Source organism: Onychostoma macrolepis, chromosome 01 (assembly GCF_012432095.1).
Source record: "Onychostoma macrolepis isolate SWU-2019 chromosome 01, ASM1243209v1, whole genome shotgun sequence".
In the NCBI taxonomy this organism is placed as follows: domain Eukaryota; kingdom Metazoa; phylum Chordata; class Actinopteri; order Cypriniformes; family Cyprinidae; genus Onychostoma; species Onychostoma macrolepis.
This window is the reverse complement of record NC_081155.1, coordinates 5,975,467-6,047,555: the sequence shown is the minus strand read 5'-3', so window position 1 is coordinate 6,047,555 and position 72,089 is coordinate 5,975,467. Positions and strand designations below refer to the sequence as shown.

The following is a 72,089-nucleotide window of genomic DNA, read 5'->3' as shown; positions in this document are numbered from 1 at the left end:
CTCAATGCTGTAGAAGACTGAGATTGTGCTATTGAAATTGACGGATTGGAACGATCCAAAACTGTGTCAAGCACAGCATTCATGTCCGCTCCAATGATAATTGAGTAGCCATTAAAAGATAAGAGTGTTTTCAAAACATTTGGAAAAAAGAAGGTATCATATGAATTTGGGGCATAAATATTAACAAATGCCAAGCTCTTTCCTTCTATTGAAGTACAACAATATGCAACTCTGCCATCATTATCTGAACCTGTATATTCAACAGTGAAGTTAGAGTTACGTTTGAGTAAAATTATCACCCCTTTCTTTTAGAATTACAGCTTGATGACACTATGGGAATATAATGCCTGTTTTGCATTCTTTGGTTGTCCGATGCAATTAGGTGGGTTTCTTGGAGGAATGCTACATCAATCTTTTTCTGTGTAAAAGATCTAAAACCTTTATGCGTTTGGTAGGAGCGTTTAACCCCTAACATTCAGTGACAGAATGTTTATTCTAACCATAATCTATAATTGGGAACTCACATAAATTGACATGTAAAGCTTATAGCATATCAAAAAGCTATCCATTAGAATGTTCACAGAGGTAAACAGAAAACTTGAAATTCCTGAGTGCTTTATGCGCCTAAGCGCCCCCTCCCTCTCCCAAATCCCCCATTTAGCCAACGTCTGTGGCGATCGCGAGGCAATGTCTAAACACTAATCACCTCATCAGCCTCCCTGAGAATTTGACAATTGAGGAAAGTTAGATTTATAAAACAAAACAATCGAACGTAAAACTGTAGTCTAACATGGGACAACTCCCTAACTGAATTTTTGTTGCGCAAAGTTTAAACTAGGCTCTACAACATCTTTATCAACCAATCATACGGCAGTTAAATTGTAGCTCTTAATACAACAGTATCTAACACCCTAAACAGAAAAACATTTGTTATAAAGAGCGTTTGAAATCAGAATGCATTTGAACAAAAATAGAAATCTAGTTACCACTTCACTTTGATGAATAGCACGGGTGTGAGCTGAAAACGACTTTTGTCCATGTATAACACAGGTTTGTTAGCAAAACATCAAAAGGTTTATATAAAAAAAAAAAAAAAAAAAAAAAATAAAAATAATAATTTATACGGCCTCCTCCATTGGTTCCTGGAACTGAAGATTTAGATATCTGCGAGCCGTCGGAACCGTCGCGCAATCCAAACCCTCGATGTATTTATCAGCGTCGTCTGGAGATTCAAACGAATGTTTCTGGCCCTTGTAGGTGACTCTTAGTAATGCTGGATAAATCAGGAACGTTTCGGCGCCTTTCTGGTGGAGCTTTGCTCTAACGGCCGAAAATGCCTTCCTCCTTTGCGCCGTCTCAGGACTGTAATCAGCATAGAATTCCAGACTCGTTCCTCCAGGCAGAGTGGGTTTTGTTTTACGTGCACCTTGAAGGATGGCTTGCCTGTCAGGATAACGGAGAAGACGAAATATCATCGAACGTGGTTTGGGTGAGTTGGAGTTGGAGTATACTCGGTGAGCTCTGTCAATCTCGATCGGGCACGGGCGTGCTGAAAGCTCTGGAATCCATTTGGGTAACATTTTTTGAAGAAAGCCGACGGGATCGTCCCCTTCCATTCCCGTTGGTAGATTAACCAGGCGGACATTGTTACGACGCGACCGATCTTCCAAATCACTGCATTTTCGTTGCATCCGTTCAATCTGAGACAGGTAAAGATTCGTATCTTTTTTTGTTTTATGGAGACTGCCTTGAAGATTGTCCACGTTCGTTGTGATAGTCGCCAAACTTTTACTCAGAGAGTCCATTTCTTCTTTCAGTGTTCGAAGAACAGCGCCATTCTCGTTGATATATTCATTAAAGGGAATAAGAGCCGTCTTTATTGCCTCTGTTAGCATGCTGGAAACCATTTCGTGCATAGCCTTCTGTTGCGCTTCGATTGCATGGCTAACAATGGAGGCCACGTCGTCGTCGAACGTTTTGAGGCGTTTTCCGCCCGCAGCTTGTTTTTGAGGAGACATCCCTTTTTTACCAGTTGCCATTCTTAGAGTATAACTGATACGTTAACAGAAAAAGAAATGATCTTTCCTCAATATGAAAGAAATTACAGAAAATAGGAGGTTTTTGTCGGAGCCTAGTGCTGAGCTGTCATCTTGCAGCGCGCGCCACCGGAAGTGTACACTACATATGTTTTTCTTGTTCGATAAACCGTTTCACTCAGAATGTCACAATGCAATAGATCGTCATTTGCAACTTTCATTTCATGCCAACATTAAAGGTGACAGCCATTTCTCAGAGAAAAATATTTAATAGAAAATCTTTCTTTTAGGCAAGGAAAAGAAAAAGAAGAAAGACACTAGTGACCCAGTCAACACGTGAGATCACGCGATGATCACAGTGACGTCACACCATTCTCATACGGTGATCCTCACAGTGAGAGTAATATATGAGCTCATTGTGAATTCAAAACGTTGAGCAGGTTAAGAGGAGGCAGCTCAAATATCAGTCGCTGGGGGACATTCTACTTCCTGTTTCTCAACACTATTACAGAGATATCACAGTGCTCTCACATGATGAGCTCATGAGTGCACGCCCAGCTAACAGATTTCTGTTATAAGAACCTTCTCCAAACATACAACTGACTTCCAGACACAGCCTTGATGAAATCAACTGAAATAAACAAATCACCAGCTTCACTCATTATTAACCAGACTGACTTAATTTCTGTCAGACATCTTCAAAAGTGCTTATTGGGAATTAACAGAGATTTAGATGATGATGTTTTATTGTTTTGTTTGATGTTACCATCAAAGTGATTAGTGTTTGCTTTAGTTGGGCTCTTGACCCTTGACTTCATAACATTATATTTTTAGGCTGCTGTAGTTGTGTTTGTAAAGCACATTTGTTATGGCAAGAAACCCAAAAGAGACTGCAACCAGGTGGTTTGTTATTGATGATAACAACACAGTCATCACCTAGATTCAATATGCAGTCTTGGTCTTGGGAAGTTGTGGCCTAATGGTTAAAGAGTCGGACTTGTACTCGTAATCCAAAGGTTGCGAGTTTGAGTCTCGGGCCGGAAGAGATTGTAGGTGGGGAGTGGATGTACAGCGCTCTCTGTACAGTGCTCTCTCCAGCCTCAATACTACGAATGAGGTGCCCTTGAGCAAGGCACCGAACCCCCAACTGCTTCCCGGGCACCGCAGCATAAATGGCTGCCCACTGCTCCGGGGGTGTGTACACTTTGGATGGGTTAATTGCAGAGCACAAATTCCAAGCATGGGTCACCATACTTGGCCGTATGACACGTCACTTTCATAATCATTTATGAAGAACTACAACAGCATAAGACACAAACATTATTAACTACTCTGTCATTTAAACACAAAGAGAAACATCAAGAATCAGTGTATGAATCTCAACAATGGTGACAATCAAAAGCTTCATGCTGCAATGCATGCTGGGTACCTAGTCTCTGTGCAGTGAGTGCACTTTGACCTCACATTAGTATGAGCACACAGTGAGGTTACACTTTTAGCTCACTGTTACCTCACATTGTGACCTCATCACGAGTATCCTGTGAGCTCATGGTGACATCACTGTGAGATCAAATTGTTGACTGGGGAGAGTGATGAGTTAAACTCTTCATCATCTTCATCCTCCTCCTCCTCCTCCTCCTCCTCCTCCTCCTCCTCCTCCTCCTCCTCCTCCTCCTCCTCCTCCTCCTCCTCCTCCTCCTCCTCCTCCTCCTCCTCCTCCTCCTCCTCCTCCTCCTCCTCCTCCTCCTCCTCCTCCTCCTCCTCCTCCTCCTCCTCCTCCTCCTCCTCCTCCTCCTCCTCCTCCTCCTCCTCCTCCTCCTCCTCCTCCTCCTCCTCCTCCTCCTCCTCCTCCTCCTCCTCCTCCTCCTCCTCCTCCTCCTCCTCCTCCTCCTCCTCCTCCTCCTCCTCCTCCTCCTCCTCCTCCTCCTCCTCCTCCTCCTCCTCCTCCTCCTCCTCCTCCTCCTCCTCCTCCTCCTCCTCCTCCTCCTCCTCCTCCTCCTCCTCCTCCTCCTCCTCCTCCTCCTCCTCCTCCTCCTCCTCCTCCTCCTCCTCCTCCTCCTCCTCCTCCTCCTCCTCCTCCTCCTCCTCCTCCTCCTCCTCCTCCTCCTCCTCCTCCTCCTCCTCCTCCTCCTCCTCCTCCTCCTCCTCCTCCTCCTCCTCCTCCTCCTCCTCCTCCTCCTCCTCCTCCTCCTCCTCCTCCTCCTCCTCCTCCTCCTCCTCCTCCTCCTCCTCCTCCTCCTCCTCCTCCTCCTCCTCCTCCTCCTCCTCCTCCTCCTCCTCCTCCTCCTCCTCCTCCTCCTCCTCCTCCTCCTCCTCCTCCTCCTCCTCCTCCTCCTCCTCCTCCTCCTCCTCCTCCTCCTCCTCCTCCTCCTCCTCCTCCTCCTCCTCCTCCTCCTCCTCCTCCTCCTCCTCCTCCTCCTCCTCCTCCTCCTCCTCCTCCTCCTCCTCCTCCTCCTCCTCCTCCTCCTCCTCCTCCTCCTCCTCCTCCTCCTCCTCCTCCTCCTCCTCCTCCTCCTCCTCCTCCTCCTCCTCCTCCTCCTCCTCCTGTCACTGTGATCATCGCGTGATCTCACGTGTTGACTGGGTAGTGCTGAGCTGTCATCTTGCAGCGCCACGGAAGTGTACACTACATATGTTTTTCTTGTTCGATAAACCGTTTCACTCAGAATGTCACAATGCAATAGATCGTCATTTGCAACTTTCATTTCATGCCAACATTAAAGGTGACAGCCATTTCTCAGAGAAAAATATTTAATAGAAAATCTTTCTTTTAGGCAAGGAAAAGAAAAAGAAGAAAGACACTAGTGACCCAGTCAACACGTGAGATCACGCGATGATCACAGTGACGTCACACCATTCTCATACGGTGATCCTCACAGTGAGAGTAATATATGAGCTCATTGTGAATTCAAAACGTTGAGCAGGTTAAGAGGAGGCAGCTCAAATATCAGTCGCTGGGGGACATTCTACTTCCTGTTTCTCAACACTATTACAGAGATATCACAGTGCTCTCACATGATGAGCTCATGAGTGCACGCCCAGCTAACAGATTTCTGTTATAAGAACCTTCTCCAAACATACAACTGACTTCCAGACACAGCCTTCGATGAAATCAACTGAAATAAACAAATCACCAGCTTCACTCATTATTAACCAGACTGACTTAATTTCTGTCAGACATCTTCAAAAGTGCTTATTGGGAATTAACAGAGATTTAGATGATGATGTTTTATTGTTTTGTTTGATGTTACCATCAAAGTGATTAGTGTTTGCTTTAGTTGGGCTCTTGACCCTTGACTTCATAACATTATATTTTTTAGGCTGCTGTAGTTGTGTTTGTAAAGCACATTTGTTATGGCAAAGAAACCCAAAAAGAGACTGCAACCAGGTGGTTTGTTATTGATGATAACAACACAGTCATCACCTAGATTCAATATGCAGTCTTGGTCTTGGGAAGTTGTGGCCTAATGGTTAAAGAGTCGGACTTGTACTCGTAATCCAAAGGTTGCGAGTTTGAGTCTCGGGCCGGAAGAGATTGTAGGTGGGGGGAGTGGATGTACAGCGCTCTCTGTACAGTGCTCTCTCTCCAGCCTCAATACTACGAATGAGGTGCCCTTGAGCAAGGCACCGAACCCCCAACTGCTTCCCGGGCACCGCAGCATAAATGGCTGCCCACTGCTCCGGGGGTGTGTACACTTTGGATGGGTTAATTGCAGAGCACAAATTCCAAGCATGGGTCACCATACTTGGCCGTATGACACGTCACTTTCATAATCATTTATGAAGAACTACAACAGCATAAGACACAAACATTATTAACTACTCTGTCATTTAAACACAAAGAGAAACATCAAGAATCAGTGTATGAATCTCAACAATGGTGACAATCAAAAGCTTCATGCTGCAATGCATGCTGGGTACCTAGTCTCTGTGCAGTGAGTGCACTTTGACCTCACATTAGTATGAGCACACAGTGAGGTTACACTTTTAGCTCACTGTTACCTCACATTGTGACCTCATCACGAGTATCCTGTGAGCTCATGGTGACATCACTGTGAGATCAAATTGTTGACTGGGGAGAGTGATGAGTTAAACTCTTCATCATCTTCATCCTCCTCCTCCTCCTCCCTCCCATCATCTTCATCAGAGGATGAAAGATGCCGCAAAAAAAAAATCCAAAAAGAAGAAAACACACACAAAAAAACAGGTCAAGATCTGCATTCTCCAGTGCTACAGTAAGAGGTAAATTACTTTTTGTGAATTGATTCTTGATGAAGATACCATGTTTTGTATAATTTGTAGTGAATTAATAAACTGTTTATTTTATGTTCAACAGCCAAGTGTCCAGATGATGTTCTGAAGAGATACAAAAAAGTTCTTCGAGCATACAAAAAGGAAGGAAGCATGACAAGAGCTTTCACGAAAGTTGGAGTGGACAGAAACACCTTGCTCTCTCTGCAGTTGTGGCTGAGATTCAGATTATTGACCCAGAGCTGTATCTCTTCATCCCTCAGTTCCAGCCTCAGCAGGAGAAGCTTTTTGATTTTGCTCAGAGGTGCTCAGAGTCCTTGACAAATGAGGTGAAAGCCTCAATTATCTCAGCAAAAAAGAGTGGGCAACTCCTGCCAATTAAGTATAAATTTTGCTAAAGGCTGTTTATTTCTATTTTAATTTGAGTATTTGGGGTATTTTATGCATTCAATTTACTGTTTCCTGTATTAAAGTATATAAGGAGCAATCTTGTGTGACCTGAGCACAGCTTTTTGTTTTAGTTACATTTTCTCAAAATTAACATGAGTTAACAACGAACAATACTTATACATCACTTGTTAAGCTTAGTTAATGTTGGCCTCAGAATTTACTAATACATTTTTAAGATCAAAGGATGTATCTGTTAACATTAGTTAACATGCACTGTGAGCTAACATGAACAAGAACATTTTTAACTAACATCAGCAAAGATTAATACATGCTAATATAAATATATTATAATATCTATAAATATATTATTCATTGCTAGTTCCTGTTATTTAATGCATTAACTAATGTTAACACATGAAACCTTATCGCCCTCTTGCTGAGTAGATGGTACAGTTTTTGCACATTGTCATTTACAGCATGTGAGGTGCACAACAAAATAAAATCAGACTTCCTTAGTAGCCGTAACGTGTTAAACGAAATGTCTGAATCTACATTGGTGTATTCTGCAAACATTTGTTGCATCCGTACTAAATGGCTTGAATAATAAGTATATTAAGCACATTGTGGCATGAATAGTAATTTACACCTATAAAAACATTAATTTGCCTCAAAAAAAAAAAAAAAAATGTTTCACAGAAACTGCAGAGTAGTTACAATTGAAATTACAATATTTTAATTATGGTGTGTACTTACAAAGTGTACTTACAACTTACATATTTAAGTACACTATTATAATAACTACACTGTAAAAAATTAAATGTAAAAAAACAGTGAAATGCTTGGCAGCACAGGGTGCCAAACGTTTACCATTAATGGAAATAACGGTTAAAGAACATCATTAAAAAAACAGTCAATGAATGGCAGAAGCAGCTGCCAAACAAAAACTGTAAAATTAAGGTACAACATCCTATTTTTTTCTTAGTTTTTTTTTTTTACTTTACAGGTATTGTCTGGATTATAATTGTGAAACATTCTCTGTGAAACTTTTTTTGCAGTTAACCATCATCTAACAACAACATAAGTGCAAAAACTCATAACTACCGCTACATCAACAACTCCACAGTTACTGCTTTTAAATAAAGATACATTCAGCATAACATCTTGTTTCTTGGTCTTCTCCTGGACTGAAGCACAGACTCTACTCTTCAGCACAATGTTGACCCTACAAAACACAGACGACAGAAACCCTTTAAATCCCAAAAGAACATTAAACACTAACAGATCTCTCTAGATCTCAGCATCTTCACTTATTACAAATCAGTCTGACTTTATTTCATACAAAACTTCTTATTGAGAATTAACAGAGGTTTCGATGTTGATGTTTTATTGAAATTAATCAAGTTTGGAGTCACCATTGTGGAGATAAGTGTTTGCTTTAGTTGGGCTTCTGACCCTTCAATTTTTAAACAATATTTTTTTCTGTGGCTGCTGTAAATGTGTGTTTCTAAAGCACATTTATTACAGCAAAACCTGCAAGAAAAATTCTGATCAGATGAAGTGGTTAACGTACTGATGATGGTTTTGTCATCGTATAGTAGCCTAACTCACTAGCCTCATCAGAGATGTCTGAACATGTTAAATTTATTAATTTCATTTTGCTGTAGTCTTACAATTTTATTGCTTGAAAAGTGGCCCTGCTTTGATATTTTAAGGGTTGCAAAGTATTTTGAAGAAATTGCTTAGATGAGAGCACATAGAGTCACAGACATCAAGAATCTGCATATGAACCTCAACAATGGTAACAATCTACAAAATATTCAGATCATCTCTGATCATCACAAAACAAGCTTTTTGTTGATTGTCACCATTTTTGAGGTTCATGTGCTGATTCTTGATGTTTCTGTGAATCAAAACAATTTCTATATAATGATAAAAAAATGAATCTCTGACTATCATAAAACCACAAAAACGCTGCATAAAAAAGACAAATAAAAAACATTAAAGGCTAACATACTCTGAGACAATACTCATGATGTGATCAGGCTACTACATGATGATTAACTCATCATCAATAAGTAACCAGGTTTACATGACCAGAGTCATTTCTCGTTAGCAAAGTCACAGCAGCCAGCAAAAAGATGATATTATAAAGTGAAGGGTCAGAAGCCCAACTAAAGCAAACGCTTATCTCCACAATGGTGATTTCAAACTTTATTATTTTCAATAAAACATTGACATCTAAACCTCTGTTAATTCTCAATAAAAGTTTTGTATGAAATAAATAAAGTCAGACTGGTTTGTAATAAGTGAAGATGCTGAGATCTAGAGAGATCTGTTAGTGTTTAATGTTCTGTTGCTGCCAGTCATGTGACGTTCAATTAATTAATTAGTTAATTAGTTAATTTTACAGTGAAGGTGTTTGATTGTAATAATTTATGAAATTCCTGTAAATTAACAGTGTTGTCAGCTTGTTTAAATAAGGAAATTTTACTTTAATTTAAAGGTTTTAGTTTGGCACCCTGTGCTGCCAGTCATTTGACTGTTTTTTTGTCTTTTGTTTTTCAGTGAAGGTGTTTGATCATAAAAATTCAGGAAATACCTGTAAAATAACAGTGTTTGTCAGATTATTTAAATAAGGATATTTTACTTTAATTTTAAGGTTTTTGTTTGGCAGCTGTTGCTGCCAGTAATTTGACCATTTTATCATCTAACGGTTTTGTTATTTTACATACATTTGTTTGTAATTTAAGAAAAGAGAAAATGTACTGTATAAAAATACAGTAGTTTTTCTGTATTAAAAATGTGAATTATTGTAATTTGTCACTAATTTCATAATCCTTAAAATAATAGCCAAGTAGTTAATTCAGAGATAATTTGCCTCAACTAAAAATATCTTGCTCTGACATATCTTAAAATATGTCAGTGTCATTGTTCTGCGTAAAGATGCACACCTTAATGTTTTCTTCTAAGGCATTTTTGTTAAAGTTGCTTAAATATCTTAACTTAAACCAGGACTAGGCTTTAGTTAAATTAAGCCCCGTTTGTGAAACCAGGCCTTATATTTTTAGAAGAGATACAGATACAGAAAGAGCAGGAAGCATGAGAAAAAGTGATAGAATAACTGAATAAAATTGACTGAATAATCTTTGTTGCATTCCTGTTTATGATCAGTCTGTCTTTGTCTGACCAGCATAAATTCCACAACTATCACAAACAAATACAACTGCTGCTTCCCAACATCGTCTTGTGTATTGTAATCTCAAAGATTTTTGCATCACAACTCAACATATGATTAAACATTAACAATGGTTAATCACAGTAACATAATATGAAACAAAAAACAAGTGAATGATTGTTGACTACATTAAGAAGTGAATAAATAAAGGTAAAGTACATGAAATAGATAAAGATTAATGTGAATGAAGAGGTCTGTCATCTAGATGTTGTGCCAAAGTGTTTAAATCCTAAAAAAAATGCAAGGAAAACAATGTGTTTGTTAATTAAACACTGCATCCTGTTGCAGAAATGGTAAGTTCAAACATCTCGTTTATACACTGAGTTCTCGTGAGGTCTACTATAAACCTATTATTATATAGATCTATTATATCATTAAAGCTGTTATGATGAGGGCAGGGTCAGCGCTAAGAGGGAGCTAAGGCTGGACATTGGCCACCCTGAACAAAGGGTGAACAAAATCAGGGCAATGAGCAGAATTCTTTCTTCATTTTGACCAGTATACGGGACACTGTGGCTAACACAAGACAGCTGCATTTTTGCCAAAACTATCTGTTTTCAGAGCCGCTGGTTTACACTGGTCACGTTAACGAGTGTCTAAACGACCGATTTTACTTTCAAGTCTTAAGTAAATATGCAAAAATAAAACAACACATCTCCACTAGGCCATTTCACTGAAATCAAATGATCAACTGTACTAGTGATGTTAAATTCGTGAACGAATCGTTCTTTTTGAACAAATCTTTTTGGCGCACAAATCGTTCTCGTTCACGTAATCCATTGACTCATATTTCTCGTTCACTGAAATTCCTCACTTCAGAGCAGCGTGGCGCTGTTAGCTCTGTGGACTGTTTCATCCTGTCAAAGACTGAAACCTTGAGCCAATAGCATTCGAGTATGATATGTGACGGAGCATGTGATTTGTTGAATGTAGTGAAGGACCACGCCCTTCACTGACCGAATTTCTTTAGGGTCTGAACGAGAGAGAGAGACCTCGTTTGTGAACGGGTTGAATAAACTGGTACATCTCGTTCGTGAACATAAAGAAGCAGTTGTTGAACGATAATGATGGCACACAGGTAGAGCTCGGCCCGTGTAGTTTGGCTTATTTGCAGCAAAGAAAGAAATTTACATATTACAAACAAACTGGTACATCCCACTTAGCAATTGTCATCTGGCCCAGCTCTGGGCCAAACACGCAGTTACACTCGGCTCACATGCAGCAAAGAATTACGGCCCTTGTGTGGCCCAGATCTGGAATACAGACATGAGCCACACATGAGCCATAACTGGGCCAAATCTCAGCCAAATAGTAACTTATAACCAGCCCTGAACTGGGCCAGAACAAGTTTAAATAGTGCTACACAATCTCAGCCTTCAGTAAACCACACAGAGACCAGTCTTTAACCAGAAACACCAAAACCGAGCCAATGAAAAGCCAAAAAAACACTCAGCCATGTATCCATCAATAGGCAGTAAAACACACAGTTAGACAATTAAGCATCTGTAATTCACACTTCTTTAGATTGTGAGAGAAAGACTTTCTGGTTCAGCTGGGACTCGAACCAGAGATCTTCTTGCTGTGAAGAGACAGCATTTCCCACTGAGCCACTTATGCTGTGCTTAGCCACAGACATTAAATACAGGTACAGACATTCACAGGTACAGAACTCTGTTTGGATAGATGCTGAAATGTACAACATACACAGCAAAATCCTCAGTGAACTCTGCACACAATGTTAAAAGAAACACTAAAGTAGAGTTTAAGTTCACGAGATGAATGATCAAATAACTGATGATTGAGCATTTGGTAAAATCACCTGCAAGTCAAACACATTAAATCTCTGAAGATCTCAGCAGAGGATGATTAAACACCTCTACAAACAGCATCACCAGCTTCACACGTTACTAACCAGACTGACTTTATTTCTGCCAGATGTCTACAGAAGCTCTAATTTATAATCAGTTGAGGTTTAGATGTTGATGTTTACTTCATTTGAAGTCTCCATTGTGGCGGGCAGTGTTTGCTTTAGTTGGGATCTTGGTCCTCATACTTCTTGTCTTACTTTTTTTTTTTTTTTGGCTGTTGTAACTGTGTGTTTGTAAAGCACAGATGTTGTGGCAAAGAAAGCCAAGATAGAATGAGATCAGGCGCAGTCTCCCTATGATGATGAAGTCATAACAAAATAAGCATCTAATAACTTTAAAAACAAAACACCATTACAACTACTAAAATTTTTTTCATGTTATGATCATCACATATTCTGAAGGTGGGTAAAAAGCATGTGCAGAAAATGCTAATTAATGCTGGTTATAAGTTACTGTTTGGCTGAGATTTGGCTAGGGTTGTTCCGATTCCGATACTAGTATCGGAAATTCCACCGATACCACAAAAAATTCTGGCATCGGTATCGGCGAGTACTTGAACCCATGTACCGATCCGATACCATTTTTAAACAAGACCTATAGTTATGCGCGCTAGCTTTGCTTAACGCTGCAAAACGGAAATCAATTCTTCTTCGCTGCTCAGAATGCAAAGACAGGAAGTTGTGCTGTGTTGCCACACAAGCAACCACTATTTAGAGCAGCGAAGAAGAAATACAAACATGCTAGCACATTGCCAGTATGTTAAATCACTCGCATATGCGACTAAATCTTCACCCTGGGCGACTAAATGATGTCTAATATTAGCCACTGGCTAATAAATGATCAGATTTTACTGGGAGGCTATGTATAAGTTTAGCACAGATATATTGTCACTCGCTGAACACTCTGAGCGCTTCAGAGTTTCTCTCTCCGTCAAGCGATATATTTTTCAGTTCATCTGAATGAATACGCAGCGCAGCTGTATTTGACGTACCGTAAGCTCTAGTGTGAAGCGCATGACTCGCCGTCACTTTGCTTTTTTCCTCACATGCAGAGAGAGAGAGGGAGAGGGAGCGAGGGAGTCTTACAGGTAGCCTGTCAATTCTGCATGGTATGTAAACGTTATTCTTTGTTGTATTTTTCTGTCAAAATAACGGAGTTCCTTTGCGATTCTTCAGCTTAACTGCCGGGTTCTCCGGTAGTAGGCGAACTAATCATAAACGACAATCTCATTGGCTGGCGTTCACCTATTATCGTCCCTGTTTTGATTTCAGCAAATCCGTTCGAGCCAATGCAGACAACGTGATTAATATTCATGAATCCAGCAGCTCGTTAATCCTTAGTGCGTTTTATATTGTTCTTAGTAGAATTCATAGTATGATTATTATCTTATCAGTATTATTGATAGTTTTTCCCCATTTTTACAGAAACACTGAATGACCAAAAAAGCACCACCACCGGTCCTAAATTCAGTTAAAATCTATCTATCTATCTATCTATCTATCTATCTATCTATATATGGTGAAGCACACCCTAAAATAATTGTATCAATTCATACAGGGCTAGTAGTACATACAACTGTATAACCAGATACACACCCGGGTATCGGATCAGTACTCGGTATCGGCCGATACCCTGAGTCTAGGTATCGGAATCGTTATCGGGAAGGGAAGGGAAAAAGGGTATCGGAACATCTCTAGATTTGGCCCAGTTATGGCTCATGTGTGGCTCATGTCTGTATTCCAGATCTGGGCCACACAAGGGCCGTAACTCTTTGCTGCATGTGGGCCGAGTGTAACTGCGTGTTTGGCCCAGAGATGGGCCAGATGACAATTGCTATGTGGGATGTAGTTCGTGAACGAATGTGTACCGGCTAGGTCGGTCATTTGAGTCAGTCTCGTTCAGCAATCAGCAGAAAGCGGATGCAAGCGCATACTGTGCACATATACTTGTTTATATATTCATATTTAACATACAGAACATAACTCCACGACACGTTTAACATAATCCCAGATTTATTAATGTGTAAACATCTGACCAAACCATTAAAAATGTTAATTATGCAAGAAAACCTTATGTTTTGGTCATCTGAACCATTTATTTAGACTTATTCATTTATTTAATGAGTAGATTAGGCACACATTTTAATAAAGCCAAATCAGTTTTTTTGTAACAAGTAAATACAGTACGTTCGTTGATTTAAGACATAACACATAATACACTCTTTTTCGCCACCTGCTGGCGTATTTATGTAATATGAAGAAATGGTCACTGAACGAATCAGTGAACGAATCTGAACAAATCATTTTGGTGAACGAATTGAAAATAAACGAATCTCTTGAAAGAATCAAAATTTCCATCACTAAACGGCACTAAACCTCTGTTGAACCTTGACTTGAACTCTGGTCTTAGGTGGGGGTCAAGATGGCGCCGCGTTATCAGCAACTTCGTCGCGCTCATAATATTTTTAATATGCGGTGCTTAAAGCTTTGATTTTCCATGTTCTGTTTTTTTCGGAAGCTCAGCATACTTGGTTAAGACTGCCTTTAATGAGTTTGGGACCCTTTTTAAAAAGTTTTTTGTTAGTTTCTACGCCCGTAAAGTAAAGTAACTCGGTTGCTACAAACATGGAGGAAGATATGGACACGGCCTCTGAGACTTTTTGCAAACAGCGATAATCTGAAGGTACACAACTATGCAAGACGCCTAGAAAACGCTTTTGGGAGCTCTCCGGACACTCCTAGTAAGTCCCCTGCTCAGAAGAAATCTCGAACAAACTCTTCTGACACGGTATCTAATTCTGTGCTGCTAGCGGCAATCGAAAAGGTTAGCAAGTTACAAGAAGAATCTTTGGTAAAACTGCAGTCCGTCGAGGCGTCGGTAAAGGAAAACACATCTTCAATCTGCAAGCTTACCTGCTCGCTTGAAGCCATTAATAGACAGGTGGAAGACGTGATGAAGAAGGTGCTTTCTCTGCAATCAAAGGTTGAGAACTTGGAAAAGGAAAACAAGTCTCTCAAGGAGAAATGCAGCGGACTGGATAGCTACAAACGCAGATGGAACCTCCGTGTAGCCGGAATACCTGAGTGAGACTTGGGTAAAGTTGGTTTTATATTTGCGCATTGGGACTATTGCATTCAATTGCTTTGTTAACCGCACTACATTGGACATTCAGCAGACATTCGCAAGTAAGTATGACATTAAAACAATACTTGGCCACTTTGATCGATTGTGAAAAAAAGGTAGTAGGTTGACAATGATATCGCTGATTAGAATCTGCAAAAAATAACTTTATTGCACATATAATTAGAAAGTTATTGAACGTGGAAATGTGTGAATGTTGTGAATGTGTGAATATAAAACCAACTTTACCCAAGTCTGAGCGAGAAGGGGAAAACGTCAAAATGGTTGTCCTCGAGCTGTTTAGAAACCTCTCTCCACACTCCGCGGAGAAACTACAGGACATGATTGACATCGCGCATAGACTTGGCCCAAAGTCTGGAAACTCCAACCCGCGGCGGATCAGCGTCCAGTTCTTATCCCGCACATGTCGTTTTGCAATATGGACAGAGGCCAAACGATCCGAGCTGCTGAAACAGAAGAAAATTTGGATCCTGGAAGATCTCACTCAGGAAGACAAGGAGGCGAGAAACAAACTCTGGCCACTCGTTGAAAAGGCAAGAAGGGAAGGAAAAAAAGTGGGGTTTAATGGGCCAGTTGCTTTCATTCAACCCAGAACGGGAAGAGAATTTCTGTGTATGATATCTAGTATGCCTCTTAAACTATGATTTTGCAAAATTTAATGAAAAAAAAAAAATAATAATCTATATGTATATATAGGCTATATGTTTTTTTTTTTTTTATGGGTCCACGACGGGGTGTGTTGACCTTCCCAAACTTTATTAGGAATTCGAGCTTTATGCTCTGCATATCTTCTATGAAGTAATCTTCTTTTGTTGTATCTGTTTATAACAGTTGTATTTACTCAGAGTTGAGTTCCAATACTATGTTTAGTTCATATTTCTCTTGTTTCTCTTTGAATGTTCAAGGGCTACGTGACTTAAACAAACGAAAAGCTTTATTTCTATTTTGTAAATCCATGAAAAAAGATGTTTATTTTTTGCAAGAGACACATTCATGTGTGGATGATGAAAAATTCTGGCGTACCCAGTGGGGGAGCCCTATTTCTTTCTGTCATAATTCCAGTTCGTTAGGTGGGGTCACTATTTTACTCACTGATGGATTTCAGGGAAATATTATAGAAACGCTTTCATCAGGGATAGGAAGATGGATTATATCAGTTATTCTATTGGATAACAATTTCTTTATAATGGTTAACATATATGAGTTCAACAATTCTTCAAACAATAAATTTCTTTTTGATGGTATAATCCTTAATGCAAGTAATTTGAAACTCAAATATCCCTCTGCCTTTATCTTAATTGGTGGTGATTTCAATGAGGCACCAGATCTTGTAGTGGATAGATTTCCGCCTAGAAATATGTCTAATAGCGTTAACCCTCTAATAGGAATGTTATGTCAACGGCTGAACCTAATTGATGCACATAGATATTTACACCCCGATAGCCACATGTACACTTGGTTTAAATCTGATTTTTCTCAAAAATCTCGTATAGACCTGTGGCTAATATCAGATTCTTTAATTTCATATTTAACAACAGCGGAAATTTCACCCTCACCTCTAACAGATCATGCAGCAATTGATATTAATTTTTCTGATACAAAATTTAAGCAGAGAAGAAAAGTAACCCCTGGTTACTGGAAGTTAAATAGCTCCTTTTTACTTTCTGACTCATATTGTCAGGAGATTAGGAAAATCGCGGAGAATCTGATATCTCAGGTTAATATCTCGGCCATTTCTAAATGGGAACTATTTAAATACGAATGTAGAAAATTCTCTATAAAATTTGGAAAAAATATAGTGTCTGTTAAAAATAAGGAAATTACAGAGTTAATTAGAAAGATGAGTGAGATTTTAAAGAATCCTAACTCGGGAGAGGATGACAAGGAATCTCTTTATACTTTACAAAGCAGTCTGGATGATTTATTTTTAGAGAAAGCAAGGGGCGCATTCATTAGATCAAGAGCAAAATGGCTTGAGTTTGGCGAAAAAAACTCTGCTTACTTTTTCAACCTAGAGAAAAAACGTGGAAGTAATAAAAGGATTTCCTCTCTATATATTAACGATACATTATCTAATGACCCCTCTGCGATCTCTTCTCATGTTTTTAATTTTTATCAAAATCTATACACCTCTTCTTTTGATATTAATGCTTCATCTTTGTTTTTCCATAAGATTGACTCTGTGATTCCTAAAATTAATGACCAGAATAGAGAACTTTGTGAGGAACCCTTTAATATATAGGATCTGTTTAATGTAGTAAAAAGAATGCCAAACAATAAATCTCCAGGGCCGGATGGCTTACCATTTGAATTTTTTAAAGTCTTTTGGGACTCTATTAAGTTTCTTCTTTACGAAGCCCTTATTGAGTGTTTAAACAATGGTGAATTAGCGGAATCAATGAAACAAGGTCTCATTTGTCTTGTTCCTAAGCCTAATAAGGATTACAGTCTTCTGGATAATTGGCGCCCGATCACCCTTCTGAACTCTGATTATAAAATATTGGCTTCTGTATATGCTGAAAAGATCAAGCATTGCTTAGCAAATATAATTTCTAACACTCAATCTGGATTTTTAAAAGGTAGACATATTTCTAACAATATTAGATTAATCATAGATATCTTAGATTATTCAGAATTCATAAATAAAGATGCGTTAATTTTGTTTATCGACTTTTATAAAGCTTTCGATACAGTTGAGCATCTCTTTATTTTTGAAGCCCTTTCTAAGTTTGGTTTTGGTAGATCCTTTATTAACGCAATTCGTACTCTATATAACGGTATTAACAGTTGTGTTTCCTTAGCTTCTGGCACTTCCCCCCGATATTGTGTGGGCCGAGGTATTCGCCAGGGATGCCCTATCTCTCCTTTTCTTTTTCTGTTGGCCGCTGAGCTATTAAGTTTGCATATAAAGCACTCCAATATTGAAGGTATAAATATTGGAGGGAATACATTGATCATAAGTCAGTTAGCTGACGATACTTGGCTTTTTCTTAAAAATGATTCACAAGTTTCTGCTGCTTTAAATAAATTTAGTCTTTTCTCCAAAGCTTCAGGATTAGTAGTAAATTCCAACAAAAGTGAAATTTTATATGTACATGATTCAAATAAAAATTCTGTTGATGATATTAAAGTTAAATGTCATGTTAAATATCTAGGGGTTGATATCTACAGATCAGATTCAGACCGTCTTCATCACAATTTTCAGCCAAGACTAGATAATATAAAAAAAATGTTCTGTTGCTGGCTGCAGAGAGACTTGACTATTTATGGGAGAGTCCTGCTGACTAAAGCTGAGGGCATATCACGCTTAGTTTATCCTGCTTTTTCCCTTTATGTTGATCAAAAAACTATCAAATCTATTAACTCTCTGCTGTTTCGCTTTATTTGGAAAAATAGGACAGAATGCGTCCAAAGGAATTCTATGGTTAGAAATTATAAGGAGGGTGGCCTTAACGCGTTAGATTTTAAAACCATTAGCCAGACTTTCAAAATTAACTGGATTAAGAATTGTTTATCTAATAATGAGTTACCCTGGTTTTGGATCCCTAATCTAATCTTCAAACGTTGTGGTGGCCTTAAATTTTTATTGTCCTGTAACTTTAAATGTAGTAAATTACCTATTAAACTCTCAAATTTCCATAAACAAGCCCTAGAATCCTGGAAGATTGCTTTTAAACACAATTTCTCGCCGCACACATGTATTATTTGGAACAGTGAAAATATTTTGTCTGGTAACAAATCGCTTTTTTTCATTGAATGGGTGAATCAAAATATTTTTTTTGTTTCTGATTTACTCGGTGCTCAGGGAGACCTTCTTTCTTTTCCTCATTTTGTGTCTTTAAAAGATGCAACAATCTCACTGAGAGATTATAATAAAGTGATTAAAAGTATCCCTGCCAGTTTAAAAACCTTGTTTAAAGCACATTTATGTTATGGCTCTGTAATCAACCATTTTCCTACACTTGCATTTAATGGAGTTTATGTATTAGATAAAAAATGCAATAACGTCTTTATCAGACATGCCCTTTCTTCAACTCCAGGATGCCCCTCTAAAGCACAATCTAAATGGAGGATCTGTTATCCGGACTCTGATTTGAATAACTTAAGGACCTTTCCTCGCAGATTTTTTATTCCATGTAAAATTAAAGAACTACATTTCAAAATTGTTCACAGATACTACCCTTCTAATTTATTCTTAAGCAGGTTTTTTGAGAATATATCTTCATTGTGTTCATTTTGTAATACTGATGAAGAATCTATTCTACATCTGTTTTATCATTGCCCATTCTCCAAATCTTTTTGGTCAGAAGTTACCGTGTTAATTTCTCTCTGTTGTAACAAAATGCTAGAAATGACAGAATCTATAATTTTCCTGTCAGATTTTCATTCTAAAGACAGCAATCTTGAACATACTGTATTACTGCTTTGTCTTCTGGGTAAATTTCACCTTCATAAAGCCAGAACTATTCATTGTAAACCTAACTTTAGAATGTTTTCTTCTGATGTAAAATCTTTTTTCACTTCTTTTAAGAATGTGTCCAAACCTTTGAATTCAAAGGCTTCTAAAACTTTTAACATTCTTGAAAATGTTGTAAGGTATTTGTAAGGTTTTTAATTTTTTTATTTTTTTATTTTATTATGCTGCTTTGTGTAGCCCTTATATCTACATGTGAGGATGTCCGTATGCCCCTTGTTAAGTTTCAAATATTGTAATGTTTTGAAATGCAATAAAAAAAGAAGAAAAAAAAAAAAACGTCGCAGCGACGTACCAAAAAATAGTAAAAATAGACACTCCGTATGTTTTGTTCCATAGTAAGGGCAATTCATACAATACATTTAAACTGAGCTACTTTAAAACCATCTCCGAACTTTCTACCACTACTCTGCTGTTCATCCTGTATACCTTGATTGACAGATGTCTCGTCCAGTCAGCGGTGAATAATCCCAAACCAATGGCGCTGTCTCAAATTATACCTACCTCTTCCGGTTTGTCTGATTTGTCATTGTGTATTCTGACTTGCTATTTTGTTTTCGGATTTGTCGCTGTGTTTTCTGACTTGTTATAATGTTTTCTGAATTGTTGTTTTGTTTTTTAGATTTGCATTTGCTTTTGCAATTTGTTATTTTGTTTTCAGAATTGTGATTTGTTTTGAACTTCTCAGCCACCGTATAATCTGCTTCCATACCAACGCCCTCCAAACCCATAAAACCCACTGTTTATTCCACATTGTTATGGAAATCTGACAAGCAACTTAGCTTTTTTATTTATGTTCGCCTGTATTCTCCAATGCATTGATTGACACTCTGTCTGCTCGCAGTTAATAACCAACTAGTGCAATAATATAAGTGCTGTAGGTAATTTGCCATATGTTCCGCCCCCTCATTGGAGAAAAATCACATTCAAAAACGTGACGCTGTAATCCAAGCGATGACAGAAGTAGAAATAGAGGAGTGGGATGACTTTCTTTTAGCCTATTCTTTTAGTTTTGTAATGTATTAATTATCACGGGCTGTAATAAAAAAACAAGTAGTCATATCCTAATACTGATCAATACATTTGGTTCGAATAGCCTGGTATGGCAAGATGTCTTAAAATGTATTTCTTTTTTTTAACATTTAAACCACATTATTAGATTACCTTTTGACTTCACGAATACACACATGACAGCTTAATGATTTTTTTTCTTTTTTTATAATATTTTTTAATATTATTATATAATATTTTCTTTTTAATATAATATATATTATAATTGAATATATAATTGAATATAATATTTTATATTTTTTCTATACTATTTATGTGGCATTTTGTTTTTTATGTCATTTATTTGATAGTTATGTATACATTATTTTATTTTAAATGGAAGAAAAACCTGTTTTTGACCTCAAAATAAAGCACTTTGCCGCTGTACATGGCTGTGGGGATGAGCAGTTTTGTGGTGCTTGGAATTCTTTATAATTAATTTAAAAAAAATATTGATGCCTCAAGAAGGTGTAATTGTTCAAATAACACATTGTTTCATTTTAAAATATATATATTTTTTAAATGTGACCAAGTGTTTTTCAAGTGTAATATTTCTGTAAAGGCTAGGGACAGAAAAATTGACATTTCCATAGAATGACCACTATATATTTTATATACAGCTCCCCTTTGAAGCTCTTGTGCTTTTCTCCTTTTCCATCTCTACAATCCTATTCTGCTCACAGGTGATGGAGACGAGTTTTGTTCCCACTTTTGTTGCAGTTTGCTAATTTTTGTAAAATAGCTTCTGTTTTTGCTTTTCAGATAAGAGAGTGGTTTCAGTTTAATATGTTGCAGGCTCATATATTGGTAATAAATAATTGATAATAAATAATATTGATGATAATAAATCATCAAAAAAATATTGGGCTTGTTTTTGAAGCTGCGGTTGCTTATTTGTCTCGCGAGAGTTGGCAACTGTGCCGAAATGTTGTGATGACGCATACAGAAACCACGACCTGCACGTGCTTGTCTGAAGCAACATGTCTGCGGTGTGGACGTATTTCAGTATATCTGAGAAAGACCCACAGACAGCGATTTGCAAAACATGTAATGCCAAAATTTCAAGAGGGGGTGCATCTGCAAAGACTTTCCACGTCGGGTTTAATTTATCACTGAATATGAGAGGAACGCGGCACAGAAAAGGAAAACGCCTCCGAGCACGCCCACTCCGTCTGTGGCACTTGGGTAAAGTTGGTTTTATATTCGCACATTCACAACATTCACACATTTCCACATTCAATAACTTTCTAATTATATGAGCAATAAAGTTATTTTTTGCAGATTAATCAGCGATATCATTGTCAACCTACTACATTTTTTTTCACAATCGATCAAATTGGGCAAGTATTGTTTTAATGTCATACTTACTTGTGAATGTCTGCTGAATGTCCAATGCCATGTAGTGCGGTTAACAAAGTAATTGAATGCAATAGGGCAGGGCTATTCAATTAACTTCATTTGAGGGCCGCAACTTTACAAAAAAAGAAGCTCAAAGTATAATACGCGGACTTGGCAACTGTGATCAGAGCATGTGTGGCCTACTGACGAGCCTTCAGTGGGCGTGACACAATATTATATATCATTACAACACAGTTATGTATATAGCCTACTATATATATATATATATATATATATATATATATATATATATATATATATATATACATATATATATAGTTGTATGCTATTTTAATGATGAAGGTTAGCCTATATATTGCTCTAATATGGTTATTATATTTTATTGGCATATATAACAGTTATCTGTATAAATTATAAAACACTATTATAACAAGGTAATGTTTAATTTATCATATTAGCCTATATATATTTATTATTTATATTGTCATCTCACACATGGATCGGCATTTTCTATATATTTCTATAATAAAAATACATATCTGATATGACTTAATATATAATTAGCATCAAACAAACAATATAATTCTTATTCTCAAGGATTAAAGATTAAACGGAAAAAAATAAAAAAGATTGCAAAACCATCAATTAGGTGACGATATGCACTAAGCATAAGGCCTACATGACCTTTGAACAGAAGAAGAAGAAAGAAGCAGCATGGCTTCATTCTTAGCGTCCGTTTCCATAGTGACTCGTCGCTCTGTTGAGAATATCTTGAGTCTTAACCAGGAACATACTCGGAGTTGAATGAACTTACTCCCGGACGCGTTTTTGGAACCACATACCTCGAGTAAGCAATGTTTCGGGTTAATCAACCGAGAGTTCAGGGTTTAGCTGACGGTAAGTTAACCATCTGCCTGCAAAACCGGAGGCTGCATTTTCAGGAACGCAGTCCTAGGACCGCATTTCTAGGACCCTAGGTTTTTAGTGACAGCGCCACCTACCGAATTACAGGACCAGCGAAGATGGATGACAGTCAGAGTGTGAGTATCAAATATGAATACATTTTTATTTGTTTAACATTAAAAACAATTGTGATGCATTTCATTGGAAAGTTAACGTAGCCGAAGTGATCGTGATTTGCTAAATAGTCTTGAATTCATAGCCATCATATATTAGCGTCTAATGCTGTAAAATGAATTGTTAGCATGATAAGCCTGTAATGAATTATTGACAGCACAATAAACTGTAGCACGTTCGTTGTGAAAGCTTGTTAATTACTCATTGTTTTTCCATTTTAATTAAGTTAAAATAATCTTAATGTTTTAACTGTCACGTGCTCATTCAGCCTGTTTAACGTTACCCCACAAAACATGTTATGAGTACGTCTCTTCTTCTAAAGTTATGTCAATAATATGTTGTTTCTATTCAGATTTCTTGCATCTCTCTCTATTATTTTTTTCTCAGTTCAGATGGGCTTTATTTGCATGAATGTTTCAAGAACCTTTGTTCCCACAACATCAAAATAAAATTTTTCCAAATCTTTGAACAGTAGCTATGCAATAATAGTATTATGAACATTAATTGGTATGAAGAAATATGAAATTTAAAATTAGAGAGTAGAACATGTTCAACTAAATGTTCCTTATTTCATTCACTTCTCTCTCTTTCTCTCTCTTAGGAGTCAGTGAAGACGTTGTCAATGAAGTTCTTTCTATGTGGTTCATGTCATGAACAAATTTGTTTTTGTGTGTGTTCAAGTTCAACTGTTGTAATATATTATTTTATAAAATATACACAATCTTAAATCTACCCCCAGAGTCATCCTTGTGTCCCTCTGTACTTGAAAATGTGGTTGATCTAGTGACTGAAAAGACTATACCATGATTCCTTGTATATTTTACTTGAGTTATTATATTATGCTACTTAGACCCAATAATTACTCAACATTCCTAGGAACCTGGTTTAATTGTAATAAAGAAAGTAGTATTTGGGTGTAATAAAACTTTAAAAAACTCTAAAATTCTAATGTAGTTAAAACTGGGTGGAAATACTGCCTTAGTGGCACTTTTTCGGTCCTCCAAAACTAGGGTCCTGGAAATGCATTCCTGGGACTGCGGTTCTCTGGCTCGGTAGGTGGCGCTGTCACAAAAAACTAGGGTCCTAGAAGTGCGGTCCTACAACTGCGGTCCTGAAAGTGCAGCCTTCGGTATTGCAGACTGATAATATTGATGCTTTCTGGAATACACCCCAGAAAGCTGCGCTATATCGCGCGCTCTACAGGTGGTGTGGGATAATACACAGCTTCAACACACACCTGTGACTCTTATTATGTAAGAAATCATCAACAACTATGACTTACATTTGATTGAAATCAGCTGCAATGAACAAAACTATTGAAGTTTAACTTAAACTTGCTTAGACCAGATTCAGAAGCTAAAATCTTGATTTTGATAAAAAAAAAAAAATAGCATGTAAGTAGTGTGCTGTTTAGATCGGTGTCATTGTGAAGATGTTGTTTAAAGCTGGATGTGGTTAAAGAGACAGAAAGGGGAAGGAAACATGATGCTGCATTTCTTCACTCAGCTCGGAAGAGAAAGACTGTAACGTTTGTCACAGAATTTGGTCTCATATTACAGTAAAATGTTCAGTGTGTGTGTCGTTCTGCTCGTCTTTTCCAGCATCTGTACAGGTGAGTTCAAGACTCGGAGGTCTTTTGTGCAGAGTTTGACATGTTTTCATGTTTTTTATTACTGCATGCTGATTCATATGGATTATAGTTGTACATTATTATTCTGGTCTGATAATGTGTCTTTCTCACATATAACTCTGTATAATGATTTTTCTGTTTTCAGTTGTTGTTGGTGCTCCAGAAACAGTCACAGGACACAGAGGAGAGAGACTAGACATCAGATGCAGCTATGAATCTGGATATGAGTCAAATTCAAAGTATTTTTGTAAAGACGTGTATCTTTGGACTTAGAAACATCATGGTTAAATCAGGATCTCCAGCTGAAGACGAGAGATTATCTCTGACTGACGACACGACGACCAGAGTTTTCACCGTCAGCATCACTGACCTGAGATCAACTGATCATGGCCAATACTGGTGTGCTGTGGAGAGGACTGTATATTTTAACGATGTCTATTCAGAGATTGTGTTGCTTGTTAAACAGAGTAAGTTATTAATTTTATTAGAAAGTGTGAGTGAGTGACCAAGTCATTAAATCTTGTAAGTCGACTCATATACTGTTGAGCTGATTGTCTGCTGAGTGTGTTTGGTATAAAATACATTGTTAAACCAGAGATTACATGAACGATTTAAAGTGTATTTAAAGTTGATCTTTCCTGTCACTGATCAGTGAAGAAGACCACTTAAGTTTCAACTATCAGCTCTTTTTCAACTGCACCGTCATATTTCAGCACAACAGAACCGAATCTACGATCCAGAAAGAAAAGAAACAATAACAACAACACATTTCCAATATTTTAGAATGTTGAATATTGCAATAATCAAAGTCATTTATGTCAATTTTAAGACAGTTATTGTGTATTCAACAGTATAATCAGAATCAGTGTTGTGTTGTTTTGTGTTTAATGTTGTGTTCAGATCTGTCTTCTGTCGCTGGCGGTCTGGGTTTGGTTCTGCTGGTTCTGGTTCTGTGTTCTGGAACGTTCCTCGTCCTGAAAAAGAGGAAAAGGAAATCTGGGACAGGTAACAGTTTTCAGCTTTATTTCATCAAAATGTGCAGCACAGTACAGAGGTGGGTGATTAAATCTTTACCTGCAGAAGATCAGAAATGATTATCAGTAGTATCCATATAAACTAGTAAACTATTGAGGTATATGTTGTTTTTCAGACTGTCCACATGTATGAGATCACAAACAGTGACCCTGGATCATCTGATGACATCGCACAAGTCTCTACTGTTTATGCCACAGCAACCAATCAGCAGCCTGATTCAAACCCCAGTCACACCCACTCCACCAATCAGGTGACAGATACAGACTGTGATTATTATGTTAATATGAAGCCGCCTGAACCAACAACAGACAGCAGAACAGAACTGATCTACTCAACAGTGACACATCCACAAAACATCAAGACAAAGAACGGACCGATATATTCAGTGATCAAACATAAATAATAAAATACTGTAGAAACTTCTGCAACAGACATCTGCACTGATGCTCAAAGTGAAAAAACATGGTGGTACAAACAACATATTTTTAATGAATTAATATGCTGGCACACTTTTCTGAGTTTTTATCAGTATTTTAAAAACTGTATAATTTGTTACTAACAAGAAAAGTTACTAAAAAAAAGTGAACTTATGTATTCTTTATAAATTATTCTTAGTAAACTTCATTTACAGTTAAATAACATGAAACTAAATATTTTGTGGATAAACTCAAAGCGTTTTAGACCCCGTTCTCACAGGTGAATTATCTTAATACCAGGAGTAAACAGGGCCTTGATGAGTTTGTTTGATTGAAATCTGCTCTAAACTAACGGCGCTGCTGAAATAAACAATAGAAATAATCACAGAAATTGTAATGGTTTCCTCTACAAATACCATTACAAACCATCAACTATTAACCATTAAAACCATTACAAAATGGTTTCCTGAAGTGTGTTTTGGGACATATTCCATAAGGATGTAATGATTTTAACAAGCCACTAATAAAAGTTGACAAATTACCTGTAGAGACCCACAGAGACCACATTACAGTTTCCATTAAATCCAATACAAGTCCCGTTATAACCAGTAAAACCAGCACAAATTCTGTAATGGTTTCTATTGTTTTTTGTTTTGTTTGTTTTTTTCAGCAGGTGGTGAACTCATGAACAATAGACTAACTATTGAAGGTTAACTTAATGAAACAGTTGTTACGAAAGCTAAAATCTTGAATTTGATCAAATATACACTCATGAATGCAAGTACTGTGCTGTTTAGGTCTGTATAATATATGGACAGAAGGCACTGTTTAGATCGGTGTCATTGTGAAGATGTTGTTTAAAGCTGGATGTGGTTAAAGAGACAGAAAGGGGAAGGAAACATGATGCTGCATTTCTTCACTCAGCTCGGAAGAGAAAGACTGTAACGTTTGTCACAGAATTTGGTCTCATATTACAGTAAAATGTTCAGCGTGTGTGTCGTTCTGCTCGTCTTTTCCAGCATCTGTACAGGTGAGATCATGCTGATTCAATGATTATAGTTAAACATTATTATTCAGTTCTGATATCTCTTGCTCACACATAACAGCTCTATATAATGATGTTTCTGTTTTCAGTTGTTGTTGGTGCTCCAGAAACAGTCACAGGACACAGAGGAGAGAGACTAGACATCAGATGCAGCTATGAATCTGGATATGAGTCAAATTCAAAGTATTTTTGTAAAGGCGAGTGTATCTTTGGACTTAGAAACATCATTGTTAAATCAGGATCTCCAGCTGAAGATGAGAGATTATCTCTGACTGACGACACGACGGCCAGAGTTTTCACCGTCAGCATCACTGACCTGAGATCAACTGATCAAGGACTATACTGGTGTGCTGTGAAGAGGACTTTAACTACTGATGTCTATTCAGAGATACTGTTGCTGCTTAAACTTGGTAAGTGACTAATGTGGCTTCTGCACATTGACCTATATTAGAAATTTACACAGAGACAGGTCAGCAGCTGTAGTTCATAGTCATTATATAACTTTATATAACTACACAACACAATATGATATTAAGTAGTTATTATATAAAAGCCAATTTACTGCATAATTCAGGATTATATAAACAAATTAATTCACATCGAATTTGCTAATATATGAGTTTAAGTTGATCTTTCTTCTTTAGATAATAAGACCACCGAGGCTTCAACCATCAACCCTTTTACAAACACACTGTCATATTTCAACACAACAGAATTGAATCTACAATCCTCCAGCATCACAGTCACAGAAAGAAAAGAAACAATCACAGATCAGCACAGCTCCTCAACAGGTCAGTTCATCTTCTGCTCTTACTGTATTTTCCTTTAATACGCTCTCTGTGCCTTGATGATGTCTCTCTGTAACAACCATCTGCTTTATTTCATTCGACAGTCTTTCACTTATTCATTCTGTAAACCAGTTTCTGTCCTGATTCTGGTGGTTGTTTCTGTTTTTACAGTATTTCAGACAGTGTTTCCTCTTGTGTTTTTCAGGTTCATTTGTGATTATCGTCACTGCAGAGGTTTTGGTTTTACTCCTGATAGGACTTCCACTGATTATAGTGGCTCTGTGGAAGAAAAAGAAGAATAAAGGTAATGTTTTAAACAGAAGACTAAAGATTGCATTTGGTTGGGTTTAGAGTGACGTGCACAAGAACTGGATTAATTTACGAATAGTTTTAAATAAGCATTTAATAAAGACTTGCGCTGATGTGTTGCTCAGGTCTGCTGTCGTCCTCCATCGAAGAGTTTAATCCAGTGATTTATGAACAGGTGAGTCTTCAGAAACTGGATTTAAAATGGCTTACAGTTGTACTACATTAACAGTTCCCCTAAAACACAGTCAGGGTTTCATCTCTAGCTGATGAAAAAGACTGTGACTGCAGTGATTTACTGTATTTTGACAGAGTATCCAGTAGCTGGTGTGTTTTAACATTAAACAGATTCACTTTGGTTATTTTCTCTGTTCATTAGTTGTTATTTTCTGTGACTGCAGATGAAAGACGCTGGACGTCACTGTAATCCAGAGGACAGAGACACAGAAACATCTGTAGTTTACAGCTGTGTTTCCTAAACTTGTGTCTTATGAGTCCCTACAGACCCATCAGTGAGACTCAAGCATCTCTTTATCAACACAACAACACAAATGAGTTCAATTGAACTAATATAATATAACATCATATTTAATATGATACTAAATATGTACATTTTGGCAAGCACCACTAATATATTGCATTTATGAGCATGTTGAGAACCAAGAGAAATCATCTTCACCTTTCTCATAATTTTCATGATTTTACTGAAAATCAGTCATAATTGAGCTTATTTTGTTTTCTTTACTCACAATCTTTTTTTATTATGTTTATTGTTGTTGTTATAATTGTTCATTGCATGTTTAAATCTGACATGCACAAATATGGATAATTTGAATGTATTCATTTCTGAAGTTGAGTCTCATGAGTTACTGCAATCTGCAGCTTAATGGACAAATTAAACCATGTTATTCTGGATTGCAAGTGTATTTTGATATTTATTTAATTTTATTGTTGTATGTCTGTCCATGTTGAATGTTGAGCTCAAGGTTTGTGTGGTTAGTTTGATCTGTTCACTCCTGCTGGTAGATGCTGTATCTGCACCGATCTGCTGCCAAAGAGCATCTTTCTCCATTGATGGACATTCAAACGTAGCTGTTTATTCTGATAAATCCTTGCAAGCAACATATAATGGAGGCTCCTAATAGCAGCTGCCATTGTGATGTGAATACTAAAATCCTGAGTGTTAAATTAACACTGTTTGGAGTAGGATTTTACTGTGTACTAACAATTATTAGCTTTATGAAAATATGACTAGTAGGTCCTTTTGCTTTGGTTAAACATGAGATGTCTGCAGCAGTTTCTTACCAAACAGGAAGTTCAACCACCGCCACAGGAAGAGGCTTCAGCTAAACACACAGACTCAAGGGCGTAGGACATACAATAATTACTATAGTAACGGGACTTTCATGCACATTTGAACATTTGATTGACAGATAAACCACACGCTCTTATTTCAGTGTTGTTTTTATTATGTGGATATTTCAGCTACCAGTTTGATTTGTACATTCAGTTGAACAACATTAATTTAAAGTTAAAGACTGTCCGCGGCGACTCAGGACGCATGCACCACAGATCGCCACTTACATAGTTTACCATAAAATCCTCATTATATTTGTCCCAAAATATTGTTAATGTTCATAATGACTTTATTCTAGGCAGGAAGATTGTGTATCTTTCCGGACAACGTTTGTCCCTCTGTCTGTATCTAATAATATCCATAATAATATCCATAGTTCACGCTTTCTCTTTCCATTTGCTCTGTTTTGTCAAACACTGTACTTCAATTATATGAAAAGTTAATGAATCAAACGTTTTAGATCCAGTCTTCACCATCTCTCTCTGTCAGGACATGCCAGATTTTATATATATATATATACAGTATGTATGTGTATTTATTTATTTATTTTTATTTATTTAATTTTTTATTATTATTTAATTTATTTATTTTTTTGCTATATGGGTTTGTAGCCGGAAAAGAGCAAAAGAGCAACAGAAAAGCACTCAAACGTAGAGGCAGAACAGAAACAGACAGGAAACAGGCTGCGGTTTGTGAGTTCACAGATAATTTCCTGGTCATTTTTCACACATAACGCCCTCAACATCACACGGAAACACAGACATGCTGTCCGTCAGCGCTAGTGTTTGATTCTCAACACGTGAGATGATCAACAGACATATTACTTTACTCTACACCGATAGAAGAGAGCAGTATTATCAGTATTACTGGAGATTTGAGTTTAAGAAAGTCATTTGAGGAACTGTTGAGAGTTTTGCACTGATTTTCTGAACTCAACCGATGAAGAAATGAAGTTCACTCTGATGATTTCTGGATTTCTACTGATGGGTAAATACTCAAAAAGCTTCATTTATTTATTTATTTTTACATTTTACTGATACATAAAAAGTGTTTATTAAAATATGGCTTAATGTGTATGTGTGTGTGTGTGTGTGTGTGTGTGTGTGTGCAGTGAGCAGTTCAGTGTGTGTGGAGATTACAGCGAGAGGAACAGAAGGAGAACAAGTGGCTATTAAGTGTCCTTATGCTAAAGGATATGAAAACACCAACAAATACTTCTATAAAGGACCTTACAAAGATAATAATCTTATACTAAAATCTGATGGAGGAGAGTCAGTGTCTGACGGCAGATTCTCTCTGCGGGACGATCATCAGACGAGTTCATTTACGGTGACCATCAGAAACCTGAGGATGGCAGATGCTGGACAGTACGGCTGTGGAGCTGGATGGGGAAACTATAAACTAATCCAGCTGAATGTGATTAAAGGTGATTGATATTCAGTACTGAACAGCAGTCCGTTTTATCCACTGTGTTCATGCTTCACGCTGAAGTTGATGGTTTTGTAAAGTATTTTTCATCTGAATAATGTGATCTTGTTTCTCAGCTCCACAGAAAACAAGACCTGTCCAGATCTCGACCTCCACCCTTCACTCGTATACAAACAGCAGCACTGACCACACCAGCACAGGTACCTGAACACACACAATCACTGACTTCACCCTCACACACCTTTACACACATGCATTTGTGTTCAAACCATTGATAATGTGTAGTCACTGTGTTTACATACATAATTTAAGTCATAATTTCAGTAAAATCATTAATAGTTAGTCTGATTATCTTGAATACAGAGGCATCAAAGCTTCTGAACACATTTTTTAATTCTGCATTTATGATAGTGGTGCAATTACCATAATTTAAAAGTTTTCAACTAGTTCTGACTAGACTGGTCATGTCTCGAACTTGGAAACTCTAAATTTCATCAACACCTCAACATCTGTAAAAAAATAAAATGAACCAATATGGCATGTGGCCTCAACACCTGACATATTGATTCAAATTTAAAATAACTGAATGCTTGATGTGTCATTTTATTACAACCAGAGGTTCTACGGTTCTACAGTTTATGAACGGCTAAAAAAATAATTCCATCATTCAGTGATTTGGACATGAGCACAGCATTACATTACATGGGTTTTCCATGATGTCTTAACATCTGCATTCATGCATCTGACAGACACTTTTATCCACAGTATCAGTTCATTATTAAAACCCATTTAATCCCACCGGTCACAATAGTGACTGTAAAAAGGGTTTTCGTTTATAAAGGTCCAAAAACCTTACTGACTGATGTTTTAGTGCACTTCCTACAAATATGGAAAAAAAAATAAAGGGTCTCAATTAAATATGTGCAGTTTCACATGATTAGTGCAGACTGTCACATGACCAGAGCAGTTTATTTCCTGTTTGCACCTTGAGAAGATGAAGACTGCATCAAAGCTTCATAACAAAATGCTAGTAAAGTATGTTAACATAAAGATATGACAAAGATTTTTGGTACACATGATCTTTAGGGTGTCTAGTATTAATATATGAATTCACATACATTTAGTATTGTTGAGTGTGGTCACAGAATGAGTAAACATGTTGATGTTCACAATAGTGACCGCTGGGATAACAGTGAACTTAGGTCTACAATATAAATCCAATGGCAGTTGTTAGTGAAAATGACAATAAAATGTTGCAATGACAAAATATTGCACTAAATTAAAAATTCAAATGTTACAAAAAAATGTACAATAATGATGTTATAATACTCGTAGCATTAATATAAAAATTTGATGTTATATTTTACAAAAAAAGTAACAATTCTGAAATGCGGTGATGGTTGATTTTTTTTTTTTTTTTTATCTCACTGTTCCTATCAATGTTGCATAAGGTTTATTTATTTATTTATTAATGCTTAATAGTAACCCTAGAATGTTATCAAACAGTTTAAAATAGCTGGGCTAAGACATATACCCCCCTACCAGTTACTTTTAGACGAAACCTGCGCTCCCTTTCTCCTTCCCATCTTTCCTCTGTGGTATCCTCCTCTCTTCCTTCACCCACCCATTTCTCATCTCTGGATGTAAACGCAGCTACTGAGACTTTATGCTCTACCTTAACCTCTTGTCTAGACGACATTTGTCCTCTCTCCTCTAGGCCCGCACGGGCTGCTCCTTCCAACCCCTGGTTATCCGAGGTTCTTCGTGAACATCGGACTACACTCAGAGCGGCAGAGAGAAAATGGCGCAAATCAAACGATCTGTCGGACCTCAGTAGGTACCAGTCTATGCTCACATCCTTCTCTGCTAAAGTCCACACTGCCAAATCCTCACATTTCCGCAACAAGATCGACAGCGCCCAGACATGCGTAATCTCTTCAGAACATTTAATTCCCTCCTCTGTCCCCCTCCACCTCCTCCCTCCACCTCTATTACAGCTGATGACTTTGCCACTTTCTTTACAGACAAAACTAGATCAATCAGTGGTCAGTTTTCACCTCCACGCACACAGGACCCTCACCCTACCACATCCACTGCTAAAACTCCCATCTTTTCTTTCTGTCCACTCACTGAAGCTGAAGTATCCAAGCTTCTCCTCTCCAACCATCCTACAACATGTCCTCTTGACCCAATCCCCTCACACCTTCTCCAAGCAATCTCACCCACACTCTTACCTGCACTCACACACATCATCAACACATCCCTACTCACAGGTAACTTCCCCATTGCGTTCAAGCAGGCTCGGGTAACCCCACTGCTCAAAAAACCTACATTAAACACTTCTCTTATAGAAAACTACAGACCTGTCTCTCTCCTTCCGCTCATAGCGAAAACACTTGAACGAGTTGTCTTCAACCAAGTCTCACTGTTTCTTTCACAGAACGACAAACTGGATGCTAAACAGTCAGGTTTCAGGAGGGGCCATTCAACTGAGACTGCGCTTCTCTCGGTCACTGAAGCCCTGCGAATTGCAAAAGCCCATTCCAAATCATCAGTCCTCATTCTGCTGGACCTATCTGCCGCTTTTGACACTGTCAATCATCAGATACTCCTGTCCACCCTCTCATCACTGGGCATCTCTGGCATTCCACTTCGCTGGTTTGAATCCTATCTCACTGGTAGGTCTTTCAGGGTGGTTTGGGAGGTGAGGTATCCAAAGCACATACACTGGTCACTGGGGTTCCTCAGGGATCAGTTCTTGGACCCCTCCTCTTCTCCACATACACTACATCACTGGGTCCCATCATACAGGCACATGGATTCTCATACCATTGCTACGCTGATGACACACAGCTCTACCTCTCTTTTCAACCAGATGATCCAACGGTAACTGCAAGGATCTCAGGTTGCCTGGCGGACATCTCGGCATGGATGAAAGAACATCACCTGCAGCTCAACCTGGCAAAGACTGAGCTTCTTGTCCTCCCTGCCACTCCGACTCTACAGCATGACTTCACGATCCAGTTAGGTTCATCAACAATAACCCCATCAACTTCGGTCAGAAATCTTGGTGTAATCTTTGATGATCAGCTGACCTTCAAAGACCACATTACAAAACTGCTCGATCTTGCAGGTTTGCACTATATAACATCAGAAAGATCAGGCCCTTTCTGACAGAGCATGCTGCACAACTTCTTGTCCAGGCCCTTGTCATTTCTAGGCTGGACTATTGCAATGCTCTTCTGGCTGGACTTCCGTCTAATACAGTCAAACCTCTACAAATGATTCAGAATGCAGCGGCACGACTGGTCTTCAACGAGCCCAAAAGAGCCCATGTTACACCTCTCTTTATCTCCTGCACTGGCTACCAATCACGGCTCGCATCAAGTTCAAGACACTGATGCTTGCATATAGAACAACCACTGGCTCAGCACCCGCTTACTTGCACTCTCTATTAACAAACTACATCCTCCAGAAATCTGAGATCTGTTAGTGAGCGACGCCTCGTGATACCATCACAGAGAGGCGCAAAATCACCTCTAGATCATTCTCATTCACCATTCCTGGCTGGTGGAACGATCTTCCCACCTCTATCCGGAATGCTGGATCCCTGTCAATCTTCAAGCAACAACTGAAAACTCATCTCTTTCGACAGCACTTGACTTCATCCTAAACTTAAAAAAAAAAAAAAAAAAAAATTATCTTTACTTATTCCTTCCTTTGGTAGTTTGTATTTATTTGAACAATGTCTGAGACTTGGTGTTGCAAGCACTTCGTATGTCTGATTGCCTCTTCAAGATTAATCGCTCGATGTATTCCCCAATTGTAAGTCGCTTTGGATAAAAGCGTCTGCTAAATGACTAAATGTAAATGTAAATGTAAATATAACAATTTTTATGACTGCAGAAATGTGATTTCAGTACCCACATTATTACACACAATTGTGACCGAACATGAAACACAATTTTTCACACACTTTTCAAAAAAAAAAAATTGTAAAAATAATTATTGATTATTTGAAAGGGTTACTTATGACACATCATTTTAATATTTTCATATCTGGGAAAAATTTGGGATTAATCGGGTTAATTGTGAGCAGTACGTTCACTTTTTTTTTTTTTCCTGTCTCTCTCTCTCTCTCTGTTAGTGACACCTCAAACAGAAAGTGAAACGACAAGAACAATGACAGGAAGTACTGCAGTTCAACTCAATCAGCCAAACACTAGTGAGCACACAAACTACACTACCCACAATGCAACTGCCCCCTGTTTGATTATGTTGTATATTTTGGAGAAAAGCGATTGTTTTGAACGTTTGTGGAGACGCATTTTAGCTCGTGATGAACCTGATCAAAGTGAAGCACACATCAGACGTCATGTGGTTAATCTGGTTTCACATCAGCTGTAGACAGAAGCGTTTTCCTCTGAGGACTGAGGTTCACCATCGCGGTTTCACTTTGGTTACACAATATAACAGCAACACATTTCCAATATTTTAGAATGTTGAATATTGCAATAATCAAAGTCATTTATGTCAATTTTAAGATAGTTATTGTTTATTCAACAGTATAATCAGAATCAGTGCTGTGTTGTTTTGTGTTTAATGTTGTGTTCAGATCTGTCTTCTGTCGCTGGCGGTCTGGGTTCGGTTCTGCTGGTTCTGGTTCTGTGTTCTGGAACGTTCCTCGTCCTGAAAAAGAGGAAAAGGAAATCTGGGACAGGTAACAGTTTATTTGTGATTTTTAAAGTCCTTTTTGAGGGTCTGAATAGATTTGACTTTGACTTTTCTCTCTTATCGTTTTCCCTTCAGGTTTATTTCAGCAAAATGTGCAGCACAGTACAGAGGTGGGTGATTAAATCTTTAGCTGCAGAAGATCAGAAATACATGTTACATTATTGTTTGATGAGCAGTGAATGCTATCTATAAAAACTAGTAAATATTTTTTGTACATGCTGTTTTTCAGTCTGAGCGTATGTATGAGGAGATTCCAAACAGTGATGTCATCGCTGCAACATCCTCGTCCAATCAGACGCCTGCATCACACCTCAACACCCGCCCACAAGTCTCTGCTGTTTATGCCACAGTAACCAATCAGCAGCCTGATTCAAACCCCAGTCGCACCCACTCCACCAATCAGGTGACAGATACAGACTGTGATTATTATGCTAATATGAAGCCGCCTGAACCAACAACAGACAGCAGAACAGAACTGATCTACTCAACAGTGACACATCCACAAAACATCAAGACAAACGACAGCCCGATATATTCAGTGATCAAACATAAATAAAAATGGTGGTACAAGCAACATATTTTTAATGAATTAATATTTTGACTGTTTTCTGAGTTTTTATTAATATTTTATAAACTGTATAAAGTTACTAACAAGAAAAGTTACTAAAAATAAAACATGATGCAAACTTGAAATGAAATTTCACATGAAATGTGAAAATGATGTGATTCTTTGTAAACCGTACACCTCATCCACTGTAAATAAGTCCAATAAAAATGTAAATTAGTACTCTGTTTACTAGACAGCTGATCTATATCGCGCGCTCTACAGGTGGTGTGGGATAATACACAGCTTCGACACACACCTGAGACTCTTATTATGTAAGAAAGCATCAACGACTGTGACTTACATTTGATTGAAATCAGCTGCAAACTTATGGTGAATTCATAAAAAAATCAACAAAACTATTGAAGTTTAACTTAAACTGAGAACAGTTACAGAACCTAAAATCTTGATTTTTATAAAAATTACATGTAAGTAGTGCGCTATTTAGATTGGTGTCATTAGTGTGAAGATGTTGTTTAAAGATGGATGTGGTTAAAGAGACAGAAAGGGGAAGGAAATACGATGCTGCAATTCTTCGCTCAGTACGGAAGAGACTTTGTCACAGAATTTGGTCTCATATTAAAGTAAAATGTTCAGCGTGTGTGTCGTTCTGCTCGTCTTTTCCAGCATCTGTACAGGTGAGTTCAAGACTCGGAGGTCTTTTGTGCAGAGTTTGACATGTTTTCATGTTTTTTATTACTGCATGATGATTCGTCTCATATGGATTATATTTATACATTATTATTCTGGTCTGATAATGTGTCTTTCTCACATATAACTCATAACATATAACTCTGTATAATGATGTTTCTGTTTTCAGTTGTTGTTGGTGCTCCAGAAACAGTCACAGGACTCAGAGGAGAGAGACTAGACATCAGATGCCCTATAAATCTGGATATGAATCAAATTCAAAGTATTTTTGTAAAGGAAAGTGTAACTTTAGAAATAAAATCATCATTGTTAAATCAGGATCTCCAGCTAAAGACAAGAGATTCTCTCTGACTGACGACAAGAGGACCAGAGTTTTCACCGTCAGCATCACTGACCTGAGATCAACTGATCATGGCCAATACTGGTGTGATGTGGAGAGGACTGTATATTTTAACGATGTCTACTCAGAGATTGTGTTGCTTGTTAAACAGAGTAAGTGATTAATTTTATTAGAAAGTGTGAGTGAGTGACCAAGTCATTAAATCTTGTAAGTCGACTCATATACTGTTGAGCTGATTGTCTGCTGAGTGTGTTTGGTATAAAATACATTGTTAAACCAGAGATTACATGAACGATTTAAAGTGTATTTAAAGTTGATCTTTCCTGTCACTGATCAGTGAAGAAGACCACTAAAGTTTCAACTATCAGCTCTTTTTCAACTGCACCGTCATATTTCAGCACAACAGAACCGAATCTACGATCCAGCAGCATCACAATCACAGAAAGAAATGAAACAATCACAGATCAGCATGAATCAGCAGGTCAGTTCATCTGTCTGTCACTGCATATGACTCTTATTTCTTGAATATTTGAATAGTGTGCTTATTAATATACTTGAATACATTTCTATATATTAGATGAAATTTGTCTGAAATCCACATCTGTGTTCAAGACTGAAGGTTCAGTCCCCAGATATTTGCTTCCTTGTAATATATATATATATATATATATATATATATACAGTGAGGAAAATAAGTATTTGAACACCCTGCTATTTTGCAAGTTCTCCCACTTAGAAATCATAGAGGGTCTGAAATTGTCATCGTAGGTGCATGTCCACTGTGAGAGACATAATCTAAAAAAAAAATCCAGAAATCACAATGTATGATTTTTAACTATTTATTTGTATGATACAGCTGCAAATAAGTATTTGAACACCTGAGAAAAATCAATGTTAATATTTGTTACAGTAGCCTTTGTTTGCAATTACAGAGGTCAAACGTTTCCTGTAGTTTTTCACCAGGTTTGCACACACTGCAGGAGGGATTTTGGCCCACCTCCACACAGATCTTCTCTAGATCAGTCAGGTTTCTGGCCTGTCGCTGAGAAACACGGAGTTTGAGCTCCCTGCAAAGATTCTCTATTGGGTTTAGGTCTGAGACTGGCTAGGCCACGCCAGAACCTTGATATGCTTCTTACAGAGCCACTCCTTGGTTATCCTGGCTGTGTGCTTCGGGTCATTGTCATGTTGGAAGACCCAGCCTCGACCCATCTTCAATGCTCTAACTGAGGGAAGGAGGTTGTTCCCCAAAATCTCGCAATACATGGCCCCGGTCATCCTCTCCTTAATACAGTGCAGTCGCCCTATCCCATGTGCAGAAAAACACCCCAAAGCATGATGCTACCACCCCATGCTTCACAGTAGGGATGGTGTTCTTGGGATGGTACTCATCATTCTTCTTCCTCCAAACACGTTTAGTGGAATTATGACCAAAAGTTCTATTTTGGTCTCATCTGACCACATGACTTTCTCCCATGACTCCTCTAGATCATCCAAATGGTCATTGGCAAACTTAAGTCGGGCCTGGACATGTGCTGGTTTAAGCAGGGGAACCTTCCGTGCCATGCATGATTTCAAACCATGACGTCTTAGTGTATTACCAACAGTAACCTTGGAAACGGTGGTCCCAGCTCTTTTCAGGTCATTGACCAGCTCCTCCCGTGTAGTTCTGGGCTGATTTCTCACCTTTCTTAGGATCACTGAGACCCCACGAGGTGAGATCTTGCATGGAGCCCCAGTCCGAGGGAGATTGACAGTCATGTTTAGCTTCTTCCATTTTCTAATGATTGCTCCAACAGTGGACCTTTTTCACCAAGCTGCTTGGCAATTCCCGTAGCCCTTTCCAGCCTTGTGGAGGTGTACAATTTTGTCTCTAGTGTCTTTGGACAGCTCTTTGGTCTTGGCCATGTTAGTAGTTGGATTCTTACTGATTGTATGGGGTGGACAGGTGTCTTTATGCAGCTAACGACCTCAAACAGGTGCATCTAATTTAGGATAATAAATGGAGTGGAGGTGGACATTTTAAAGGCAGACTAACAGGTCTTTGAGGGTCAGAATTCTAGCTGATAGACAGGTGTTCAAATACTTATTTGCAGCTGTATCATACAAATAAATAGTTAAAAATCATACATTGTGATTTCTGGATTTTTTTTTAGATTATGTCTCTCACAGTGGACATGCACCTACGATGACAATTTCAGACCCCTCCATGATTTCTAAGTGGGAGAACTTGCAAAATAGCAGGGTGTTCAAATACTTATTTTCCTCACTGTATATATATACAGTGGTGTGAAAAAGTGTTGGCCCCCTGCCTGATTTTTTTATTTTTTTGCATGTTTGTCACACTTTAATGTTTCAGATCATCAAACAAATTTAAATATTAATCAAAGATAACACAAGTAAACACAACATGCAGTTTTTAAATGAAGTTTTTTTATTATGAAGGGAAAACAAAATCCAAACCCACATGGCCCTGTGTGAAAAAGTGCTTACTCCCTAAACCTAATAACTGGTTGTGCCACCCTTTGAAGCAACAACTGCAATCAAGCGTTTGTGATAATTTGCAATGAGTCTTTCATATCGCTGTGGAGGAATTTTGGCCCATTCTCCTTTGCAGAATTTTTGTAATTCAGCCACATTGGAGGGTTTTCGAGAATGCACCGCCTTTTTAAGGTCATGCCACAGCATCTCAATAGGATTCAGGTCAGGACTTTGACTAGGCCACTCCAAAACCTTAATTTTGTTTTTCTTGAGACATTCAGAGGTGGACTTGCTGCTGTGTTAGGGATCATTGTCCTGCTGCATAACCCAAGTTCGCTTCAGCTTGAGGTCACGAACAGATGGCCAGACATTCTCCTTCAGGATTTTCTGATAGAGAGCAGAATTCATGGTTCCATCAATTATGGCAAGTCATCCAGGTTCTGAAGCTGTAAAGCAGCCTCAGACCATCACACTACTTCCACCATGTTTGACTGTAGGTATGATGTTCTTTTTATGAAATGCTGTGTTGGTTTTACGCCAGATGTAACGGGACACACACCTTCCAAAAAGTTCAACTTTTGTCGCATCAGTCCACAGAATATTTGCCCAAAAGTCTTGGGGATAATCAAGATATTTTTTGGCAAATTTGAGACGAGCCTTTGTGGTCTTTTTGGTCAGCAATGGCTTTTGCCTTGGAACTCTCCCATGGATGCTATTTTTGCCCAGTCTCTTTCTTAATGTTGAATCATGAACACTGACTTTAATTGAGGCAAGTGAGGCCTGCAGATCTTTAGATGTTGTTCTGGGTTCTTTTATGACCTCCTGGATGAGTCGTCTTTGGGCTCTTGGAGTAATTTTGGTAGGCCGGCCACTCCTGGGAAGGTTCAAGATAATGGCTCTGACCATGGTTTGCTGGAGTCCCAAAGCCTTAGAAATGGCTTTATAACCCTTTCCAGACTGATACATGTAAACTATTTTGTTTCTCATCTGTTCTTGAATTTCTTTAGATCGCGCCATGATGTGTTGCTCTTTAAGCATGCTTTACTTTGTCAGACAGGTTCTATTTAAGTGATTTCATGATTCAACAGGTCTGGCAGTAATCAGGCCTGGGTTTGGCCAAGTACTCCAGAGTGCAATCTGGACGATGGGGCGGGGCGACACATTGGGTCCAATTCCATTGGTTTATAACACGGCAAATCTTATTGGTGTAGACCAGAGTATGCACATTCCTTTGTGTACCATTTTGTAATTGATTTGGCCATATTACGAGACACCCCTCGCTGCAGACTGTAGCGCGGTGACGTCAGGTATCTGCGTCAGGTATATGTTTACCGCGCATGCGCAAAGTGACGTATGGTATGTCGATGACACGCATGCGCATTGCGTGTGTAATTTGCATTACGTGGTGACGGTAGGTGTTTTTGCGTCGTGCGTGACGTAACACGTCATAAAAACGCATGCGCATACTTAACAGAATACTCTAATAAAATGTAAAAGTATTAAGAACGCTAAGGTGGAAAAAAAATAAAACAATAAAATGTAATACAGCACATATCCATGATTTTAACTATGTTTCATCTCAGGTAAAATGATACAGAATTACAGAGTTTATTCTGTAATATCTGTGTAGTGTTTTATTTACAATTTATTAACATTCTGTTGCACTTTACTTCACTGTGTATTGTAATATTACCCTTTAACGGTGCCTTATGTATTTCTTATTAGGCTAGTTAAGATGACATCACTCGTCAGCTCTAGTGGAGCAGATGGTAAAATGTGTGATTTTCACATTTTGACGCGATCGACTCAGGTTCGAATCCGCCTTTTAGCAAAGTTTTTTCTCCCTTTTCAAATTTCAAATCACATCAAAAAAGCATTTATTTTCAATAAAAATTAAGGAAATAATCAAAAAGTTGTGAGGGAGGGCTTTATTGTCCCAATAAGGTGATATATCCATTTAATAATTTGAATTAAAATTATAATTTACACTCAATACGTTATTATTGCATAACGTTAATGTTTTATAATGTACTACAATACTGAGGTACAGGTAATTACCACTGTTTGCAATAAGTAGTTTAAATAGCAGAAAATCCTGCTATCACTTAGTGCAAATAGCTGCTGCCTTTCTTATTTTAATCTGTCCTCTGTCATGGTTATTGTTTATTTATTTATTTTGGATAATTTTGGACATTTTCCTTTTGCATTGGCAATTCTGCATGTGAAATATTTAAGACAATAAAGTAGTTTTAAATTCAATTGACTACATACAGTATATTTTCAGTGTCTGCATCCCATTTTATGCATGGTGCCTCCAAAAAAACCAAACTGATAACAGTGATCTTTTTAATTATTATTTCAAAGAACAAAACAGAAAATATAGTTGTATATACAAATGTAGATTAAGACTATAGACTATAAACATGACACAGGAGAAAGAAAAAAAAAAAGCATCTGCTCATTCTGAAATTCACCTCCATCACTGATAAAACAATCAACCGAGCAGTAGCCCTCAAATTCTTTGAATGAATAAAACCCACACAGGACTCCCCTCCTGTCAGTCCTGACATACCTAGGTGTGCAGTCTTTAAATACAGTATCTCACTGCACCGTAGGCACTGGTCTGTGAATACGGCACCCGGCACTCCTGTCTGTATTGTGCAGAAAATGTACTCCATTTCACGACACCTAATTTACATAAAATAACAAACAATATTAAATCATTTTGAGGAAAGGCAAAAGAGCCATACAAGGAAAATATTTTAAATGTATTTTTAAATACTATAGGATGGTGTTAGAAAAAGAGTGTTGTTTGCTTTGTCTGTAAAGTACCTAAGAGATTTAATTTATAATCATCATTAACCAACTAAATTAAAAAAGTTTGTCAAGTCAAAATTTAGGTTGGCTTGGCTTGAGAAAGCATAGCCTGAAACAATTTGAAAGTTTTACAGTTGAGGGCAATACAGTCTATCAGGAAAAAAAAAAAAACAGATAGTTGAGATGAGACAGACAGAAAGATGAGAAGAGAGACAGACACTCAAATACTTTTTACAGTATTCACTACATGTTAAGGAGTTAAAGAACTATCTGTCTAGACATATGAAGTGAGCCTCTTCTCTGAATTTCGTCTCACTGATAATGTCCCTAAAAAGTCATATGAACATGAAGGTAAATTTAAGAGGTAACACTTTACAATAAGGTGTCATTTGTTAACACTAGTTAATGTATTAATTAACATGAACTAACAATGAACAATAAATTTGTTACAGTATCTATTAATTTTGATAATGTTAATGCAAAAGATGACAAATATGAGAAACATACATACATACATACATACACACACACACACACACACACACACACACACACATATATATATATACAGTGAGGAAAATAAGTATTTGAACACCCTGCTATTTTGCAACTTCTCCCTCTTAGAAATCATGGGGTCTGAAATTGTCATCGTAGGTGCATGTCCACTGTGAGAGACACAATCTAAAAAAAATCCAGAAATCACAATGTATGATTTTTAACTATTTATTGTATGATACAGCTGCAAATAAGTATTTGAACACCTGTCTATCAGCTAGAATTCTGACCCTCAAAGACCTGTTAGTCTGCCTTTAAAATGTCCACCTCCACTCCATTTATTATCCTAAATTAGATGCACCTGTTTGAGGTCGGTAGCTGCATAAAGACACCTGTCCACCCCATACAATCAGTAAGAATCCAACTACTAACATGGCCAAGACCAAAGAGCTGTCCAAAGGTTCCCCTGCTTAAACCAGCACATGTCCAGGCCCGACTTAAGTTTGCCAATGACCATTTGGATGATCCAGAGGACTCATGGGAGAAAGTCATGTGGTCAGATGAGACCAAAATAGAACTTTTTGGTCATAATTCCACTAAACGTGTTTGGAGGAAGAAGAATGATGAGTACCATCCCAAGAACACCATCCCTACTGTGAAGCATGGGGGTGGTAGCATCATGCTTTGGGGGTGTTTTTCTGCACATGGGATAGGGCGACTGCACTGTATTAAGGAGAGGATGACCGGGGCCATGTATTGCGAGATTTTGGGGAACAACCTCCTTCCCTCAGTTAGAGCATTGAAGATGGGTCGAGGCTGGGTCTTCCAACATGACAATGACCCGAAGCACACAGCCAGGATAACCAAGGAGTGGCTCTGTAAGAAGCATATCAAGGTTCTGGCGTGGCCTAGCCAGTCTCAGACCTAAACCCAATAGAGAATCTTTGGAGGAGCTCAAACTCCGTGTTTCTCAGCGACAGGCCAGAAACCTGACTGATCTAGAGAAGATCTGTGTGGAGGAGTGGGCCAAAATCCCTCCTGCAGTGTGTGCAAACCTGGTGAAAAACTACAGGAAACGTTTGACCTCTGTAATTGCAAACAAAGGCTACTGTACCAAATATTAACACTGATTTTCTCAGGTGTTCAAATACTTATTTGCAGCTGTATCATACAAATAAATAGTTAAAAAATCATACATTGTGATTTCTGGATTTTTTTTTTTAGATTATGTCTCTCACAGTGGACATGCACCTACGATGACAATTTCAGACCCCTCCATGATTTCTAAGTGGGAGAACTTGCAAAATAGCAGGGTGTTCAAATACTTATTTTCCTCACTGTATATATATAAATGTATGTATGTATGTATGTATTTATTTATTTTTTTGCAATGCATGCAATTCATTACTTTATTAATATAAGTATTTCTGCTCTATTTTAATACATCTTTAAAGGCTAATTTTAGGCGAAATAAGACTTTTAAAGACCAGCAGCAGAATACTTAGAATAGAATACAGTCTTATTTTTAGCACTCTGTAGTATGCATACTGAGCAGAGTTCATTTCATTGTTTCATCTGGGCTGACCCATGTGGGACCGAGGACAAAACTGGTTGGTGCCCAGTTAGATAGCCCAGGTGCCACCCATCTGGGCCCCACGTAAGTTTGTTAGCTGGGTCTGGAGACACATTTTAACTCTTGTAGCTCATGATGAATCTGATCAAAGTGATGCACACATCAGACGTCATGTGGTTAAAGCATTTTCCACTGAAGTGTTAAGGTTCACCATCGCGGTTTCACTTCAGTTACAGAAAATAACAACAATATATTTCAAATATTCTGAATTAATCAAAATTATTTTTATACAGTTTTAAGAGGTTATTTATTCAACAGTATAATCAGAATCAGTGCTGTGTTGTTTTGTGTTTAATGTTGTGTTCAGATCTGTTTTCTGTCGCTGGCTGTCTGGGTTCAGTTCTGCTGGTTCTGGTTCTGTGTTCTGGAACGTTCCTCGTCCTGAAAAAGAGGAAAAGGAAATCTGGGACAGGTAACAGTTTATTTGTGATTATAAAGCCTTTGTGAATGTTTGAGTTGATTTGACTTTGTCTTTTCTCTCTTTTCGTGCACCTTTCAGCTTTATTTCATCAAAATGTGCAGCACAGTACAGAGGTGGGTGATTAAATCTTTACCTGCAGAAGATCAGAAATGATTATCAGTATAATCTATATGAACTAGTAAATTATTGATGTATATGTTGTGGTTTTCCAGAGTGTCCACATGTATGAGATCACAAACAGTGACCCTGGACCATCTGATGTCATCGCTGCAACATCCTCGTCCAATCAGACGCCTGCATCACACCTCAACACCCGCCCACAAGACTCTACTGTTTATGCCACAGTAACCAATCAGAAGCCTGATTCAAACCCCAGTCACATCAACTCCACCAATCAGGTGACAGATACAGACTGTGATTATTATGCTAATATGAAGTCGCCTGAACCAACAACAGACAGCAGAACAGAACTGATCTACTCAACAGCGACACATCCACAAAACATCAAGACAAACGACGGACCGATATATTCAGTGATCAAACATAAATAAAAAAGAATGTCAAAATTTGTTTAAAAAAGTATGTTTTTACAATACAATGCAATACATCTTTATTGTCAACCATGGTTGAAATTTGTCTTTGACCACGCCAGCAAAAACCAGATACACATACAGACACATACTACAAAACACATAAAAACCATCATACTGAATCACATAGCTTTTTGATTAATAAATCCGATCGCAGAAGGTACAAAGGATCTTTTATAAATATGTGTCTTTGCTCTAGGCATTAAAAATAGTCTCCCAGAGGGCAATAAAACAAACTGATCATACAGAGGATGAGTTGGGTCTTTTAAAATACACTCCGCTTTCCCAACACATCTTGAGGTGTAAATCTCAACCAAATTACTCTGTGGTCTGCTGATGATTTTACTAGCTATATTAGTGACTCTTGCCAGACTATTTTTCTGCTTACAGTTAAGGTGCCCATACCATGAAGTTAAATTATAGGTCAGCACACTCTCTACCAGTGATTTGTAGGTAATCTCCAATATGTTTTGACTCACTCAAAACCTACTGATTCTCCGTATTAGGAATAGACGTTACATGCATTTTTTCTAAATATTATTAGCATTTAGCAATAGCCTTGTCAAAACACAATTCAACTGGTGACAGCAGCACTTTAACACTTTACCACTAGGCCCCTCAGTTTTACCAGGTTTTATCTTAGAAATGGAAGCAACCACATCAAACTCCGTCAAATTAATAGGGGAGCAATATGGGATGGTCTGACAAATACCATTGCAGATAAGACTGCTAACCTCAGTATCAAATCTGTTAAAAAAGTTATTCATATCATTAATAGGCGTAGTAATTGGTGGGTCACTATGCCATTTAGCATTTCTACCCAACATAATATTCAGACCATCCCACGCTTGCCGAACATTGCCTGTTGTAAAATCTTCCTCAATTTTATTCTTATAATGTAATTTAGCTTCCCTCAATTTACCCCTTACAACTCTTTTACACTCTCTAAAAGTAATAAAATCACCACTACAAAAGGCTCTCTTTTTATCATTTAGACACCTTTTCAAATCTTTGGAAACCCATGTCTTATTATTAGGGAAAATTCTGACCGTTTTGGTCCCAATCACGTTTTTCTCACAAAACTGTATATAAGCTGAAATTGTGTCTGTTATCTCATTCATATTGTTTCCAGTATTAAAAAACAATCCCAATCCGTGTCATCAAAACTGTCTTGGAGCTGCTCAACAGAATTATTCATCCATACCTGAATGTCCTTAGTGACCACTGCTTGCTGCTTAAGTTTATTTTTATATTTAGGCAGCAGATGTATAACGTTATGGTCAGATTGTCCCAAAAGTGGCCGACACAAGGTTTTATATGCGTCGTTAACATTTCCATAGCAACAGTCCAAGGTGCGAGTGGATCGAGTTGGGCAAGTTACATATTGCTGCAAAGAGGGTAAATAATCAGACAAACTACACGTATTAAAATCTCCTAAAATAAAACCGGCTGTTCGGTAGACCGGGAAAGAGCACAATTATAGCTCTCTGCTAATCTTTCAGCAGCTATTTCCATATTCAGACCAGGAACGTAAGTTAGTATAATAGTTATTTGGCCGAATTCTCTCGGCAAATAAAAGGGTCTAAAAGACACCGTTTTAGACAAATCTTCTCCCTAATACAAAAGTCCTTTACCCATTTATTGTCAACGAAGATGCATAAACCACCTCCAACCGACTTGCGCGACTTTTCCCCATCTCTGTTGGCTCTAATGGTAGTACATCCATTTAACGTAGGATTCGGCTGATTTTTTTAGCCAAGTTTGTTAGGCAAACATGATTACTCATTCTAAAATCACAGTCAAATTCCATTTTTGCAGCTAGTTCATCCAACTTGTTGTTAATTGAGCGAACATTAGTCAATGTGATTACCGACAGTGGAGGTTTGGTCCCCCGGCGTTTGACCCGCTGTTTCACACCTCCTCTGGATCCTCTTTTCTTAGATTCGTTCTTAACTGATCCATGGGAACGGGGTCCTCGTCTTATATCATGGATAGCCTCTTGAAATTGTTTATCCTCAACAGGGCCGCTATACACCATGGACATCAGATCCTCCCTCATGTATATAAGCCTCTTGCTTCCCGTCGGCTGCATGCAGTTTATCAAGCCAACTGCCAGACACAGAATCAATGCTAGTTTAAGAATTTCCATTACGGACGATTAACAAACGTGAACGATTTCGAGTTTTACTCGGGTTCCAACCCAGAACAAACTCTTAAAACCTAAAAAGAGAATGAATGAATAAATAAACTCAAAATAAACAATACAAACGAATGCTGGTGCGGTACAGGGTCAGCAGCAGAACCGCGCCCCCAGAAATCTCACTGATTTTGACACATTTCTGACAAAACAGAGTTTAACTAAAGTATATAATGTATCAAGTTAATAGGATCTTAATAGCATGCTAACATGAAAAGTTAAATAAATGCAAAAATGAATTGTAATTAGCACACCTCATCTACAGTTAAATAAATGAAGTCGATAAAAAGGTAAATTACTCTTCTCTTTAGCCTGTTTAGCTTAGTTCCTCTCCTGTAGCTGATGTGGAGTGAGTCAGGGTTGCCAGATCTGACTCAAAATGTGCAATGTCCATAGCTAAAATAGACATTTTTCAGTCAGTGCTATAACTAGAAAACCATTGTATAGGAGTAGTAATCATAAAATCAGCCTGATTTCACAAAGGAGCTTCCTACCAGTGCTCCTTTCACACAAAAATCTTCTTAATCTGTCTCATCATCTAGCACAGTTTTATCACTGGAAGAATATAAAAACCTTCCTCTTACCCTAAAATCTGGCAACACCTTTTCTCCTTTGGGGTCAATTTGAACCCAGCAATTTAAACCTCCAGAAAATTATTGAAAAGTTTGTCAGGTCATTTGTGTCTTTTTTGACTACTTAAATATGCCTTTAAACCCCCCACTCCCACTCCCACTCCCTGCCCCCTGTACATCCAGAATATTTCATGACTATGGACAAATGTGCAAATCACATAAAATCTCACTGACTGACCTAAAATTGGAAAAGTATGTGTGTGTGTGTGTATATATATATATATACAGGTGCATCTCAATAAATTAGAATGTCGTAGAAAAGTTCATTTATTTCAGTAATTCAGCTCAAATTGTGAAACTCGTGTATTAAATAAAGTCAGTGCACACAGACTGAAGTAGTTTAAGTCTTTGGTTCTTTTAATTGTGACGATTTCGGCTCACATTTAACAAAAACTCACTGCATAGCACTGATCTCTCTGCTTTACAGCACCACATGCAGTGTTACAGAGAAAGATCTAACACAGGAAGTCAAGGATCAAGAGCCCAACTAAAGCAAACACTGATCTCCATGATGGTGGCATCATTTTAACCAATAAAACATCAACATCTGATCCTCTGTAATTCTCAGTAACAGCAGGAGTTCATCACTAATGCACAATCATCATTTAATTAGTCACTTAATTATCTCATTAACTTTAACTCTAATTATCTCCTAACCCTAACCCTAACGTCAAGAAAGCTGGACATTTTTATGTTCCCAGAACCAACGCTCAATATTTGGAGAACGTTCTTATAACAAAATTGTGTTAGCTGGGTAGAGGCCATTTTCAAAGGAGAGAGAAAGAGAGAGAGAGAGTATAAAGACAAAGAGAAGATGGTTCAGAAAGCTTCTGTGTAAGCTTTTATATGTTTGCTCCTTCCCTGAAAGCCACGAGAATGTGTGTGTGTGTGTGTATATATATATGTGTGTATATATATATATATATATATATATACAGTGGGGCAAAAAAGTATTTAGTCAGCCACCAATTGTGCAAGTTCTCCCACTTAAAAAGATGAGAGAGGCCTGTAAATATGAGAGACAAAATGAGAAAAAAAATCCAGAAAATCACATTGTAGGATTTTTAAAGAATTAATTGGTAAATTCCTCGGTAAAATAAGTATTTGGTCACCTACAAACAAGCAAGATTTCTGGCTCTCACAGACCTGTAACTTCTTCTTTAAGAGGCTCCTCTGTCCTCCACTCGTTACCTGTATTAATGGCATCTGTTTGAACTCGTTATCAGTATAAAAGACACCTGTCCACAACCTCAAACAGTCCAACTCCAAACTCCACCATGGCCAAGACCAAAGAGCTCTCAAAGGACACCAGAAACAAAATTGCAAACCTGCACCAGGCTGGGAAGACTGAATCTGCAATAGGTAAGCAGCTTGGTGTGAAGATATCAACTGTGGGAGCAATTATTAGAAAATGGAAGACTTACAAGTCCACTGATAATCTCCCTCGATCTGGGGCTCCACGCAAGATCTCACCCCGTGGGGTCAAAATGATCACAAGAACTGTGAGCAAAAATCCCAGAACCACACGGGGGACCTAGTGAATGACCTGCAGAGAGCTGGGACCAAAGTAACAAAGACTACCATCAGTAACACACTGCGCTGCCAGGGACTCAAATCCTGCAGTGCCAGACGTGTCCCCCTGCTTAAGCCAGTACATGTCCGGCCCATCTGAAGTTTTCTAGAGAGCATTTGGGTGATCCAGAAGAGGATTGGGAGAATGTCATATGGTCAGATGAAATCAAAATAGAACTTTTTGGTAAAAACTCAACTTGTCGTGTTTGGAGGAGAAATAATGCTGAGTTGCATCCAAAGAACACCATACCTACTGTGAAGCATGGGGGTGGAAACATCATGCTTTGGGGCTGTTTTTCTGCAAAGGGACCAGGACGACTGATCCGTGTAAACGAAAGAATGAATGGGGCCATGTATCGTGAGATTTTGAGTGAAAACCTCCTTCCATCAGCAAGGGCATTGAAGATGAAACGTGGCTGGGTCTTTCAGCATGACAATGATCCCAAACACACCGCCCGAACAGCGAAGGAGTGGCTTCGTAGAAGCATTTCAAGGTCCTGGAGTGGCCCAGCCAGTCTCCAGATCTCAACCCCATCGACAATCTTTGGAGGGAGTTGAAAGTCTGTGTTGCCCAGCGACAGCCCCAAAACATTACTGCTCTAGAGGAGATCTGCATGGAGGAATGGGTCAAAATACCAGCAACAGTGTGTGAAAACCTTGTGAAGACTTACAGAAAATGTTTGACCTCTGTCATTGCCACAAAGGGTATATAACAAAGTATTGAGATGAAATTTTGTTATTGACCAAATACTTATTTTCCACCATAATTTGCAAATAAATTCTTTAAAAATCCTACAATGTGATTTTCTGGATTTTTTTTTTTTTTTTTTTTTTCTCATTTTGTCTCTCATAGTTGAGGTATACCTATGATGAACATTACAGGCCTCTCTCATCTTTTTAAGAGGGAGAACTTGCACAATTGGTGGCTGACTAAATACCTTTTTGCCCCACTGTATATATATATAATTATAGTGATATCACCCAAAACAAATGCGTGTAAAATGTTGATATTTCTTATGGTTTTATACAGCTAAAAGAGCCTGGGGTCAAATTGACCCCAAGGATAACCGATGTTACAAAATGTGTAGAGAGCACTGGAAAAATATCTTCATGTTAATTTTATGTTTGTTGTCCCCATTAAATTAGGAAACATCATTAAATTTGAAGTAAAAAAAAAAATGATGTCAAACATGTATTTACAGATGTTAAACATTGAATGGGGTCAAATTGACCCCAAGGATAATAGGAGGGTTTTAAATGAGTAAAATATCTCAGAAGCATTTCATTCAAATATCGAGGCGTGAGAACCAGAAGGGTGTAAGTGACATTTTGGGTGAAATGGATATATATATCAAATGAAAGCTCTTATTGAGCTCTTTCTACTGGCAAAAGTATGGTGTCATCCATGAGTGTACAATTTTTTTATTATAAACGACTGAAATCAGTAAACAAAATCAGATCCTCCTGTAAAGTTGGTGAAATGCCACTTACGCCTTTCTGGTTCTCACCCCTCAATATAATCTGTGCATTATGTAAACCTTTAACCCACATGGAATAAAAACAACCTGCGGAAATAGTTTAAAATTAGCACAATTACGCGGGGGGAAACAGACTTGGCAACCCTGCTGTGAGTGCAGTTCAGAGAGCTGCACTACATCACGTCCTCTACAGTTGATGTGAAACACTACATACAGATTCAACATCGCTCCTGTCACTCTTATTATAGCAAATCTGCATCTAAATTGACTCAGTTTGACTGACTTCACCTGCAAACGGATGGTGAACTCATAAAAAGACTCTCATAAACTGTAGTTTCACTGTCAGTGTATGGTCAGTTGAATCTTGTTCTTCTTTGACCAGTTACCAAACTAATATATAAACAAATTCTAACTTTAAATCTTGATTTGATAAAGCAAACACTCATGTGTTATGAGTCTGTTTAGATTAGTAATATAAGCAAAGCATGTGCTGCTTGTCAGAGTCAATAATGTGCTCTCTGAAGCCCTGAAGAGCTGATGTGGTCAGAGGTACAGAGAAGGGGAAGGAAATGTTGAAGATAGTTGCTGACACCACATGCTTTTTTTTCACTCAGTACGGAAGAGAAAGACTGGAACGTTTGCAGACGCTGAATTTTAGTCTTATTTTGAAGCAAAACACATGTAAATGTTCAGCATGTGGGTCGCTCTGTTTGTCTTTTCCAGCTTCTGTACAGGTGAGTTTAAGACTGTCAGGTCTGACGTGATGAGTTTGACTTCTTTTCTTTTCTTTTCTTTTCTTTTTTAACTCTGTTGCATAATGATTCGTTTGATATGAATGATATTAATAAGTTATTATTCTGTTCTGATAATATCTCTTGCTCACACATAACAGCTCTGTATAATGATGTTTCTGTTTTCAGTTGTTGTTGGTGCTCCAGAAACAGTCACAGGACACAGAGGAGAGAGACTAGACATCAGATGCAGCTATGAATCTGGATATGAATCAAATTCAAAGTATTTTTGTAAAGGCGAGTGTATCTTTGGACTTAGAAACATCATTGTTAAATCAGGATCTCCAGCTGAAGACGAGAGATTATCTCTGACTGACGACACGACGGCTAGAGTTTTCACCGTCAGCATCACTGACCTGAGAACAACTGATCAAGGACTATACTGGTGTGGTGTGAAGAGGACTTTAACTACTGATGTCTATTCAGAGATACTGTTGCTGGTTAAACTTGGTTAGTGCTTTTTTATTAGTTGTTGTTAAAATTAACTTCATAGAAATAAGCTGAGAGTGATCATTTAGTCTTTAAGTCTTGTAAGCTGTCTGCTTAAATTGGAATGTGTTGAATATAAAATACAGCAATAAGCCACTAGTGTGCATTATAGTGATCTTACCACAGTTAAGGGGGTTTATTCATGCAACACAACACAGTACTAAAAATAGATTAAATGGATGAAAATATGCATTTTTAAATCAAATGTATGGTCTGTCAGCATAACTGATATTTTGATCTTTTCTGTCACCTTTTAGATAATAAGACCACTGAGGTTCCAACCAACAACCCTTTTACAATCACACCGTCATATTTCAGCACATCAGAGCAGAATCAACAATCCAGCAGCATCACAATCACAGAAAGAAAAAAAATCACAGATCAGTACAGTTCCTCAACAGGTCAGTTCATCAATGTGATGATCTATAAGTAAGTTTAAAGGACATTAAATGTGTGTAATAGGTGACGTCTTGCACACAGAGTCTGTCATCTACGTCTCTGTTGGGTTAGTCGTCATGCTGGTCATCTTCCTCACTGCGCTGACGGTGTTGTGTAGGAAGAGAAGCAAGAAATCACCAAGAGTTACACAATCCGGACTTTCACCGCAAGGTCAGATTTAGAAACTAAACACACACACACAGAGAGAGAGAGAGAGAGACACGTTCACGTGCAGTAGCTCTCTAAACGGTGATTTTCCATAGGTTTCTATTCCTTTTTATATATAGCTAGTTATAAATACTGTAACATAACACTAACAAAAAATGTTCTGCATTTTTTTTAGTTTAAAAACAAATAATCTTTATTTACACTGTACAAAATTGTGCTGTTAAATAACAGTAATTTACTGGCAGCAGAGTTGCCAGTAATATACTGTTAATTTACAGCCATCTACCGTTAATTTACAGCTCTTCATTTTTACAGCATGTTACTGTTATACTACCATGGAAATTAACTCTGCGTCAATTGCTTCAAACAGTTCAAGTTTCAAATATTAGAATTCATACAGTATTAGTAATGTGAACTTATATAATTTGACTCCAGTGAGAAGAAATATTTCTTAGTATAAAACTGCAAAGACTTTAAATAACTAAAAACTAGTGGTGGGCATAGATTAATTTTTTTAATCTAGATTAATCTCACTGTAATCTTGGAATTAATCTAGATTAATCTAGATTAAAATGGCTCATTTGAATTCTGCCAAGTAGATCAGAATAAGTTCACTACTAATAGTAAACAACTAGCAGTCATCAAGAATTTAATATTGATAATAACATTGAAGACATTGTATGATTATTCCTTAAAGATAAGGTTTTAATAGTTTTAGTAGTAGTAGCCTATTACGTTCTGCCCAATGTCTTCAAGTGAAACCGAACTTTTATTTTGACGGGTTGCCGTGAGGAGTTTTTCTCAAATGAAACGCTCGAATGGTCATGAAGTGACTCTCAGAGCAGTTCTGGAGATGTTGTTCGTGTATTTATGTCCTCATTTAGTGAGACGACAGACGTTAATATCGCCGCAAGCGTCACGCGGGCTTCTTTATGAGTAGTGAACAAACCCGCGCGTCTGCGCCATACATTAACACAGAGACACACAGAAGTCATATTTAAATAGACGTTTTGCGGCTTAATATTTACAAATAGGAGTGGGAGTGTGCTCACTTGTGTGTGCGCTTACGTTTGTGTGTGTGTGCGAACCGGGGCGGAACTCCGCCGTGCGCGCGATACAGAGAGCGCGACCATGTAACGTAGAGACAGAAATGACTTGCCGATTTCCATTGGGAAGCTTCTTAAAAATAAACTTTCCATGAAGCAAACCCGGCGGCTTCATAGCTGCATCCATGTTAGCACGTCATGTTTGATGTGGCAATTTCACAGTAGACATACACACAGGTTCGAAGACTCGTTCTCGCCCCCTATAGTGCAATTCGGCTAGGTATACATCCGTGCTAAAATATCAAGGTGAAAGTCATCATAGCTTGCGTAGTATATACCCAGCTCCCAACCCAACTTTGAGAATAGATTAACGGCGATATTTTTTTAATCGCCCGATAAGAGTCTCATGTTAACGCCGATAACGGCCCACCACTACTAAAAACACGTCTTTAACTCAAATCATTGCAGTTCATCATCAGCTATAGCACACGTATATGCTGGGGTATTTAACAAAAAGATCATCGCTGCTTAAGCAACTGCACAGTTAATTTAAATAAAGCAGCAGAACATCAATGTTTGTGGCTCATCATTGACTGAAGCACAGGCTCTACTCTCCAGCACAATGGTGACCCACAAAACTACATTAAACGAACAGATCTCTCTTGTACAAAAACACATTAATACAGTTCAGTTTAATATTTACTCTCCTTATCAGTTCATGACTTTGCATAACTGTTTTCTGTGGACCTTCACTAATATTTCAGTAAAAATAACTTTTTTCGTTTGGTTAATCTGACTGTTACATTTTACAGTAAATTGCTGTTTTTTCCTTGAAATAACGGTAATCTACTGGCAGCACGGTTGCCAGTAAGTAACTGTTTTTCTACAGTTTGTTGCCGTAAATTAAATACAGTTTATTGCTGTTAAATTACATTTCATGCTGTTTTTTTTCATCTTACATCTTTAACCCTTTAAACCCCACATCAAAATCCTCAGTTTTAAATGAACACTTATAATGTGTGCACACTACAGTGTTAGAGTAACACTGAATCAGTGCTGAAGTTAATGAGATAATTATGCGATTAATTAAATGATGATTGTGGATTAGTGATGAACAGCTGCTGTTAACAAGCAGAATCACTGAATAAAGAGAAACACAAGAAATACAACTGACTTCAGCCACAGCTTAGATGAAATCATTAAACATTAAATATCTCAAGATCTGGTTAAACAACTCCCAAAACAGTATTACTTCACACATCACACATAGACTGATGCTATTTCTGTCAGACGTTCAGAGAAATGCAAGGATGGAGATCAGTGTTAGCTTTAGTTGGGCTCTTGACCCTTGACTTTTTAAAATCAACGTTTCTTTGGTTGCTGTGCACATGTGTTTTAAAACACGTTATTATGGCAAAAAGAACCAAAGCAAAAACTGTAATATTGTTAGTTATGTTTTGTTAATGACATATTAAACACCATATTCACTGATTTGTTCCAGTGTATCTTCTGTTACTAAAGTGATGATTTAATAACAGCCTGCTCACTCTTTCGCTTTAGTTTATGTAAGATTGTTAAAAAGAGTACTGACAGTTTAAAAAAAAAAAAAAAAAAGCTTTATAGTGCTATGAAACACACACATCAAGAATCAGCGTATGAATCTCAACAATGGTGACTATCAACCAAAATAAATAAACAGATCAACTCTGAACATCACAAAACATTCTAATATAACTTAACACACAAACAAAAGCAATTATAAAAGCACATTGAAAGAATTAGAGAAAATAAGTGGACAATTCAGTGGAATAATTTATTCATGTCGCAATGCATGCTGGGAGTCATGGATGAGTTTTGTACTGTACTGGTACCCAGCATGCATTGCAGCATGAAGCTTTTGACTCACCATTGTTGAGATTCATATGTTGATTCTTGATGTCTGTATGTGTCTGAATAAGGATGTTGTACTGAATGTTTTGTGCATAAAATGTTTAACTGTTTGTTATAATAGAATGTTATTTTGTAGTATCATATAGCACATATCATGAATAACATGAAACAAAAAAAAAAAACACAACACTTTGTTAAAGACTGAATGAGATCAGTGAGAACTGCTTCATGATTATTACAACCCAAAAATATTTCACACAATTTTTTTTTTTTTTGGATTTTGTTGCTATAACAAAGGTGTTTTATAAACACCATTATAGCAACAAAAAAAAATCTATTATAAAGTCAAGGGTCAAGAGCCCAACGAAAGCAAACGCTGATCACCATAATGGTGAGGTCAAGCGAAACATTTTCAATAAAGCATCTAAATGTCTATTAATTCTCAAGTAATTTTGTAGATATATGGCAGAAATAAAGTCAGACTTTGATGTGTGAAGTCGGTGATGCTGTTTGTGGAGTTGTTTAATCATCCTCTGCTGTTTTATTTCAGTTGATTTCATCTAAGGCTGTGTCTGAAGTCAGTTGCGGTTTCATTTTTCTCATTTCTCCAGTGATTCTGCTTGTTAACAGCAGCTGTTCATCAGTGTCTGAATTCACTCATTAGTGTTTATTCTCTCTGTCAGGTGGACTATATTAGTAAACTCATGTAGAGAATAGTGAATGAGGGTGTAGGGTTTGATTTGAAACACAGCCTCTGAGTGTCGACTCTGAGCACTGTTACTTCACAGGACTGCAGAAGGATACTTTCTCGAAAACAACAAATATTACCCAGAATTCATTGTTTTTTTTACAGTATTTTACTGTTGTAATGAAAAAACAGGATGTAACTGTCAGAATATGGCCGTTTTTTTACAGCAATTTTTTACAGTGTACTTTATTGTATACTTTATATAAAAAAAAATTAATTAATTAATTTAATTTAACAACTAAAGTAAACATAAATATAACCATCAGCAGAGAGTATTCACCAAAACATAAATAGTTATGAACTGTCATAAGAGTGTATTTTTATTTTAATGTATTTTTATTTTTATTTTTTACAAATAAGCACATTACAGTTGTCCCAAAATAGAAAGTGTTGTCAAGTTTATCTCACTTCTGGGCTAAAATCCCCAAAATATGATTAAGCACACACACATATTTCTCCAGGAACTAAGTGTCACTTTCTAATGTTTGCTGTTTGAATGTAACATTAATTCTCCTCATGTTCTGACAGTCTCCGTTGTGCTTCTTCATTTGAATGAACACACTGCAGAGGTGAGTGATGATGATGATGATCAATATTATGAGCTGCTAAAAACAAGAAGATTTGGAAGATAACATGAGTTCTTTTGCAGGACATTGACTGTAATAACCACAAATATGAGGAAATCAACAAGCTGCAGGGCAAGAACAGAGACATCACCACTATCTACACTACAGCAGATGGACCAGATGATTCAATGATCTACTCAACAGCAGAAAGTCCAGACGATTCAACAATCTACTCAACAGCAGATAGACCAGACGATTCAGTGATCTACTCAACAGCAGATAGTCCAGACGATTCAACAATCTACTCAACAGCAGATAGACCAGACGATTCAGTGATCTACTCAACAGCAGAAAGTCCAGATGATTCAACCGTATGATGTTTTTACTGACTGTCTCTCATAGCAGCTTCATGGACTGGATGCATCAGTGCATCAGTGATGGAAATACTGTAAAAAAATAAATACATAATAAGACATTGTGCATAATTAAGGGTTTATATGGCCATATGAAATCCATTTAATTTTTCCCAAATTCAGTTTAAATGTTTCTGGATTCCATTTTTTTCCCCATTTAAAATTTTTCCAGACTCTATTTTAATGGTTAAATTACATTTTATTCATCAAAAAGCTTGCCTAATTTATTGAAATCATGAAACGTACAACATTAAACAGCAATATATTAAAGGTAAAAAAAAAAAAAAAAAAATTTTAAGGTCCTATAAATGTTTTTTTTTTTGTTTTTTTTTCCTATTCAGTTTAATTTTTTTTTTACCAAATTCTGTTTTGCATTCATTTTCTGGATTCCATTTCAATGATTTGATTAACCCTTCTGCATTCCTTATTTGGGAGTCACACTCATGGCCTTCACGGTCAAAAGTGACCGGACACCTGAAATTTAACTTTTTTTTCCTTCAGTAAAAACAGTCTAATATATTTTTGTTCAATAATATTTTTTCTTTTGTATTTTGAGAGAATTTTATGGTACTATTTAATATTTATGCAATAATTATGATAGATTTTTCACATTGAAAATAGTACAAAAATTTTTTTTGCAGTATTTCAGATGAAAATAGACACTAGGCCTTTAAAATCCAATTTTTTGAATGCAGATTAGCGCCTCCTGGTGTGAGCAAAGAAAGAAAAACATGTAATTTCATGGTGTAACCACTAGTTGCCTGTATAGGACTCTATAGAGAGTCTTGTGAATTCCCTAGTTGTTTTTAGACATAATTTTTTACTTTTTATTAAGTTGTCGATATAAATTTATATTTAGGCATTCTCAAAGACTACTTTTTTTTTTTTGCATTATTATTATTATTATTATTATTATTATATAGGGTATTATATAGATTTTTGCATTATTATTACTAGTCAACCCTGAACACAAAGCATTTTGTTACACACAACATTAAAAAACTATAAAAATGTAACAAAAATGAAGAAGAATGCTTTATCAGAGCCTAATCCTTCAGGGTCTGATCTGATTTCAACCTTTTATTTCACTCTAACTCATTTTGGCTATATGGTTATAGCCATACCAAGTCATTTGAGTGTGTATGTGTGTGTGTGTGTGTGTGTGTGTGAGTGGATGTATCTGTTTTACACTCTTGATGTTTTAGAGTATAACCCATTCCTTGTTGTCCACTTTTTAACTGCAATGTAGTTGAATTATTGATTTTATTTTACATAGTTGCTGTGTTACAGGCACACCAGTTCATTGGGGTGTGTGTGTGTGTACAAGTGTGTGTGTGTGCGCGTGTGTATGAGTGGATGTGTTGATTTTGCACTCTAGATGTTTTAGAGTTTCACCCCTTCATTGCTGTGCAATGTTTTTCTGCATTGTTGGGGATATGTAGATTGTGTACACAAAAAATGTCTGTACTTTTTAATTTTTTCCCGTTTCCCATTCATTTCCTATGGTCGGTCATTTTTGACCGAAGACCATGAGTGTGACACTTTTCTTACGACCACTTAACTTTTTCGAATCATGCTCTCAATTTTTTTGTGTGTTCACATACCAGGTGCCATAACAGTCTACGAGTTTCGTACCATTCTGGTGAAGCTACGATTTTTTAAAATTCTAAATGTAAAATTCTCCGGTCAGAAATGACCGAAGGCCGCAGAAGGGTTAATTAAATTTATTAATAATCAAAAGCATTTCTAATAAATTATTTTTATATAAAAATATGTATTATTTTATTTAGTTCTTTTTTTTTTTTTTTTTCCAGAAATACTGTGTTGTGTATTTACATTTTTCTGGTAAATAAATTCTGGTAAATAAGTTTTCTGGTAAATATTCCTTTAAAAAAATAATGCGTTAATAGTAATTGTATTAGTAGTAGTACTATCATTACATTAAGTAATATTTCTGTCACAGTTTCTTCAAGTTAAGCCAAACATTGGTTGCTGTGAAAGACCTCTTTCTGTTTGTGTATGACATGACGATATTTTTCTCAAAAGAAACTGTAAAATGCTCAAGAAGTGACTCTCAGAGCAGCTCTAGCGATTATGTTCATGTGTTCATGTACTTATATATTGAGTCGGTAGATGCTGAAAACAGTAAATTCAGTAAATTTACTGTTTACTGTAAAGTCTGCGAATTCCGTCCGCATTTTCCGCATCGGGGCCTAGATTTAAACGAGGAATTATGTCCTCATCTGTTTGACGTTGTGGAACAGACAGTCAATCATTGGACTTTCTTAAAGACGTTCTTTAGATTTTGACAATATATTGTAGAGTTAGTGAATTCATTAATTCACTGTTGTATTCCCAGTCAACACGTGAGATCACGCGATGATCACAGTGACATCACACCATTCTCATACGTTGATCTTCACAGTGTGAGTAATATGTGAGCTCATTGTGAACAAAAAATGTTGAGCAGGTTGAGAGGAGACAGTTCAAATATCAGTCACCGGGGGTACATTCTACTTCCTGTTTCTCAACACTATCACAGAGATATCACAGTGCTCTCACAAGATGAGCTCATGAGTGCACACCCAGCTAACAGATTTCTGTTATAAGAACCTTCTCCAAACATACAACTGACTTCCAGACACAGCCTTCGATGAAATCAACTGAAATAAAAGAATACATTAAATCTCTCATGATCTCAGCAGAGAATGATTAAACAACTCCACAAACAGCATCACCTGCTCCACTCATTACTAATCAGACTGACTTTATTTCTGATATCTACAAAAGCACTTATTGAGAATGAGATGATTTATTGTTTTGTTTGATGTTACCATCAAAGTGATTAGTGTTTGCTTTAGTTGGGCTCTTGACCCTTGACTTTATAACATTATATTTTTTAGACTGCTGTAACTGTGTTTGTAAAGCACGTTTGTTATGGCAAGTAACACCAAAAAGACACTGCAACCAGGTGGTATTGGTTTGTTGTTGATGATCATCATTCAGTATGCAGTCTTTGTGAAGTGTTATTAATTGAACGTTTTAAATATAACAGCTTTTTGATTGTACAGTGTAGGGTTAAACTGTGTAATTATCTATGAATGATTTTAAAAGCATAAGTCACAAACATTTTGAACCACTGTGTCATTTAAACACAAAGAGAGACATCAAGAATCAGTGTATGAATCTCAACAATGGTGACAATCAAAAGTTCATGCTGCAATGCATGCTGGGTACCTAGTCTCTGTGCAGTGAGTGCACTTTGACCTCACATTAGTATGAGCACACAGTGAGGGCGCTGTGAGGTTACACTTTTAGCTCACTGTTACCTCACATTGTGACTTCATCACGAGTATCCTGTGAGATCATGGTGAGATCACTGTGAGATCAAATTGTTGACTGGGTTGTTTGTTGCACAGTTGGCTGTGACCCAAGTTGTATGTAATACTGTGCTCGTTTCTGATGTTATTTGTGTATTATGTGTATATTTATGTGAAAAGCAGGCAGTAGCTTATTTTATAGACAAATGACCTCATATAAATATGAGTCTGGTTTAGCTATCATTGGCTCCTGATAAACGGATGGCGTGTTTCCTTATTTGTATGTATTTTCAGGTAAATGTAGGTGATTACTGGATAAATGTAATGTACTATGATATATTCAATTAAACACTGATCATTAACTTAAAGTGCATATTGCAGGTAAAAATTTTTTCCAAATGAATATATAAACTTGTATGAAAATACCATATGAACTGTTAATGCAGGATTTGAAAATGTTTTACAAGACGTGAGTGCACAAATTTAGAAGAAAAAGTGACGCATTCCTTGACAGCTCTCAAAAACCGCTTTTTTTTCAACATCACGTCATATTACGTCACATAAGGGAGTCGTGTGCCACGCTCTGCTGGTATTCAGTGGGAGTGGGCGCGATTCAGTGTGTTTTCGAGAGTTATTTTTTTATTAAATTTATCATGGTCATGGTAAATTGTGTTTGTGGAAGTAACACTAACTCCAGCCTGTCAGGACATCAAGTCCACAGGTTTCCTAACAAGAAATAGGACGGTATATTCCGGGCCTCTGTGCGTTTGTGCAGCTGAAGAGACGGGACTTCACTGATGCATCTGCTTCGAGAAACGCGGTGCTGTGTAGCTTAACGATCACTTTACACCGGAAGATTATCATCCCTGCAATATGAGTTCCACATGGGATACCGAAGCAAGAGCCTAGTGAGACTCTGTGCACACAGCAGCTTCATCGGGTCCCGGTCCGCCTGTGGTTCAGCTCTCGGCGGGAGACATGATGCTCACGGATCCGTCAGAGATGCTGCTCCACGAAAATGTCAACTGTGCACCGTAAGACTTGTTTTTTAACATTTGCTAATTACCAAATCAGTGAACATAATTATTTAAATAATGCTAATATTATAACCATCAAGTCTAGTTACAGCTTAGTGTCATTGTTTGTACAACTAATTGGTAACTTTTTTTGTCATGTGGTGTGTTTATAAGGCTTTGGATGATGAGAGTGTTAAGATCTGAAGCAGTGGAGACCAGCTGTTAGGAACCACCTCTACTGGACTGCAGCTTCACTCCTAACGGAGATGCAGATGTGATGGAGGCCAAATGGAAAAGCATGGTCAGCAGTAAATGTGATCTAAACGTAAGCTTCTCCCAGCATATGCGTCAGGCCTCATGGAGTCTCTGAGAGAGGAATACTGCAGGTCACCACAGGCTCCACGAGAACACAGCACTGTCTGTCTTCACTACACCTGCTCCTCTTTCCAGATCACTCCAGAGGATCAACAAGATCAGGCTGTTGGCGTGTATCTAGCACAGAATTCACCATTTAACACACATTAACAATATATATTATTTTATATATATATATATATATTTTTTTTAAGTTGAAATGTTGTGTTTTGAGTTAGGTATTATCTGTGCTAAGAAATATTTGTTATAATTTAGTGCTGCATAAATAAAACTGAATTGAATTAACCATAAATGCAGATCTGCTTGATATATATGATGTAAACTTCATAAACAAGTTTTTATACAGTAAAACAATTTGTGATTGTGATTATTTTTTATTGTGACCAAAATGGGTCCATTCAAAATCTTTATGAATTCCTCCTTCATTTATAAAGTCTTCTAAGGGCTGACACAACAGCTATTGCTTGATGTGCCTGAACAGAATGCCATAGGCCCAGCGGACAACTTGCCTGTATGCTGTCAATAATTATTGTGTTATACCAATAGGATCAAAAAGTGTTATTTACTGGTAGTCGTGACCTAAATATAGGCAACCTGTAATTGAGAAACAAAATTATTCAGATAGTTTAAATATTCAAATTTTTAATTTATTATGTATTTATACATATAAATATTCAGCTCAGATTAATAATTTATCTCTGCCCTAAACATACAGGACCTGGAGAGGTCCATGCTCCAGTCTGAAGTGCATATATAGGTTATCTGTAGCACACATTATGGGTTCAGACAGCAAGCCTCAAAGCCTGGGAGCAGAGTCAGACACTGCACATCAAGTCTGGGGGTCACATTCTTCACTAAGACCCAGTGTTATGGAGCTGAACTAGGATTGTATTCTAAGGTGGTTCGGATTTCTCTAGCCTTCCTCTTGGTGTGTCGATCAGAACACAGGAGTGGATCAGGCGGTCAACTTCAATCAAAAGGGGTTTATTGAACACTGAAGATATATTGGAGGGTGTATGTGTGTGTGTGGTTCTACAATAGAACAGAAATAAAAGAAATAATTAGCATAACGATACTTGACTTCTGTATCAAAACAAATCACATTAATCTATACAATGTAGTGTGTAAATACAATATACAGTATCAACTTTCTGCGGTAATGTACAACACAATCTAGCGCTGTGCTCTTTTATGTAAACAGAATCGGCACGTTAAACCGAAAGTGCCCGTATACTTGCAAAGAATATCACAAATCAAGACAATTAAGTACTCTTATATAAACTTCACAGTGATAGTTCCCAATATAGCAGCATGATGATATGAATAAAAATGTACGGAACAGGATGATAAGGCAAATAGTGATGTCATATTTGTGAACAGCTCGTGAGTGCGTGGAATGCGCTAGCATAGCCTTACACTCATTTCACACGTTTGATCGCGAACAGCGGACAAATACCAAATTGTCTCGTATCTGAATATTAGTATTAACAAGAGTAGTCTATAGAGTAGAGCGGGTACTCACAATTAGTCACAGACGCACACTATAACACACAAAAGGCGATTATTTCTCCCGCTCCCAGGACAAGTCTCTCTCTCGCTTCATTTTGCTGCGTCATGACGGTGATCGAAAGGGGGCACTAATCCCCGCCTTTCCAACACCCAGTGTGTAATGTATCTAACTCCCTGCAGCACTGATTTTCCTCAGCTGTGACCATGGCCTCGCATTTACCACACAAGCACATATGAATCAAAAACGTGTTTATCTCTCTCTCCTGCGGTGATGAGAAACCGCTATATCACGTAACGTTAGTGTCGGATATTAACGAGCGTGACGCCTTATCAACGCTTATTAATTTCTGTTACTGGTAAGTATCAATATTCGTAGATGACCAATACTAACTTTGCTATTGCCTGATTAATACATATCGTTTGCTAAGGTGTGTGTTTATCTGTAAACCGACTGGCCTCTCACCAAGACACCTGCTCTGTTCTCCTCACACATCAACTCAATCTGTCTCCTCTGACCGTTGTTCTGTCTAATCCTGACCTTTCCCTGCTGTCTTGGCCGCATAGCAGGCTCATAATTTTATCTGTGGTCCGTCATACTAGTGTAAATAAATATTTAAAATTTCCTCAGCATCCGAACTGTCGTTGCAATCCATTGCTTTCCTATGGTTGAAATGGTCCGCTCTCCCTTTTGATGCGTCACTTCCGGTTTTGGCGTTTTTCAGATGCGGAAGTAAAATTCTCTCACAAAAACGACTCCAGAAGCCTTAATAGCGTATTTTAAAGTTTATTTTAAAGAAAATCTAGTTCCTACATTATTTTTCTATACATCGACTCACTGGGGTCTCTAACCTGAAATATGCCCTTTAAACATGAACTGAATGATGAAGTGCGTTAATCCATGTATGGGAATGTGGAAATCAAGGGTTTTCTCTAAACACAGAAGACAGGAAGTAAAGTGAAATAGTGAGAAGTGTGTTAACTTCACACTTCATTCATGTTTTTTTTTGTTTTTTTCCTTCAAAGGTTGTGAGTGTAACAAAGAGGAAGTCCTGACACATTACAGATTACAATCTCACTGGATGCTCGTGTGAAAAACATGCTGCACAAACTTTTTATATGTCAACAGTTCTGTGCTATGCTTTCTTCTGTACAGTTTGTTCGGTAACACTTTACAATACGGGTGCACAAATATGCATTAAATAATGCTTAACTAATGCACAGATAATCATGAGTTAATGTATAACTCATGATGAACTAAACCATTTATTAATGATTACTGCATCAGCAACTAATGAACATTCGATATGATTCAAAGATTAAGTAATCGATAAATTGTTATCAGTTAAATGCGTCATAATATATTAACTGCCTAATAACTTATTTTATTAACTAATAAAGTAAATTCATATGTTAATTACCACATTGGGTCAAAGCCATGCCTTTAAACTTCCAGTCTGCTTTAATTAATCATTAACTAATGATTTGCATGGTTATCATTATGCTATGACTTTACTTGTTGAGGCACATGACTATTAACTAATTGTTAAGTAATATGTCATTGTGGTTATAGATTTTGAATTAGTTAGTCGAGTGCCTCAACAAGTAAAGTCACACCATAATGATACCCATGCAAATCATTAGCTAATGATTAATTAAAGCAGACAACTGGAAGTTTAAAGGCATGGCTTCGACCCAATGTGGTAATTGACATATGAATTTACTTCATTAGTTAATAAAATAAGTTATTAGGTAGTTAATATATTATGACGCATTTAACTGATAACAATTTATTGATTACTTACTCTATGAATCATTTAGAATGTTCATTAGTTTCTGATGCAGTAATCATTAATAAATGGTTTAGTTCTTCATGAGTTACACATTAACTCATGATTATCTGTGCATTTGTTAAGCATGAATTAATGCATATTAGTGTCACCGTATTGTAAAGTGTTACCGTTTGTTCTTATTTTGTTAATGCATTTATTGCATGACCTGCATTTCTGTTTCTCTCTGTTCCAGTTTAACTTGTACCAGTGACACACACTGTAAAAAATTGTGCCGTTAAATAACAGTAATGTACTGGCAGCAGATTTGCCAGTAATGTACTGTTATTTTACAGCCCTCTACCATTAATTTACAGCTTTTCATTTTTACAGCCTGTTACTGTTATACTACCATGGAAATGAACTCTGCTCCAATTGGTTCAAACAGTTCAAGTTTAAAATATTAGTATTCATATGGCATTAGTAACGTGAACTTGTATCATTTGAGCCCACTGAGCAAATATATTTTTTAGCATAAAACTACAAACACTTTAAATAAATAAAAACGTGTCTTTAACTGAAATTGTTTCAGTTCCTCAACTACAACACATGCGCTGGAACACTTAACAAAAAGATCATCGGTGCTTAAACAACTGCACAATTTAAATAAAAAAAAAAAAAAAAAAAAACGCAGCAGAACGTCAGTGTTTGTGGCTCATCATTGACTGAAGCATAGGCTCTACTATCCAGCACAACGGTGACCCACAAAACTACATTAAACTAATAGATCTCTCTTGTACAAAAACACATTAATACAGTTCAGATTAATATTTACTCTCCTGATCAGTTCATGACTTTGCATTACTGTTTTCTGTGAACCTTCACTAATATTTCAGTAAAAATAACTTTTTTAGTTTGGTTAATCTGACTGTTTCGTTTTACTGTAAATTGCTGTTTTTCTTTGAATTAACGGTAATCTACTGGCAGCACGGTTGCCAGTAAGTTACTGTTTTTTCTACAGTTTGTTGCCATAAATTAATTACAGTTTATTGCTGTTAAATTACATTTCATGCTGTTTTTTTCTCTTCTTACATCTTTAACCCTTTAAAGTCCACAACAAAATCCTCAGTTTTAAATGAACACTTGTAATGTGTGCACACTACAGAGTGTTAGAGTAACAATCAATCAGTGAAGTTAATGAGATAATTCTGTGATTACTTAAGTGATGATTGTGCATTAGTGATGCACAGCTGCTGTTAACAAGCAGAATAACTGAAGAAAGAGAAACACAACTACAACTGACTTCAGCCACAGCTTAGATGAAATCAACTGAAATAAAGAAGACATTAAATCTCTCAATATCTGATTAAAAAACTCCTAAAACAGCATTACTTCACACATTACTAACCAGACTGATGCTATTTCTGTCAGAAATTCACAGAAATGCAAGTTGTTTTTTAACTACCATGATGGCGATCGGTGTTAGCTTTAGTTGGGCTCTTGAACCTTGACTTTTTAACATTAACTTGTCTTTGGTTGTTGTAAACATGTGTTTTAAAACACATGTGTTATAGCAAAAAGAGCCAAAACAAGATATGTAATATTGTTAGTTATGTTAACGACAAAACCATCATTCGTTTTCACAAAATCATAACCATCACAAAATCATAACCATCACAAAACCTGCTACTAAAACTCAACACAAAAACAAAAGCAATAATAAAAGCAAATAGAAAGAATTACAGAAAATAAGTGGACAATTCAGTGGCATAATTTTTTCATGTCTCAATGCATGCTGGGAGTCATGGGTGAGTTTTGTACTGTGCTGGTACCCAGCATGCATTGCAGCATGAAGATTTTGACTCACCATTGTTGAGATTCATATGCTGATTCTTGATGTCCGTATGTGTCTTAATTACGCCATAGTACTTTTTAAAAAGGTTTACTTTACAAAAAAGTTTTGTGCATAAGATGCTTTACAGTTTTTCATAATAGATTGCTTTGTAGTATCAGCACATATCAGAACATGAAACTAACAAAAAAAAGCCACACCACTTCATTAAAGACAGAATAAGGTCAGAGAAGCAGGCCACTTCATGATGAGTTGTTTAATCATCCTCTGCTGTTTTACTTCAGTTGATTTCATCCAAGGTTGTGGCTGAAGTCAGTTGTAGTTTCATTTTTCTCTTTTCTCCAGTGAATCCTCTTGTTCACAGCAGCTATTCATCATTGGCTGAATTCACTCATTAGTGTTTATTCTCTCTGTCAGGTGGACTATATTAGTAAACTCATGTAGGGAATAGTGAATGAGGGTGTCGGGTGTGATTCGAAACACAGCCTCTGAGTGTCGACTCTGAGAGCTGTTACTTCACAGGACTGCAGAAGGATACTTTCTCGAAAACACTACTACTTTCTCGATCTACCAAGAATTCATTATTTTTTTACGGAATTTTACTGTTGTAATGAAAAAAACAGGATGTTACTGTCAGAATATGGCCGTATTTTTACAGCAATTTTTTACAGTGATACACTGGCAGAAGACAAAGGAAGAGGAAGTTTGCATCTCATCACATTCATGATTCACACACTGTCAGGAACCACCTGAAACACACCGAGAGCCTCAGACCCGTGTAGAGCTAAATCTGCTGGTACCAGAGAAGATCATTGAGTAAGAGAGAAGAATGAAGATCATCTGGACTTTCACTCTGCTGATGATTCCTGGTGAGAAACTTTTGAAAGCAGTTTGACTGTTCATCCTGTTAAAACCTCGTAACTTACATAATACGGTGTTGTATTAAAATGCTGGTTGGTTATAGATGTTGTGATCTCCATGAACGTGACAGGATACCCAGGGGGTAAAGGCATGATCAAATGCACATATCAGAAAAAATTTACCCAAAACACTAAGTACTTTTGTAGAGGAAAGATGCCAAAAACACCTCTGATTGGATGGTGCTCTGACCTCATCAAGACTAAAGAGAAAGATAAATGGTTTGATTCTGGAAGATTCTCTCTGTATGACGACACAACAGCAGCAGTTTTCAATGTGACCATCAGAAATCTGAGTGAACAGGATTCTGGGACATACCAGTGTGCAGTTGATATCCGTAACTTTGAAGATTCCTACACTGAAGTGAACATTACAGTAGGTGAGTACCTGAATTTACTAATGCTGTTATTTTTGGCAATTTGGTACACAAATTATATAGTAACTTGTAAATGTAGTTTTCCTTTTAAATCCCATCACCAGATATTTAAACTCATTTAGATATTTGTATTAGAAAACAAGTTCAGAGAAAGAAAATCACCTTTTGCAATGAAACACTTGGACTTGCATGTTGTATTTCTACTTTCTTGTTTCCCATTTCCTGTCCTAGTCTGTTTGTAGTTTCTTTGCCATTTAGTTAATTGATTGTTGTCAGCCTGATGAAGATGTTCATAGTCATGTCATATGTGATTAAGGTGAACTCAAAACAAGGGATCAGTGGATCCGAATAACACTTAAATGAAAATAAGAAAATGCAAAACCATAGGAGAACCAGATCAAAGCAAATGAACCAGAACAAAAACACAAACAAATCAAAAGGGCAGACAACCAAGCCTTAAAGCACAGAGAAACAGAAGGACTATTTATAAAACGGATAATGAGAAAACAAGAAACATCTGAAAACAACCAATGAACTAATCAACAAAGAAACTACAATCAGACTACAAGACGAGGACATGAAATAGTAAACTAAGAAATGAGAACTACAACACAGGAGTCCTAAACAAGTCATAGAGCGGGAAATATATGACAAAGAGGGTGATTAGTCAACAGGAAGTTCAGAACAACTGAATTTACAAAAAGAGCTCAAATGTAATTCAGCTGGTGAAATTGATACCTAATCTGGATGATATGTATATACAGCACACACGCATGGCTAAATGTTTTCCTAAAGATGACAACAAGGAGCTAAAGCATGTTTTAAGGAGGTGGATACGTGTGTTGGCTTTGTGACTGTTTTAACAGTTGTATATGAGCTAGAGACATATGCAAATGTTAAAATAATCCTAGGTTGCACTGTATGATATTTATGGTTGTAGGTGTAGTATGATCTTAATGACAGGCAAGAGTCTCTATATTTGATTTGATTTTATTATATGTATATGATTTATTATATTGTATACTATTCAAATTAAGATTAATGAGCAAAATGTTAAGATTTACAAAAAGAAAACTTTACTGTATAAGACTTTGTCACTGCCAATGATTTTCTCTATTATTTTGCGCAAAAACCACCACCCTCAACATCATCAGCATCACCGCCAACAACACCATCATCAATCACAACTCCACCTATTTCACTTAATTCCCAGCCATCGACATCTGATTTCACATCGGATTCTCCATCTGTCTCGAATGGTACTCTGGTGATCTGTTCATTCACCTTCTCTCACTGACCTGCAGGTATCAGATATGATCAGTCTCTAGTTGTGTTTTCTCTCAGGTTCGTCTCTGATCATCATTGTGTCTGTGGTTCTTCTTCTGCTCATCGTTGGACTCGTTTCATGTATAGTGACTGTCTGCATGAAGCGTCAGGCTCGAGCTAAAGGTGGGGTTTTGTCATAAAATCTCAAGGAGCTAATTCCACGGCTTCCTTTGCATGACATTTGTTATCCATTTATACGTTTGTCAGAGTCATTTATTGATGAGAATCATGTTTACAGTTGTTTGTAAGTAAGTAAAACTTTATTTATATAGCACCTTTTAAAACAGTGTTTACAAAGTGCTTTACATGATAGACAATATACACACTAACAAACATAATAAGCAATTAAATCACATAATAGAAATAAAATAATAACTAAAGGCTGACTCCCCAATTTTTATCCGAGTCTTAGGCACAACCAACAAATTTCTGTTTGATGTTCGGAGTGATCTTGCTGGACTATATTTATTTAACAAATTAGAAAGGTATATAGGGGCAGTTCCATGAAGACATTTAAAAACTAATAAGAGGATCTTGAATTAAATTCTGAATGATAGAAGGGATCTGAGTATTGGAGTAATGCGATTTCTAATTGTACAGCGAGTTAGCATTCGTGCAGCTGTATTCTGAACTCTTTGTATGTGTTTAATAGAGCTCTTTGGTAACCCAGCAAAAACACTGTTGCAGTAGTCGAGTCTAGATGTAACAAATGCATGAAAAAGTTTCTCACTGTCAGAAGGGGAGAGAATGTCACGTACTTTGAAGATATTTCTGAGGTGATAATATGCTGTTTTATTAACAATGCTAATGTGTTTTTTTGATGAGGTCGCTATCAAATATAATTCCTAAGTTCTTGGCCTGATTACTGGCTTTTAGTGATAGAGAGTCAAGATGTGACCTGTATAAGTGACTGGGGCTGACGGCTGAGAACGAGGACAGATTACATTGCAACGGACTAGCTGGGGAGTTGGAGACCTTACAAGGGGGGCAAGTGCTGGCAATGTTTTGTCTCATAGAAGCAATTTTGTCATTAAAAAATTCTGCAAACTCATTGCACTTTGCACTTGTGAGACGTTCTGATGATAATTCAATTGAGGGGTTAAGTAGCCTATTGATAGTAGAGAGTAAGTATCTAGGGTTGTCTTTGTTGCAGTCAATTAAACTTGAAAAATAAGCTTTTCTTGCAGACCTCATTGCATTATTTAACATTTTCAGATGAGTCTTATACACTGTAAAAAATAAAAAGTTGAGTTAACTTAAAAAAATGAAGCAACCAGCTGCAAAGCTTTTTTGAGTTTACTGAACTTCAGGCCTACACTGTTAAAAAAAAAGAAAGTTGAGCCAACTTAAATTTTTAAGGCAACAAACTTAAAATGCCTTAAAATGTCAAGTTATGTGGACTTAAATTGTGAAGTTGTCTTAACTGACAATAAAGTTGACAGGACTTACAAAAACAAGTGCAATAAACATCATTTACGTTTTGTGAACTTAAATTGTGAAGTTGTCTTAACTAAGAATAAAGCTGAATAGACTAAAGTGCAATGAACAATA

At 37.3% G+C, this 72,089-nt stretch overlaps 3 protein-coding genes and 1 pseudogene across 6 annotated transcripts in view; all 4 read left to right on the top strand.

Annotated features, from left to right (window-relative positions):
- Nucleotides 1-25,020: 25,020 nt before the first annotated feature.
- LOC131549371 (CMRF35-like molecule 8) lies at nucleotides 25,021-29,016 on the top strand. Of its 2 annotated transcripts, XM_058791494.1 has the most exons (8): nucleotides 25,021-25,516; nucleotides 25,662-25,796; nucleotides 26,887-26,992; nucleotides 27,097-27,417; nucleotides 27,652-27,798; nucleotides 28,001-28,099; nucleotides 28,230-28,279; nucleotides 28,503-29,016. In XM_058791494.1, exons 3-8 carry the CDS (start codon nucleotides 26,944-26,946, stop codon nucleotides 28,578-28,580), a joined length of 744 nt encoding a protein of 247 aa, XP_058647477.1. In that variant the 5' UTR covers nucleotides 25,021-25,516; nucleotides 25,662-25,796; nucleotides 26,887-26,943; the 3' UTR covers nucleotides 28,581-29,016. The 2 variants fall into 2 exon arrangements, with proteins under 2 accessions (XP_058647477.1, XP_058647488.1); XM_058791505.1 differs by having other exon boundaries at nucleotides 25,662-26,992; nucleotides 27,721-27,798.
- Nucleotides 29,017-29,121: 105 nt separating this feature from the next.
- On the top strand, nucleotides 29,122-36,181 carry LOC131549312 (uncharacterized). Of its 2 annotated transcripts, XM_058791376.1 has the most exons (9): nucleotides 29,122-30,445; nucleotides 30,570-30,884; nucleotides 31,003-31,086; nucleotides 32,604-32,719; nucleotides 33,327-33,564; nucleotides 35,034-35,111; nucleotides 35,502-35,606; nucleotides 35,696-35,730; nucleotides 35,850-36,181. In XM_058791376.1, exons 1-9 carry the CDS (start codon nucleotides 30,406-30,408, stop codon nucleotides 36,174-36,176), a joined length of 1,338 nt encoding a protein of 445 aa, XP_058647359.1. In that variant the 5' UTR covers nucleotides 29,122-30,405; the 3' UTR covers nucleotides 36,177-36,181. The 2 variants fall into 2 exon arrangements, with proteins under 2 accessions (XP_058647359.1, XP_058647367.1); XM_058791384.1 differs by lacking the exon at nucleotides 33,327-33,564 and having other exon boundaries at nucleotides 32,604-32,723.
- Nucleotides 36,182-36,799: 618 nt separating this feature from the next.
- LOC131536663 (uncharacterized) lies at nucleotides 36,800-58,516 on the top strand (annotated as a pseudogene).
- Nucleotides 58,517-68,397: 9,881 nt separating this feature from the next.
- LOC131549332 (CMRF35-like molecule 2) overlaps nucleotides 68,398-72,089 on the top strand; it is an 8,929-nt gene continuing 5,237 nt past the window's right edge. Inside the window, exons 1-4 of one of the 2 annotated variants that reach the window (XM_058791419.1) lie at nucleotides 68,398-68,787; nucleotides 68,910-69,215; nucleotides 70,367-70,471; nucleotides 70,557-70,661. In XM_058791419.1, the coding sequence (XP_058647402.1) occupies nucleotides 68,748-68,787; nucleotides 68,910-69,215; nucleotides 70,367-70,471; nucleotides 70,557-70,661 (556 nt within the window). In that variant the 5' untranslated portion in view covers nucleotides 68,398-68,747. Of the gene's footprint in view, nucleotides 68,788-68,882; nucleotides 69,216-70,366; nucleotides 70,472-70,556; nucleotides 70,662-72,089 lie in introns of both variants that reach the window. The other variant, XM_058791410.1, reaches the window with a different exon arrangement.

Coding starts and splice junctions, on each gene's coding strand:
- LOC131549371 (XM_058791494.1), top strand. CDS start 26,944: ATGTTCAGCGTGTGTGTCGTTCTGCTCGTCTTTTCCAGCATCTGTACA. Junction 27,418..27,651: donor ACTGTTGCTGCTTAAACTTG/GTAAGTGACTAA, acceptor TTTCTTCTTTAG/ATAATAAGACCACCGAGGCT. Junction 27,799..28,000: donor TCAGCACAGCTCCTCAACAG/GTCAGTTCATCT, acceptor TGTGTTTTTCAG/GTTCATTTGTGATTATCGTC.
- LOC131549312 (XM_058791376.1), top strand. CDS start 30,406: ATGAAGTTCACTCTGATGATTTCTGGATTTCTACTGATGG. Junction 30,446..30,569: donor TTCTGGATTTCTACTGATGG/GTAAATACTCAA, acceptor GTGTGTGTGCAG/TGAGCAGTTCAGTGTGTGTG. Junction 33,565..35,033: donor GTTTGAATCCTATCTCACTG/GTAGGTCTTTCA, acceptor TCTCTCTGTTAG/TGACACCTCAAACAGAAAGT.